Below are 72,089 nucleotides of genomic sequence, written 5' to 3' on the forward strand. Positions count from 1 at the left end.
GTAGCAAAAGACAGCTATAAGTGGTTCCCAGACATGGGGTTAGTCAGAATGGAAAATTTGATTTAAAATGCCATAGAAGAAATGGCAGGGCATGGAGGAATGGATATTTCTTTTCAAGAGGTCAGCAAAAATGTTATTGTAGCTGATGCTGCTAGAATATTCCCTGGTTTCCTCTCAGTTGGGATTTTCTGATTTTTTCTTTTTCTTCTTCCTATATTGTTTCAAAAACTGTTTGGAGAATGGCTGTGCGAAAAAAATTGCAGGTGGAAATGTGGAGACCTGAGAAGCAAAAGAAAAAAAAAAAAACCAACCTGCTGAAATGGGAAAACAAAAGAGTTCACTCTGCTCTCTCATTTCCTAAAAGGTTACAGAGTTGGCTGTGCAATGGAGAAATTCAGGTGGAAGTGGATGCACTGGGGAAACAGGGAGGGTCTGAAACGGAAGAACAAGACTGAGTAAGAGAACAGGAGTTCCCCACTGGAGGATAGAGGGAAAGAAACTGTTACCAAGGGCAGTCAGGTCAAACAAAAAGCTGAAACAGTGGGAGGATGTTTCAAAACTAAGAGTTAACATCAAACCAACCATACTGCCAGGGTGGGAGAAGGGGTGGCCCTGGGTAACTAAGTCACTACCAGCTTTCCCAGTGGTCATACAGCATATTCCTGGTAATGGTGTGGAACATCTTATGGAACAGGTTATGATGAGATAGGATGTCATCCTATAGAAATGACAAATCTAGGGCATTTTAAAGAGGCCTTTTATATGATTTTATATGGGATGCACTCACTCTATATGAAACAAACTCTAGATAACTGGGACATTCAAAACAGAATTATCCCCCACAATTGGAAGAGATTGTTGACAGATGTACCAGCTGCCAGGCCACAGCTGCAATGGTTAACATGGTAGAGGGGAGACGCTGTGAATGTTGCACAGTGAACTAGAGCGAGGAATGAATATAGTCAAAGACCAGTTTCTAGGTTAAGGGTGGCACTGTGATATACAAGAACAGATTCAATTTGATGATGCTATTATAGAACAATGTCCCTTATCAGGTTGGGACAAAGTTGAGGAGGCTGGGAAAAGGTCCACCTCATTTACAAAGATTATGCAAAGCTCTGGAGAAGCCATCACTGATATTTTTTTTTTACAAAGATGAGTCTCAGAGTATAAAAATATTAATACTGAATGTAAAAAAGTTATTAGATAATTAAAGGCATGAGACCCCATAGCAAAAAGTATGAGCTGTTTGCCTCTTGTGGGCCAAGGACTAACATGCAGACTTAAAAATGTTCACTCAGCATTGGAGATTTAATGCTGCTGTAGACTTGGCCATAGGTAAACATTATCCCCTAAAACTCAAAGTTATAAAATAACTACTGGAGTTCATGCCCTTTTCCCCTCAGGGACAGTAGAAGTGATCTTGGAAAGCAGTGGATTGACTTTCCAAGAATTTGTTGTATATCCAAGAATTATAGATGAGGATTTCAAATGAGAAATTAAAATGATGGCCTATATAAAAAGAGAGATGTGATTTAATACAGGTGATAGGATTGCTCATCTGCTACTGTTCCCCTACATCGAAGGCAAGACAGCTCCAGTAGCAAGAACAGGAGAGTTTAAGAGTGCTGGAAAACATGTTCTGGCAAGCAGTAGTTAGTAACCAGAGGTCAAAATTAAAATTGCAAGCAAACGGTATTGAAATAGAAGGTTTGGTGGATACAGGAGTTGAGGTAACTATCATTTCAAAAAAATCTTGTCATTCAGAATAGCCACTTCAAAAGGTTTCTAGGACTTGGAAAATTATCTCAGACAAAACAAAGTGTGTGGTGGGTTAAATGTGAGGGACCAGAAGGTCAAATAGAAAAGTTAAGACCTTATGTGGATGACATTCCCATAAATTTATGGGGAAGGGATCTTTTACAGCAATGGGACACTTAGATTAATGTTTTTGCAATCTCATACACAGCCCATGATGAAAGAAGGGGTGAAGTGGCAGATGCTCCTAGTGAAGGTATTGATATATGTCATCAAAAACAACCCCAACCTGGGCCAGTTGTCGAAACACAAGACTGCCTTTGATCCAGATCTCAAGTCTGATCTGGACCTTGAGTTGGGATGACACACACTTTGATCCAGGACGTGAGGCATAGTGGCCATGCTTATAAAGATCTGTAATGAAAAGGAATTAAAGAAAATCTTAGGTCCAGGCAGAGTGGTGCAAGCCTTTAATCCCAGGACTCACGAGACAGAGGCATGCATATCTCTGAGTTCAAAGTCAGTCAGTCTGCAGAGAAAGTTCCAGGATAACCAAGCTTAAACAGTGAATTAAATCATTGAAAACAGAACGCTAGTCAAGATGTAATAGAAGAGGACCAGATCCCAGCCCCAGCAAGCAGCAGAACTTGGCAGCTCTGGCCATGTGACTCTGGCTTTAGAGTCCAGAATAGAAGGGATTACAGGATAATTGATGATGCTGGTTAGCTGGAGCTAAGAAATTAGTGGTGATTAAGAAGAGACTGGCATCACTAAGATCAAATCTTCTGGGAAGTGTATTCATAGAGAACAAAGAAGCTGTGTACTAGAGAGAGAGATTGTGCTGGCAGCCCAACTTGGTCATATGTAAGAATCACCCAGGCTGTACTGGATTTGAAGCCGTGAAAAACCCATGGAGAGCAGCTGAGCCTTGGCATTCTGAGAGGCCAGGAAAGGCCATTGGTGAAGGAACAGCCTCAGTGGCAATTGAAGGCAAAGAATGGAAGTGGTCACACAAAGAAATTGAGGATTAGCAGTATGAAGAGAGCCTATGAGAGGCTATTGGTGAAAGTAAAACCTACTTGCAGAGGAAGACCTCAGTGTACTGGAGATGCCAGTACCATGGGGTGATCACCACCAACAGCAGCAGCAGTGAAGTCAACCAGAGCCTAGAGTGCTACAGAGAGAAGCGTTGTAGAAATGACCAAAGTCATTTGGAGGAGCACAGAAGATCATGTGTGGATCCCAGACACTGGAACAAGAAGCTGTGAAATTGAGGTTGCCTTGAAGACCCTAAGATGTTAGAGATCCCAGAGCCAGGGGATACCTACCAAGGAAAGCTACTAACAGGGAGTAGAACCAGCCCAAGAGCTCTTCCAGTCAGACCAGCACCAGGTAGCTAGGGCGCAGGGTCTGTTGACATTCGCCAGCTACCCACAACACCCGCCACAGGATCTTAAGACTTCTGGTGAGTGGAACACAGCTTCTGCTCCAATCCAATTGCGCGAGAGACCTGAGACTGCATTAGTTAGGGAAGCAGAAAACTGGCCTGAGATGGGCCACAAGCCTCTTCGGGTCTGACCAGCACCTGGGTAGCTAGAGCGCAGGGTCGGCTGACACCCACCAGCTACCCAGGACACCCGCCACAGGATTTTGAGACTTCTGGTGAGTGGAACACAGAGTCTGCTGCAATCTTTAAACAGTGACAACAATAACAACTAATCCCAGAGATTACCAGATGGCGAAAGGTAAACGTAAGAATCTTACTAACAGAAACCAAGACCACTCACCATCATCAGAACCCAGCACTCCAACTTCGCCCAGTCCAGGGCACCCCAACACACCGGAAAAGCTAGACCCGGTTCTAAAAGCATATCTCACGATGATGGTAGAGGACATCAAGAAGGACTTTAATAACACACTTAAAGAAATACAAAAGAACACTGGTAAACAGGTAGAAGACATTAAAGAGGAAGCACAAAAATCCCTTAAAGAATTGCAAGAGAACACTGTTAAACAGGTAGAAGACATTAAAGAGGAAGTACAAACATCCCTTAAAGAATTGCAGGAGAACACTGCTAAACAGGTAGAAGACATTAAAGAGGAAGCACAAAAATCCCTTAAAGAATTGCAGGAGAACACTGATAAACAGGTAGAAGACATTAAAGAGGAAGCACAAAAATCCATTAAAGAATTGCAGGAAAACCAGACCAAACAGGTGATGGAATTGAATAAAACCATCCAAGACCTAAAAAGGGAAGTAGAAACAATGAAGAAAACCCAAATTGAGGCAACACTGGAGATAGAAACACTAGGAAAGAAATCTGGAACCATAGATACGAGCATCAGCAACAGAATACAAGAGATGGAAGAGAGAATCTCAGGTGTAGAAGACTCCATAGAGAACATCGGCACGACAATCAAAGAAAATACAAAATCCAAAAAGATCCTAACTCAAAATATCCAGGAAATCCAGGACAAAATGAGAAGACCAAACCTACGGATAATAGGAGTAGATGAGAATGAAGATTTTCAACTCAAAGGACCAGCAAATGTATTCAACAAAATTATAGAAGAAAACTTCCCAAACCTAAAGAAAGAGATGCCCATGAACATACAAGAAGCTTACAGAACTCCAAATAGACTGGACCAGAAAAGAAATTCCTTCCGACATATAATAATCAGAACAACAAATGCACTAAATAAAGATAGAATACTAAAAGCAGTAAGGGAAAAAGGTCAAGTAACATATAAAGGCAAGTCTATCAGAATTACACCTGATTTTTCACCAGAGACTATGAAAGCCAGAAGGGCCTGGACAGATGTTATACAGAAACTAAGAGAATACAATTTCCAGCCCAGGCTACTATACCCAGCCAAACGCTCAATTACCATAGATGGAGAAACCAAAGTATTCCACGATAAAACCAAATTCACACATTATCTCTCCACGAATCCAGCACTTCAAAGGATAATAACAGAAAAAAAAAACCAATACAAGGACGAAAACCACATCAGAGAAAAAGCAAGAAGGTAATCCCTCAACAAACCTAAAAGAAGACAGCCACAAAAACAGAACACCAACTCTAACAACAAAAATAAAAGGAAGCAACAATTACTTCTCCCTAATATCTCTTAATATCAATGGACTCAACTCCCCAATAAAAAGACATAGACTAACAGGCTGGCTACAGAAACAGGACCCAACATTTTGCTGCTTACAGGAAACTCATCTCAGAGAAAAAGATAGACACTACCTCAGAATGAAAGGCTGGAAAACAATTTTCCAAGCAAATGGTAGGAAGAAACAAGCTGGAGTAGCCATTATAATATCTGATAAGATTGACTTCCAACCCAAAGTCATCAAAAAAGACAAGGAAGGGCACTTCATTCTCATCAAAGGTAAAATCCTCCAAGAGGAACTATCAATTCTGAATATCTATGTGCCAAATACAAGGGCAGCCTCATTCATTAAAGATACTTTAGTAAAGCTCAAAGCACACATTGCACCTCACACAATAATAGTGGGAGACTTCAACACACCACTTTCACCAATGGACAGATCATGGAAACAGAAACTAAACAGAGACACAGTGAAACTAACAGAGGTTATGAAACAAATGGATCTGACAGATATCTACAGAACATTTTATCCTAAAACGAAAGGATATACCTTCTTCTCAGCACCTCACGGTACCTTCTCCAAAATTGACCACATAATTGGTCACAAAACAAGCCTCAATATATACAAAAATATTGAAATTGTCCCATGCACCCTATCAGATCACCATGGACTAAGACTGATCTTCAATAACACAATAAATAATAGAAAGCCAACACACACGTGGAAACTAAATAACACTCTTCTCAATGATACCTTGGTCAAGGAAGGAATAAAGAAAGAAATTAAGGACTTTCTGGAGTTTAATGAAAATGAAGCCACAACATAACCAAACTTATGGGACACACTGAAAGCATTTCTAAGAGGAAAACTCATAGCTCTGAGTGCCTCCAAAAAGAAACTAGAAAGAATGAATTTATGAAATTCCTAGCCAAATGGTTGGACCTGGAGGGCATCATCCTGAGTGAGGTAACACAATCACAAAGGAACTCACACAATATGTATTCACTGATAAGTGGATATTAGCCCAAAACTTAGGATACCCAAGATATAAGATACAATTTGCTAAACGCATGAATCTCAAGAAGAATGAAGACCAAAGTGTGGACACTGTGCCCCTTCTTAGAATTGGGAACAAAACACCCATGGAAGGAGTTACAGAGACAAAGTTTGGAGCTGTGATGAAAGGATGGACCATCTAGAGACTGCCATATCCAGGGATCCATCCCATAATCAGCTTCCAAACGCTGACACCATTGCATACACTAGCAAGATTTTGCTGAAAGGACCCAGATATAGCTCTCTCTTGTGAAACTATGCAGGGGCCTAACAAACACAGAAGTGGATGCTCACTGTCAGCTATTGGATGGATCACAGGGCTCCCAATGGAGAAGCTAGAGAAAGTACCCAAGTAGCTAAAGGGATCTGCAACCCTATAGTTGGAACAACATGATAAATTAACCAGTACCCCGGAGCTCTTGTCTCTAGCTGCATATATATGGAAAGATGGCCTAGTCGGCCATCACTGGAAAGAGAGGCCCATTGGACTTACAAACTTTATATGCCCCAATACAGGGGAATGCCAGGGCCAAAAGAATGGGAATGGGTGGGTAGGGAAGTGGGGGGAGGGGGTATGGGGGACTTTTGGGATAGCATTGGAAATGTAATTGAGGAAAATACGTAATAAAAAAACAACAACAACAAAAAAAAAACGACCGTCCATCATGACCAAGTAGGCTTCATCCAAGGGATGCAGAGATGGATGTTTTAATATCCGGAAATCTATCAATGTGATCCACTATATAAACAAACTCAAAGACAAAAAACACATGATCATCTCGTTAGATGCTGAAAAATCATTTGACAAAATCCAACACCCCTTTATGATAAAAGTCTTGGAAAGATCAGGAATTCAAGGCCCATACCTAAACATAATAAAAGCAATCTACAACAAACCAGTAGCCAACATCAAACTAAATGAAGAGAAACTCGAAGCAATCCCACTAAAATCAGGTACTAGACAAGGCTGCCCACTTTCTCCCTACCTATTCAATGTAGTACTTGAAGTTCTAGCCAGAGCAATTCGACAACAAAAGGACATCAAGGGGATACAAATTGGAAAGGCAGAAGTCAAAATGTCACTATTTGCAGATATGATAGTGTATATAAGTGACCCCAAAAATTCCACCAGAAAACTCCTAAACCTGATAAACAGCTTCAGTGCAGTAGCTGGATATAAATTTAACTCAAATCAATGGCCTTTCTCTACACAGAGGATAAACAGGTGGAGAAATAAATTAGGGAAACAACACCCTTCACAAGGTCACAAATAATAAAAAATACCTTGGTGTGACTCTAACTAAGGAAGTGAAAAGACCTGTATGATAAGAACTTCAAGTCTCTGAAGAAAGAAATTGAAGATCCCAGAAGATGGAAAGATCTCCCATGTTCGTGAATTGGCAGGATTAATATAGTAAAAATGGCTATCCTGCCGAAAGCAATCTACAGATGCAATGCAATCCGCATCAAAATTCCAACTCAATTCTTCACTGAGATAGAAAGGGCAATTTGCAAATTCATCTGGAATAATAAAAAACCTAGGATAGCAAAAACTATTCTCAACAATAAAAGAACCTCTGGTGGAATCACCATGCCTGACATTAAGCTGTACTACAGAGCAATTGTGATAAAAATTGCATGGTACTGGTTCAGTGACAGACAGGTAGATCAATGGAATAGAATTGAAGACCCAGAAATGAATCCACACACCTATGGTTACTTGATCTTTGACAAGGGAGCTAAAACCATCCAGTGGAAAAATACAGCATTTTCAACAAATGGTGCTGCCACAACTGGCAGTTATCATGTAGAAGAATGCGAATTGATCCATTCTCATCTCCTTGCACAAAGCTCAATTCTAAGTGGATCAAGGAACTCAACATAAAACCAAAGACACTGAAATTTATAGAGGAGAAAGTGGGGGAAAGCCTCGAAGATATGGGTACAGGGGAAAAATTCCTAAACAGAACAGCAATGGCTTCTGCTGTAAGATCAAGAATCGACAAATGGGACCTCATAAAATTCCAAAGCTTCTGTAAGGCAAAAGACACTGTCAATAAGACAAAAAGGCCACCAACAGACTGGGAAAGGATTTTTACCAATCCTAAATCTGATAGGGGACTAATAACCAATATACACAAAGAGCTCAAGAAGCTGGACTCCAGTAATTCAAATAACCCCATTTTAAAATGGGGTACATAGCTAAACAAAGAATTCTCAAGAATTCTCAAGAATTCTTCAAGTATTCAGTGAGAAATACTGAAGGGTGGAGAAGCACCTGAAAAAAATGTTCAACATCCTTAATCATCAGGGAAATGCAAATCAAAACAACCTTAAGATTCTACCTCATACCAGTCAGAATGGCTAGGATCAAAAATTCAGGTGACAGCAGATGCTGGCAAGGATGTGGAGAAAGAGGAACACTCCTCCATTGCTGGTGGGATTGCAAGCTTGTACAACCACTCTGGAAGTCAGTCTGGAGGTTCCTCAGATAATTGGACATAATACTACCAGAAGATCCAGCAATACCTCTTCTGAGCATACACCCAGACAAACTTCCAACTGGTAATAAGAACACATGCTCCACTATGTTCATAGCAGCCTTATTTATAATAGCCAGAAGCTGGAAAGAACCCAGATGTCCCTCAACAGAAGAATGGATACAGAAAATGTGGTACATTTACTCAATGGAGTACTACTCAGCTATTAATAACAACGAATTTATGAAATTCTTGGACAAATGGATGTATCTGGAGGATATCATCCTTTGGGAAGTAACCCAGTCACACAAGAAGTCATTAGATATGCACTCACTGATAAGTGTTTATTAGCCCAGAAACATAGAACACCCAAGATACAATTTGCAAAACACAAGAAAATCAAGAAGAGGGAAAACCAATGGGTGGATACTTCGTTCCTCCTTAGAATAGGGAACAAAATACCCATGAAAAGAGTTACAGAGATAAAGTTTGGAGCTAAGACAAAAGGATGGACTATCCAGAGACTACCCCACCTGGGAATCCATCTCATAATCAGCCACCAAACCCAGACACTATTACATATGCCAGCAAGATTTTGATGAAGGGACCCTGGTATAGCCATCTCGTATGAGGCTATGCCAGTGCTTGGCAAATACAGAATTGGATGCTCACAGTCATCTATAAGATGGAACACAGGGCCCCCAATGGAGAAGCTAGAGAAAGCACCTAAGGAGCTGAAGGGATCTGCAACCCTATAGGTGGGACAACAATATGAACTAACCAGTACCCCCAGAGCTCCTGTCTCAAGCTGCATATGTAGCAGAGGATAGCCTAGTCGGCCATCACTGGGAAGAGAGGCCCCTTAGTATTGCAAACTTTATATGCCCCAGTATAGGGGAATGCCAGCCAAGAAGCAGGAGTGGGTGGGGAGTGGAGCAGGGCGGGGGAAGGGTATAGGGAACTTTCGGGATAGCATTTGAAAATTGAAATGTATATAAAGAAAATATCTCATTTTTTAAAAAAAGATTTTGAAAAAATTCAAGTTGCACTTTTACCCTCTTCTGTGTCGGTCCTTCTATCAGTTTGGGTAATGTAATTATAATAGGAATGGATGGCATGAATTAACCTGAAGCAAAGATGAAGACATGCACATTCCATGTATTAGTTATTTTTCTATTGTTGTGATAAATTACTGACCAAAGCAAGTTATAGAAAGCATGGTTAACTGGGGCTTACAGTTCCAGAGGAATAAGAGTCTATCACCATCATAGTGGGAAGCGTGGCAGTAGGCAGGAAGGTGTGACACTGGAGCAGCATCTGAAAGCACATATCTCATCCACAAAGAGGAAACAGAAAGAGTGCATGGGAATGGCAGCCAGATTCTGAAGCCTTAAACCCACCAGTAGTGACACATCTCTCCAAAGGCCAGATCTCCTAATCCTTTCCGAAGAGTAACCTTCTAGGAATTATCATAAAACACAATACTTCACTTCCAAATTTTAACTTCTAAAGGTTTTCATTAATTCGTTTGCACAAATTCAGTACTAAAAAAAATACTTCTATGAAGTAGAAAAATGAAAACCACTTCACTTTGGATTGTGGAAAACTACATGTTCTGTTAAGGACTGCATAAAACATAGTAAGTTAACTCTGGAATTTTCAGAGAATTTGAAGATCAATGTCCACAGATGATCATGAAGCTATGCACTGCCAAACTTTCTCATGAAGTAAATCTTTAACAGATTCAATTACAGAAAGCCAATCATCAGACTACTCCTCTTGGTAACTCTAAGGCAGTCAGCTCCTTACCTAACACCTACTTAGAAGAGGGACCCATTAAGAACAGCTCTGTATCTATTTAGTGTGCTTAGTAAGAGAGAGAGAGAGAGAGAGAGAGAGAGAGAGGTTGCCCTAGATGGCCTTTCAGGACCTTATAATTCAGATTGGCAGCCTGGGGAGGTTCCAGATTCTTCACATGATATTTGTATTAATCTGCCATGCCCTGACAGCTCCTCACACTCTTTTGGAGAACTTCACTGCAGCCATTCCTAGTCATCGCTGCTGGGTCCCCATCCTCGATAATAACACTGTGTCTGATAATGGCAGTAGTATCCTGAGCCAAGATGACCTCCTGAGGATCTCCATCCCACTGGACTCCAACCTGAGGCCAGAGAAATGCCGTCGCTATATTCAACCACAGTGGCATCTCCTTCATCTGAATGGCACCTTCCCCACTGTAACAGAGCCAGACACAGAGCCCTGTGTGGATGGCTGGGTGTATGACCAAAGCACCTTCCTCTCCACCACAGTGACCCAGGTCAGTCAATTCCTTTCCCCATCAAGACTTTATGATGGGACCTTCCCAATAGCCTAAACAGAGCACATATTGTAAGAATAGCCTTTATATATTTTTTAGTAAGTATAGTTATTTCTCCATTTACTAGGATGCATCTAGTAATTTTTTTAATTTGATTAAGATAAATTAAGATATGAATTTATTCCCCTTGTCTTTTTCATTATATGAATGGCCATTATTTCGGAAGCAACTTTTGTGCCAAGTCAGTTTAAACAGATAATTCATATGTAGTCTCATAAACATTATGACAAGTCAGTATCATTAAGTTTTAATTTCAATTTTTAAATATTTGGAAGACCATACTAAACTACAGTGTCTGGGTAGGAATGTGGTTCAGTGCTATACTGTATCATGTGTTAGGTTGAAGATTCAAATCTTACCACTACCCCCCCCCCAAAAAAACCAATACTCTGCCTTCTTTTATGGCTAGAATGTGGCTGACGGTTAGCATACGTCCCCAAGCACTAAAAGCCCTAGGTCCCATCACCAATATTGTCACAAAACATAAACCTAAAGGAGTCATGGCAGATTTTCTCTGACACAAAAGGTTCTTCAGTGCTCTCAAATTGCTGCATGATATAGCCATATTTGAGAACTTATTTTTTGGTTTGGGGGGGTTTGGCTTGGTTTGGGTTTTTTGGAGACATGGTTTCTATGTGTAGCTCTGGCTGTTCTAGAACTCACTCTGTAGACCAGGCTGGCCTCAAACTCAGAATTCTGCCTGCCTCTGACCCCAACTGCTAGAATTAAAGGCATGTGCTGCCTTTATTTTACTTCCAAAGTTTAACTCCCAGCCATTCGAGAATTTTTTTAGTACAGGTTTAAAATCACTAATATAACTTACAGAATTACAGGAAGATTCCTGGAAACAGGTTTGTTTAAGCTGAGACTGGATGATAGAAATCAAATGATGATGAAGCTAGAGAGGAAGATGGGGGCTGGTACAGTGGAAATGGGAGCTAGTGTTGAATAAAAGGAACAAATTTCACTGCCATGTTGATTTTCTTCTCTTCCAGTGGGACCTGGTGTGTGGATCTCAGGCACTGAATTCAGTGGCTAAATTTATATACATGACTGGTATCTTTATAGGACATATCATGGGTGGCCACTTATCAGACAAGTAAGTATCTGTGCTTTACAGCTCTCTCTATATATGAGGATTTTCATCATCTAAATTGTTTATTCATTAAGGAGGATTCATTGCAGATTATATTCTTGGATCTGTACCTTTGAGCCTAGAGATCACTGAACACAAATGGAAAAGTCCATGTACTGTGTTTTACATGTTTAAACTGTACTGTGGGCAGAGACATAGCTATTCAAGATGTGATTTAGAGAAGTGAAACAACATGACATAGAAAGATAAGAAGAGTTCATTATGGGAATGAAGCAAATGAGTTTTGTCATATAGAATTCACCCTATTTGAATATTTTAGTGAAATACTTATATTTCACTAGTTATGTGAAATATTATCACTCTTGATCTGGGTCACTAGGCTTCTCAGAAATTGCCTTAACAAGTCATAGTGACAAGCGAATAGAAGAAGAAACAGTTTTAACTGCTCAAGCATGACATTGGGATGTCCTTTGATACCTGTGACATGTGGGGCAAGGTGCAATGAGTGTGGCTAGGAAGATATGCCTGTTGTTTTTATTTTTTCTTCTGCCAAAGTAGATTTTTTCCTTTAATTGAAAAGAATTTTTCATACACTATATTTTGATCATTTCACCCTTCCCTAACTTCTCCCAGATATTCCTTGCCTGTCCACCTTTATGTTGTTTTTCTTAAAATAAACAAGAATGTGAAATAAAAAAGAAACACAAACAAAACTTACAAAACACAAAAAAATGGAAATAAACAATCAAAAGACCAATGAGACCAAAAAACTGCCCAAGCAAAGCACAATGAAGTTAAAAGTTGTTTTTTTTTTTTCTTTTTTAAATACCATTGAGTTCATTTTGTGTTAGCCAACTATTCATAGACATGGAACCAACCCTGTAGTTCAGTTAATATATTTGATGAGTCTCCTTTGCAGAAAACCTATTTTTCCCTTGCCAGTGGGTATAAATTGCAGTAAGCATCTTGATTAGGGGTAAGAGCCTGTGTCCACTTGCCTCTCTTAGTACTTGAACTTTATCTGGCTTGAATTTATGCAGGTGTGCATTCTGCCAGTCTCTGTGAGTTTATATGTACATCAATCCTGTTGTGTCTGGAAGACAGTTTCCTTAAAGTCATCCCTACCCTCTGTATCTTACAATCTTTCCATCCCCTTCCATGTAGCTGTGGTGAGGTGTGCATGAGACACCACCTTTGAGCACTGTGACAACACAATAGAGCACTGTGTCATCACAGTTGAGCACTATGACACCACAGTGGAGCACTGTGACTCCACAGTGCAGCACTTCTTGATCCATGAGGGTAGAAGTCTGATGAAAACATCCTATATAGAAATGAGGGTTCCAAAGCCTCTCACTCTGCTTATTGTCCAGTTGTGGGTCCCTGTATTAATTCCTATCTATTGGCTAAGCAAGGTACTGATCTATGGGTTTCACAATATGTCCGTAGGCATCATTTCATTGCTATGTTCCTTTTGTAGAATAGTAGTAGGCATTCCCCTTTGACCTACCTAGTGCCGGGTACTGGTCCACTTTACTAGTCTTAGATATGAGTTCCACATCATGGAGCGGGCCTTACATCCAATCAGAAAGTAGCTGGTTACTCCCTTAATATTTGTGCCACTGTTGCACCAGCACATCCTGCAGGCATGTCCCTGTCAGAGATGATAGGGTTTGGAGCTAGGAGCTAGTGACGATTACTTCTCTCCTTGGGTAGCATACGGAAAACCTTCTAATGCCCTGAACGCTAATCCTTAGGAATGAACCTTCTAGTTAGACACCAGTTTGACTTCTCCATGTTCGCTGATATATGCAAGTGTAGTCTTCAGAAATGGGGTCTTACCATCATTGTGAAGAGTAACCAATATCCTTGACAACATAGGAAACCTCTCCTAGCCTAGACATGGACAAGATTGAAAGACTGATAGCTCTTTCTCGATTCTTTCTCAATTCTGTGTTGTTTGGGGGCTTCCATGAGGCCCCTTTGCTAACAACTCAACAAAATGTAACCCATTCTTGGCAGTGGAGGTTTCCTTGGTGGCATGAGCTCTCTAGTTTGAACATTGTCTCCCTATTATTTGATAACTCCATCTAGATTCCTTTCACACATGAATGTGTTTTAGGGAGCTTTTACAGTAGTAGGGTTACATATATTTTTACTGTCCTTTAGTGTTGCTTGTCTTTCCCCTATTCCCTCCTTTACCTTTCTCTGTTATAACCTTCTCTATTTAATCCTCTTATTATAGTTTTCCCTTTGTCTCTCCATAACAGTATATTCTATTTCCCTTCTTTGGACATGTTGTCTTCCTCCCCAGTCCTTACTATGTGCTCTGTGCTATTGAAAGCATTTGGGAAGCTTGAAAACTAACATCCACATTGTGGGGATTTGAATAAGAATGCCCCCAATAGGCTCATAGATATGAATGCTTAGTCACCTTGTTGGAGCAGGTGTGGCACTGTTGGAGGAAGTGTGTCACTGAAGCTGGACTTTGAGGTTTCAAATGCTCAGGCCAGGCCCCACTCTTTCGGCTACCTGCCAAACCAGGTGTAGAACACTCAGCTACCTCTCCAGTACTATGTCTGCCTGTGTGCTGCCAGAGTTCTGTGGACTGTATCTTGAGTATTCTGGGGTTGTTTTGTTTGTTTGTTTGTTTGTTTGATTGTTTGTTTGTTTGTTTGTTTTTGCTAATATCCACTTACTAGTGAGTACATAGCATGCATGTCCTTTTGGGTCTGAGTTACCTCACTAAAGATGCTATTTTCTAGTTCCCAAATCCCTTATTCCACTAAGCTGAGAATTTTGAGTAATGTTTTAGAAGAGTAGCACTGGTATTTATATCAGAGAAAGTAGCACTCATTATGTTGGACACATTAAAAAGTCACATGTATGGTACATATTATGTATAATATGCACATAATTTTACATATATCTCAGTGTTCTGCTTTAAATTCCCACATTCATACATATAAATTCATACATATAAACACATCTTTAATGAGAATTTTAGTGTAGTTGATGAACAAGATTCTTGTATTTAAAAAAGTCAATATAACTGATTTGTCCATGTATTTTTCTATGGGCCTCTCCTGAGCTAAATCTACAATTCTAACAAGAAGACCACAAAGATAAATCTGCAATTTAGGAATGATATCCATAGTTCCTTCTTGGGACATCAGTTGTAAGCTGGGTTTTCCATTTGTCTGTAGACCAAATTTTCTAAATATCCACAAGACTATTTCAAAATGTTTTCCAATCCTTAGAACCTACTGGTTCCTTTGCTCTTTGTGTGCAAATAACATCTTGGTAACTAGTCCCTTCATTCTATGTCATTAGATTAAAATATAGAGACAAAGGAAGAAGTAGAAACTAGTTCTAGGTTTAGCTCTTTCTCCCACTCCCACTGTATTCCTTCCCTCTCATCTCTTCTCTATCTTTTCATTGCTTCCTCTTCTATGTGGTATAGAAAACTGATTAGCATGAATGTATGCATTAAGCAACTATGATAGGAAAGTTTTGATGAGTTATGAAGCCAGTGACATAGAACACTAAGAAGTGGTACTACAGCTCATTTGCAGAGTGACAAGGAAGACAATTGAAATAGGTTGATTCATGAGTTACAAAATGGTAGATATTCAGACTTTTTTAAAATATTAAAACTGTCACACTAGGGAAGACCTGCATTTGTGTCTTGTTTCCTTAAGGTCTAGAGTAGATTCTAGTATTTCTCAGTGAGAGAAGACATGCTTAACCCTCTAGAGACTTGAGGCCCTGGGGAGTGGGGAGGCCTGGCATGGGTTTGGGGGGATGGGAACATTCTCTTGGAGACAGGGGGAGGAGGGATAGGATGAGGAACTGTTGTAGGGCAGACTGGGAGAGGGATAATGACTGGACTGTAAAAAAAAAAAAAACTAAAAAGAATCAAACCTGAAGAAAAAAATAACTCTCTGCTTAGTTCTGCACCTTAATTTAAATGGGTTGTGTTGTTGTTGTTAAGGGTATTTTTTAGTTATTTATATATTTTGATATTAACAGATGTGTATTTTTTAGTTATTTATATATTTTGATATTATCAGATGTGTAATTGGTCGGGATCTTTCCCCATTATATAGGTTCCTACTTTCCCTGAAAGATGGTGTCCTTTGCTGTACAGAAACTTTTTAGTTTCATGAGGTCCCGTTTATTAATTGTTGGTCTTAGTGCCTGTGCTATCATTGTCCTTGTTGACGTCTGTCTTGACCCATTTTTTCATTCAGTGGTGACTCATTTAGGGTCTATGAGTATGGAAAGTTCCTGTTACTGCTGTTGTTGACATCTAGCTTTAATCCAGGGTGGTCAGATAGGATGCAGTTCTTTCAGACAGGAACAATTTTCAATTTTCTTGCATCTAATGAAACTTGGTTTGTGTCTGCGTATATGGGCCATCTTGTAGAGGTTCCATAAGAAACTGAAAAAGAAAAGGTCATGGTATGGGGGCTTCCAGCTCAGTGCCTCATGAGCCGGGGTGTCCAGAGAGGCTCAGGTACGCTGGCCCTGGTCGGGAGGTAAGGACAGGGGTGTGGTGCTGGTGACCTCTTTGGGAGTGACCAAAAGGGGACGCCAGGTGAGGGCCTTCTTCGTGTCTCCAGGAAGTAAGCATGAGTAGGCCGAGAACCCAGGGACCCTCTCCTGGCAGCTCCAGGCATACACATGCGCCCCCCTCTCCAATAAGCCCCCCATCCCGGGACTGGGCCTGCTCCCCTTAAATTCCTTTCCCACCACCTGCCTGCAATCTCTACCACTAAGGAGGAGGAGGGAGAACCACTTTGTGAGACCCATTCAAAAAAGGATGTGACTTGCAGCACTTGGACTCTCTGAAGTTATTAAAAGTTTTAGTGTATATCTGCGGTGGCAGTGTGTATGGAGGAAGTGGTGGGTCTTGTGACCACACTTGTCAGGAACCACATTAGAAATGGAGCAGCCATCCATGTTAGATGATGAAGAACACGATTCAGAACCACAGCAGAGTTCATAAGAACCCATTCAGGTCCTCCATGAAGATGCTGATGAAGATGCCGGGCTGATCTTTGTAGGGCTGGAGAATGTAAAAGAAGATGCTGAGCTGATCTTTATTGGAGAAACTTCAACTTTCCAACCAGTCAACTCGAACATTTTGAACAGTCACCCCAGGTTCACGGTTTAAAACAAAAACAAACAAACCAAAAAAAGCATGACCGACTTAGAGAGACCATGACTCAAAGACTGCAGCCTTCGAGTCCTTCCTTCCGCCCCCACATCAGAGGCAGTGGTTGTCTTGCTGGCGTCTCCAGCTGAATCAAAATCAACAGATAAGCCTATTGCTATTGAGCCTTTGCTCGAGTCTGATTATAAAAGTAATTCACCACAGCTTGTGCCTAGTAGCTCGTCAACGTGTTGTTCGCCTCTGGTCGCACTCTCAAGTTCAGAGAATAGTCCCAGTAAAGGCAGAGCTTTCAGGAGATTTGAATGGAAGGGAGTTTGTATGTGCCATTTTTCCATAAATCCACAGAGGCCTGAACATAGTATTGAGATTGTAGAACCACTTTCTTCAGCTTTGCCCCCTTTCCAGTACCTTCCACACCTCGAATGTGCAACAGAGGATGCCTTCCTTTGATGATCCCAACTCTCTGAGCCGTCTTGTGAATGGGGCACCTCCTTCAGAGGACTCGGTCCACCCTCATCAGGAAAGTGGATTGGTGGAAGCCGACTTTTCAAGTCTAGCAAGTCAAGAGACTTTTGATCCCAAGAGAGGAAGTTTGACCCTGTTACTTAGTGACTTTTATTATGGAAAGTATAAAGGAGATGGGAAGCCAGAACAAAAAACTCACACAACCTTTAAATGCCCCAGCTGCTCAAAAGCTCTAAAAAAAAAAGTTAAATTCATGAATCACACCAAACATCATTTGGAGCTCGAGAGGCAGAGGAGTGAGGACGCCTGGGAGAGCCACACCACCTGTCTGCGCTGCCACCGGCAGTTCGATTCCCTGTTCCGGCTGGAGTGCCACACTGAGAACCTCCTTTGTCCATTTTGTCTTAAGATCTCCAGAACTGGGCTGCTGTACATGTGCCATTACAGAGGCCACTGGGAAAAGAGCGGCCACCAGTACTCCCAGTGCTGGCTACCGTTTTTAACCTTCAAGGAAAAAAAATGGAGCATAAGACCCAGTACCACCAAATGTTTGGGAAAATGGCATCTGTCCAGTTTATGGCTTGGGCTGAACTTAGTTCCACTCTCAAGCTGTAATAAGAACTCGCCCAATAATATTGGACATAGCACAAAAAACAGACCAGGGTGACTAGAATTTAAACCCTTTCCGGGGTCTTCGTTTTTCAGTCCATGTGTGTGGTTGAATATGTAAAGCTTGCAATTTGATGCCCTGGTGCGTTCCCTTGGTGCTAGAGATTAAACCCAAGGGCTTTGCCACTGAACCAGATCCCTAGTCACACGTTGTGTCTTATCTCCTATTTAAGTGGTTATACTGTCTATATAATTTCCCTTTGCTGGATGTGTAATTTCCAAGTTGATCACACTAATATTGCTTGAGTCTTACTTGAAGCACTTTTGTGTGCAAGATATGTCCTAAATGAAGACTTGCCTTCTCCTGCCTATCATACTACTTGGCTGGTCACTAGCCTATGGAGGAACAACTTTTCATAGAACTGTAGAGCATCCTCTGACGATTAATCTTCAACAACTTCAGTAGCATTAGCTCTTCTTTTTACAATTCTGGGATGATTTATCCTTGTGTCTTCTTCGGGGTAGATAACCTCTTCAGAGTTAAGTTTCCCTTCTAGAACCTTGTGTGGAGTAGGACTGGTAGATAGAAATTGTTTGAATTTGGTTTTATTACAGAATGTTTTTCTTCCTCAATTTGTAATTGATAGTTTTGTCAATTGATAGTGGTTATCAATTGTGATTAATAGTTTTGCTGGGTAGAGTAGTCTAGACTGGGCATAGTAATCTGAGGTTGCTCAAAGTTTGTAGAAATGCATCCAGGCCCTTCTGGCTTTTAGATTCTCCATTGAGAAGTCAGGTGTGTTCTAATGGGCCCATCTTCCTATGTTACTTAGTCTTTTTCTTTAGCCACTTTTAATAACCTTTTTTTATTTTGTACATTTAGTGTTTTGACTATTAAGTATCATGGGGAATTTTTTTCTTGTATTTAGTGTACTGTATACGTCTTGAATCTTACTAGGCAACTCTTTCTTTAAGTTGGGGACAATTCTCTGATTTTGTTGGAAATATTTTCTGTGCCTTCAACTTCAGATTCCTCTCTTTCCTTTATAACTATTATTCATAGATTTAGTCCCTTTGGAATGTCCCAGATTTCCTAGAGGTTTTATCCCAGATTTCCTGGCTATTTTTACATTTAACACTTCCTTTAAGATATCCATTTCTTATTTCTTGTCTTCAACCTGAGTCTCTCTCTTCCATGTCTTCTAATCTGAATACTTACCTTTGTGGGGGGTTTTTTGGGTTTTTTTTTGGGGGGGGGGTTGTTTGTTTGTTTGTTTGTTTGAGACAGGGTTTCTCTGTATATAGCCCTGGCTGTCCTGGAACTCACTTTGTAGACCAGGCTGGCCTCGAACTCAGAAATCCACCTGCCTCTGCCTCCCGAGTGCTGGGATTAAAGGGGTGTGCCACCACGCTTGGCTATCTTTGTGGTTTTTATTTCACATCCTAAATTTAATTTCCAGTTTTATTCCAATTTTGATTTTCTTTAATGATTTTATTTATTTGTTAAATTCTACTCTTATGTCTTATTCTATTTTCATTATTTTATTTAACTGTTCAATTTTTACAGACTTAAGTTTGATATTTATTCATATCTTCTTTAATGTCCTTAGATATCTTTATAATTGCTATTTTGAAGTCCTTGTTTTGGGCTTCAGCTGTATTGCTTTTTTCAGAGCCTAACTGCAATAGGGTTCTTTTGGAGGCATACTGTCTTGGTAGCTCATGGTTGTGTTTTTCTTTGTGGGGTGGGTGTTTTGTTCTTTGGTTGCTGTTGTCCTCTATTGATGCTAGGCAAGTGTGAGGCTGTGGGGACTCTGGTAGAGAGTGCTTTTGAGGACTGATGGGTACTAGAAAGAAACGGATATGGGCCGGGAGGAAAGGCTAAGAATGTGGGTAGAAAAGAACTACGTTGCCTCAAAGCAGATTTCTAAAAATCATACTTTCATCCATGTATAGTAATTCATCTAATGACAATGGTCAACACAATTTATGGTATACAAATTTGGAATATATGCCTGAAAACATTAAATAGACACCCATTTCTATCATGCAAGTAGCTACATTTTCACACACCAGAAGATGCCAACACAGTGCCTTCACATGGCATGCCATTCATAGAGCTCCATCAATTCTCCTTTGTAAGGTTACTAATCCCATAAATGAAGGCACTACTCTCATAATTAATGAAGTCTCAAAGATCCAATTTCTTAGTACTATCATTCTGGCCCGTAAGTTTCAAAGTATGAATCTTGGAGGAACATGATCAGATCACAGCAAATGTGTCTTCTATCACTAATGAGAATAGGATGGTATCTAAAACAATAAGGTCATGTAGGTGGGAAAGATCCACCCTTAAATTCTGATTCTTGTGATTATTCACTACCTATTGTTTTGATTGCTGGGATAGTGATGCAAAACACAAGAAAATCAAGAAGAAAGACCAATGTGTGGATACTTCATTCCTCTTTAGAATAAGAAATAAAATACCCATGGAAGGAGTTACTGAGACAAAGTCTGGAGCTAAGACGAAAGGAAAGACTATCCAGAGACTGCCCCACCCGGGGATCCATCCCATAATCAGCCACCAAACCCAGACACTATTGCATATGCCAGCAAGATTTTGCTGAAAGGACCCTGATATAGCTCTCTTGTGTGAGGCTATGCCAGTGCCTGGCAAATACAGAAGTGGATGCTCACAGTCATCTATAGGATGGAACACAGGGCCCCCAATGGAGGAGCTAGGGAAAGTACCCAAGGAGCTGAAGGGGTCTGCAACCCTATAGGTGGAACAACAATATCAACTAACCAGTACCCCCAGAGCTTGTGTCTCTAGCTGCATATGTAGCAGAAGATGGCCTAGTCGGCCATCACTGGGAAGAGAGGCCCCTAGGTCTTGCAAAATTTATATGCCCCAGTACAGGGGAACACCAGGGCCAAGAAGTGGGAGTGGGTGGGTAGGGAAGCAGGGCCGGGGGAGGGTATAGGGAACTTTCGGGATAGCATTTGAAATGTAAATAAAGAAAAATATCTAATAAAATAAAACAGTTTCTAAGAAGCTTCCTTCTCTTTCAAGGAGGAGAAACCTCAGACCATTCTAGGAAGTAACAAAAGAAAGACATCTAGTAGACACACAAACTGGGAAAGCTTTTCTGTTATCATATGCATAATGTGGTATCCACTCTGAAGTGGACTTCATGCTCTTGCTCATTCTCCTAATAAAGATAAACTGTGACTGCTTGTTCTGCCTGAACTGATGTGAATTCCTATACCTTTGCAGCGTAAGAAACAAAGCAAACAGAATTCCTATTAGTGTCTTACTGTATAATCTACACTGGCCTTGAATTATTTGTGTACTAGAGGAACATTGAAATCATGATCCATCTACCTCAATTTACCAAATTATTGAATTACAGGTAGATACCCCGGAACTTAGATAAATATTTTTCCTAAAACTGTAATCTTGTCCAATCCTAATATAGTTTCTTCAATCATTTCTTTCTTACATAGAGTATGTTAATTGATGGCATTATTTCATCTAGTCAAAGAATTTGTTGACTTTTAGATCTTGATCTTTAATTCATTCTTATCATCTCTATTTTTTCGGAGGTTTTACTTTTCATATTTGGTACTTTTTAATACAAGTATGCATTTACTCTATCATCTTATTTTTAATTAACCCAGAAAACATGCATATGAATAGAACACTATCATGTAACTAGAAGTGACACCCATTTTCAAACAATATAGAGATTTTAGGCTTACACATCAAACTAGTTCTAATATTAAAGTAAGCAAATGCAGTCTGTCACCAAAAATAGAAGCTATCTTGACATCCCAAGAAATACGCATAAAAACTTTAGACAATATAATATAAAGAAATTTAAGACTTCAGTGACAACATAGGGCCAAGGACACTCTTTGTGACAGTTTGATAAAGTCATCAAAAGTTACAGGCCATTGTATTTCAAAAACAAAATGAATGAATAACATTTTTGTGTAAATAACAATCTGAATTCCATGAAGCTAGAACTACAGAATACCTTTCCTTTAAGAAGGGTGAAATATTTCAAATAATTAACAATAGTGAAGGAGACTGGTGGGTAGCAATTGCTACCAGAAAGAATGGTTATATCCCTAGCAATTATGTAGCACCTGCAGATTCCATTCAGGCAGAAGAGTTGTATTTAGGCAAAATGGGGAGAAAAGATGCCGAAAGGTTACTTCTGAATCCTGGGAATCAGCAAGGTATATTCTTAGTAAGAGAAAGTGAAACTACTAAAGGTGCTTATTCCCTCTCAATTCGTGATTGGGATGAGGTAAGGGGTAAAGCATTACAAAATCAGGAAACTTGACAATGGTAAATTCTACATCACAACCAGAGCTTAGTTTGCTACTCTGCAGAAACTGATGAAGCATTACACAGAACATGCTGATGGTTTATGCCACAAGTTAACAACTGTGTTTCCGACTGTGAAATCCCAGACTCAACGTCTAGCAAAAGATGCTTGGGAAATCCCTCGAGAGTCTTTGCGACTAGAGATTAAACTAGGTCAAGGATGCTTTGGTGAAGTATGGATGGAAACATGAAATGGAACTACAAAAGTAACAATCAAAACACTAAAGCCAGGTACACTGATGCCAGAAGCATTCCTTCAAAAGCTCAGATAAACTTGTTCAACTCTATGCAGTTGTTTCTGAAGAGCCAATTTATATTGACATTGAGTTTATGTCAAAAGGGAGCTTGTTAGATTTCCATAAAGAAGGAGATGGAAAGTATTTGAAGCTTCCACAGCTGGTTGATATGGCTGCGCAGATTGCTGATGGCGTGGCATATATTGAAAGAATGAACTATATTCACTGAGATCTCTGAGCTGCTAATATTCTTGTAGGAGAAAATCTTGTATGCAAAATAGCAGATTTGGGCTTAGCAGAATTAATTGAAGACAGTAAGTACACAGCAAGACAAGGTTCAAAATTTCCAATCAAGTGGACAGCTCCTGAGCCTGCACTGTATGGTCAGATGTGTAGTCATTTGGAATTCTACAGGCAGAGCTGGTAACAAAAGGAAGAGTGCCATATCCAGGTGTGGTAAACTGTGAGGTGCTGGAACAAGTAGAGTCAGGGTACAGAATGCCTTGCCCTCAGGGCTGTCCAGAATCCCTCCATAAATTGATGAATCTTTGCTGGAAGATGGATCCTGATGAAAGGCCAATGTTTGAATGTGTTCAGTCCTTGGAAGACTATGTCACTGCTGCAGAGCCGCAGTACCAACCAGGAGAAAAAAATAGAAGCTATCTTGACATCCCAAGAAAAACACATAAAAACTTTAGACAATATAATATAAAGAAATTTAAGACTTCAGTGACAACATAGGGCAAAGGACACACTTTGTGACAGTTTGATAAACTCAACAAAACTTTTTAGGAGAAAAATTGTAATGCAAGTAACCTGTGTGCACAAAACCATAGAGACTTTGTGTGAGTTCTTCCTGCACAGGAAAGAGGAGGTGCTCTTCACTTTGCGTGTTTCTTATGGAAACTGGAATTTCAGATATGGTTACACAAAACCACTTTTTTTTCCTCCAAGTATTAAGCTCTAAAGTACCAATGATGTATCTTACAACTTATTTCAGGGTCCAGAGAAAGTAGAGCTAGATAGTGTGACTGTGGGTGTAGCATGGTAAAAAAGAGCAACAGGACTACTGGTTACTAGTCGTTGCCTTTTCTTCCCCAAATTCAGAATCGCCACGAGAAAGCTATTTATGGTTATGTACAAAACTTGGCTGTTACACCACAGTAAAGTCTAAAGTCAAAGGAGAAAAAAAAAGAATCTGAATCCCAAATGTCTACATTATAAGAATCTTCTACATTATAACAATCAAATACAATTTTATAAGAATAATTAAATAATAGATATGTCAAGGAAAAAAAGAAGTATGACCTATTCGGTTGAAGACCAACTTTGCGATCAGAGTAAACTGAGGTGGAACATCCACCACTATTCAAAATGAAACATGCTCAGAACGGTCTCTGTGGGAGATTTACTAGTCAAATACTCTAAAAGATATATCTAAAATATATGTAAAAGAATGAAATAGAACATGGACAAAGTACTAATGGCAACTAGGAAACTAGTGTGTGGGAACATCAGTGATAGAAAAGGAATAAAACAGAAATCTGGATTTAAAAATACAGTCAATTAATATTTTCTCTAGAGACGACTGGTGGAAAATGACCCAAATACAATAATGAGTTAGAGGACAGAAACAGAACTGTAAAAAAAAAAAAAAAGAGGGGCTGGAAAGATGGCTCATCAGGCAAGAGCACTGAGTGTTCTTCCAGAGGTCCTGAGTTCAATTCCCAACAACCACATGGTTGCTCACAACCATCTGTAATGGGATCCAATGCCCTTTCTGGTGTATCTAAAGACAGCTACAGTGTACCCATAAACATAAAATAAATGAATAAATCTTTTTAAAAAGAAAAGAAAGAAAAAAGGAAACCAAAAGAGATTTATGGGTAAGTGGCATTCAGTGGGCTTATGGGACTTCCGCAAGCTCCTATATGAGTTATAGGAGTATAAAGAGAAGAGAGTAGAGAAGGGACATCCTTTTTTGAAAGGTATACTGTTATCTTTGATATACCAATATACAAATTTGAGAAGGTAAAATCTAAGATAGTGAATGCAAAGACTTTTGTTCAGAGAAATAATCAATAGATTCTATAAAATCAATACTCAAAAGATTGAAATAAGTGATTATATAAAAGTGATTCATTCTCATTTCAGAGTTTCTCTTTTGATTTAAATCTTGAGACACCATAGGTTTACGTGTTTGAATATTTGATTCCTTAGCTGAGGGAGAAGTTTTAGGAGATTATGGAATTTGGGGATGTGGGAAATGATTGGCAGGGTTGCCAGGCTTGAGGTTACTGCTGCACGAGATACTCACTTTGGTTTCTGTGTGAACTCTACTCCAAGAGAAGAACCCTGTCACACGCTCCTGACACCATGCACCTTCAGAAGCTGTGAGCCTAAACCAGCCTTTCCTTTAAGTAGCTTCTGTTACTTTGTCACAGCAATGAATAAATAGCTAATAGATATGCTAAATACTTAATTTAGTACAACGTATTTGTATTAAAATTCCAGTTTTGTAGTCTGTCATATATGGCTTAACTCACATGAAAAGCTAGTGGTAAGAAATTGAGAAGAGCAGAGGTGCTGGTACACACATTAAACCCCAGCTCGTGCAAGGAATGCAGAGGCAAGCAGGTCTCTGAACATTTGAGGCCAGCTTTGGCTACATAGCAAGTTCCATACTATGGCTACTAGTAAGTTTCACTACATAATAAGGAAGCTATCAAGAGCTACATACTAAGACCCCCATCTAAAAAAGAAGATTGGGTGGGAAGAAGCCTTTTGCTTCAGAAGATGTCTGTTCATTTTTAATATCTTGTCTTTGTTGTTTATACAAACTGTTCCTGTCCCTGTAATCAAATCCTTCCTTTTACTCAGGTTTGGGAGGAAGCTCGTTTTGACGTGTTCTTTATTTCAAATGGCCATCACTGAAACCTGTGTAGCTTTTGCTCCCTCCTTCCTCATCTACTGCTCACTTCGATTCCTGTCAGGGATTTTTTCCTCATCCCTGAAGACAAACAGTGCTTTGCTCAGTAAGTCAAAGGTTTTTTTTTTTTTTTTTTTTTGGTTTGGTTTTTATGACTAAGATTTTTTTTTATTATTTTTTACACTCCATATTTTATTCCCCCTGCCCTGATCCACCCTTCGACTGTTCCACATCCCATACCTCCTCCCCAGCCCCCTGTCTCCACGTGGATGTCCCCACCCTCCACCCCACCTGACCTCTAAACTCCCTGGGGCCTCCAGTCTCTTGAGGGTTAGGTCCAACATCTCTGAATGAACACAGACCCGGCAGTCCTCTACTGTATGTGTGTCGGGGTGGGGGGGAGCTTCATATCAGCTGGTGTATGCTGTCTGTTTGGGGGTCGAGTGTTTGAGAGATCTTGGGAGTCCAGATTAATTGAGACTGCCTGAGTGAAATAACTCAGACCTAAAAGGATATGCATGCTATGTACTCACTAATAAGTGGATATTAGAAAAAAAAAGTACAGAATACTCAAGATACAGTCACAGAACTCAAAAAGGTCAACAAGCTGAAGGGCCCAAGTGAGGATGCCTCAGTCCCACTTGGGAGAGAGAAGAAAGCAATCACAAGTGGGGAGGGAAGGAGGGACCTGGGAGGGAAAGTGGATGGGGGGTGGGGAAGGGGGAGAGAGGGGAACCTGGTCTGGTATTAGGTGAGAGAAAAGGACTGAAGCCCTGAGGGCCAGCAGAAAGAATGGAAACAGGCAACCTCGGGAGCCAGGAGGTGTGAAGCCCTCTAGAATGTTCCAGAGACCTGGGAGGTGAGAGACGCTCAGAAAGTCAAAGCTTGTGATGAGCATTGTATAAGTTTTGGGTAGAACCTGGGTATCCTTCCCAACTTTCTTAGAAGTCAAACTTCATTTTCTTTTCTTTCAGTATCAGAATGGACAAGTCCTAAGTTTCAAGCTCTGGTAATGGCACTGATATTTATTGCCACAGGAGTTGGACAAATACTGTTGGGAGGCCTGGCTTTTGCTTTTCGAAACTGGCAGCATCTCCAGCTGGCTCTTTCTGTTCCAATGCTCTTTCTCCTTATTCCCACAAGGTATGAGCCTTCTTTCCTGCTCTGGGTTATGGAATCCAGGAATGACAATTAACATGGAGGCAGGACATAAGAAATGCATTTGTCCTTGGTCCACGCAAGACAGTGTTCACTCCTCTTTGAATTTATATGACAAGATGACAAGTATCTCTGTCATATAAAAGTGAGAAAGTTGGATTCAACTTGAATTTAAGATAAGCAATAAGTAGTTTTACAAAAATCATAATCATATGTATGTTGAGTAAAAGACATGCATTCTCTGACAAGCATTCATTCTTATTTGAAAATCCTACTTATCTGTGAGTTCCATATTTTGTTCACTTGGATTTGGCATATTTACAGCAAAAAGAATGTATACTAATTGATGTTCAAATTTTACCATGCACAGTATATTTTTATTTACTAGAGAAAAAACACACACACACACACAAAGACAGAAATTAGTAATTAATCTTTACCAGAATGTTCTCCATCTTTCTGCAATGTCCTTGCTACTAAGTCTAAATTATCCAGGCAGTAATAAACACTTCAAGATCAGACTGCCTCTGTTGTAGCTTGTATTTCTATGAGTGACTTTGCAAACAAAAAGAAATGTGTTGAAAATTATGGTGACTTTGATATTAAATAAAAGGCAAGTTAAGTTTATATTTACAACTGTTTAATGAAAGAAAATCATGACTTCTCTAGTTTAAAGTGGTAGGCAGAATGGCCCAGTTCTCCCACTGGCTCTTTGGATTCCCTTGCTTTCCACTTTAAAAAAAAAAAAAAAAAAAAGACAAGATGTGCTATATCAACAGAGGAGGCATATATTTATTAGGAAGGACTAGAAAATGCTTACATATGATTAATATAGTGAGATGAGTTCATACAGAGAAGAGGGAGAACCCTCCATCAGGTTCTTCCATACACTTTATTCTTACAACATAGCCATCAAAATTATGAAGCTGCCATTCCCGTTTTATAGATTAGAAGTGAAGATTGTGTTAGCTTGCTTTTGTGGCCAGAAAGCATTGATTGCTAGGAGCAGCAATGACTGCACTTTATTCAGTGGTTCATTTTTAGTATAAGAACAAATAAAGTATAAATGTTTACCTTACCAAGGGATTTGGAAAATGTGTATTCAAGTGTCCCTCATGTTGCAGTTCTGTGAACCCTATGTAAATATATATTCAAGTAAGAGCGCCCAGACCAACATGACTTCGAGTCTGCACTTTGGGAGTGCAAGCATAAGGCATGCATGAGTTCTTTCCCATTTTCCTAGTGAAGGTCTAGACAGTGCTAGATTATATTTATTAATATAATTGAATGAGTAGTAGGTATTAAAGGATATAATTGTTCAAGGATGCATGCCACTTGTAAAATGATAAATGTGGTTTTTAAAAGTATAAGGGAATTGAGAATTATCTTATACCCAATGTCTTGAGCAGGTGGTTGTCAGAGTCAGCTCGATGGCTGATTATGGTCAACAAACCCCAGAAGAGCTTAAAGGAACTTAAAAAAGCTGCATGCGTAAACAGAATAAAGAATTCTGGAGATGCCATAACCTTGGAGGTGAGCTATGAGAACTGACTATGACACAAAGGAAACACAAACTTGATAAGTTTGTGGAAGTTAGTGCCCAAGATGCCAGGTGACAGAAAACACTGTAAAAGAATGTTTCATTCAAAAAATTAAACTCACTTCTGTTTTACTTCATTTTGTTCCTTGAATTCTCTGCTGATTATTTTTTGTTATTGAAGTTTCTGAGTTGACAAAAAGCTAAGGTTATCTGAGAAGAGGGACTCTAAAGTTAGAATGTGCCTCTATTAGATTCACCCATAGGTAAGTATATAGGGCCTTTTCTTGATCAGGGATTGATGTAAAAGGGCCTGATCCTCTGTGGGTGGTCCACACTCCTACTTTAATAATCTCTCTCTCATCAAGAAACTTTAATTAAACTTTCTTACAGAATCATTATGAATTGTGAAGATTTAATTACAATAGCTTGGGCAACTTAACACATGGCTATCTCAAGTCTCCCAGCAACTATTAATACATCCTCAGGAGAAATGTGTGAGCCTTTCCTCGTTAGCAATAGCAACTACCTGTAAATCCTCAAGGAGAGGCAGGGTTTCATGAACTTCTCTACTCTCCATTATGGAAGTTGATGGTCTACTCTCATGCAGGTCTTATATATAGATGCTGAGAATTTACAATGCATTAGCCATTCAAGGTCAAGAAGACAACACTACACATCATCTTAGCCCTTCCACTGCCCTTGATCTTTTCTCTGCTCTCACTTTCACAGTGTTCCCCGACAGGGTGATATAGACATCCCATTTATGACTGAATATTGAACAGTAGCTTATTCTCAGCACGTTGACCAGTTATGACCCTGCAGTAACTGTCACCAACTACAGAAAAAGAAGCTCCTCTGTCCAAATACTTCATCTATAGACATGAACAAAAACATTTGGAAGGCAATTCTATCAGACATCATTTCTATTAGCAAAATAGTTATAATAAGCTCCCCCACTAAGGTCTGTGACATTCACAGTTGTGGGCTTTTGACAGAGTTTAAAGCACCAATATAAATTCCCTCCTGTTAAGACCACTATGGAAGAGTAGGGGATGAATTGAAGGAACTGAAGGGGATGGCAACCCCATAGGAAGACCAACAGTGTCAACTAACCTAAACCCCTAAGAGCTTCCAGAGAGTGAGCCACCAACCAAATAGTATAGACGGCTGCTCCAAGGCCCCTGGCATATATCAGCAGAGGAATAGAATCCTCCTAATCCTGTAGAGACTTGATGCCCCACGGTGGGAGGATACCTGGGAGGTTACCCTCTCAGAGGCAAAGGAATGGGTGATGGAAAGAAGAAATCTGTGAAGAGAGACCAGAAGAGGGCAACATTTGGGATGTAAATAAATAAAATAATTAATTAAAAACCTTCCTGTTAGAAGGCCTCAAATACAATCACAAATTATCTTTTTACCATCATGACAGTGATGTCATTGATATACCAGTGAGTACATCTTGCCAAGAAATGATCAGCCATGTAGCCTAACTATCCACAGCTGACTAAAATTATGATGGTAATTTTATTGCCATCTAGAGTAGCCTACATAGAACCTTCCAGCACTGCAAAAGCTAACCAGCAGGGACAAAATTTCTAAATCAATTCTAGCTTGATTTTTCTATCTCCTACAACCAGAATATATAGCATATTTAGATAGCTTTTTAGCATCAGTTCTGTTAAGAAATCTAAATAAAATTGTAAGGTGGTTAATTTTTATTGTAAACTTGAAAATATCTAGAGTATCCTAAGAGATAAGTTCCCAGGCTTACTTCTGTTTGAACATTTTAATTAGGTTGGCCTCTTGGGACTGATCTTGGGATTGACTTGATTAGGTTAACTGAAGTAATAGAAAATCCAAAAAATGACAGCAACATTCCTTGGGCTTGGATCCCCAATTACATAAAAAGGAGGAAGCTAGATAAGCATGCGCATTCGTTGTTCTCTGCTTCTCACATGCAAATACAGTATGATCAGATGCCTCATCAGTGTCCTGCTGCCGTTAGTTCCCCATGATAAAAGACTATATTCTGAAACTGTGAACCAAGATAAATCCTTACTTTCTTATATTTCTTTTATTGGAGCATCTATACCACAACAGAAAAATAGTATGAAGAGTGGAGTCACTGCTGTGATGGTCGTGACCATGGAGTCCTTAGGCCTTTGAAACTCATTTGTGGGAAAAATCAGAAAGACTTTGAACTTTGAGCTATAATAGTGTGCATAGCATAAGCTGAGGTCAACAGACCATTCTGGTGTGGCCTGGGAAACTTAAAAATAATTGATGAATACGTTTTATGGAGAATTTTGTAAAACAAGAGACCATTTCTGACTATCATATGGCTAGTCTTTAGTGCATTGTACAGGTCTGCTGTGGGAAAGGGAAAAAACTGAGCAGTTTGTCAAGAAGCAAATATGTTAAGAAGCTTAAACTTTGCAACCTATGCATGTTATGAAAAAAGAAACTGGAATTGCTAAAGAATATCCTGTTTATCTGGAGCAGTGGAAAACACACCATGGGGCAAGACCCTACATACCACAAGACTCCCACTTGTTAAAATTCAAATTTATTTAAAAGTACAAAGTTTGAACTGATAATGCAGTTCATAGGATTTCCTGCTCCTCAAAAGCAACTGCCTGATAAGCTATTCCCCAAAAGCAGACATATGGAGGCAGATATAAGTGTAGTCCAACAAGACCAGGCTTCATCCTTAGCAGGTAACTACTTGGCAGCATGACATTGGTGCTGGCTTTGCAGATGCTAAGAATCTAAGATAGAGTCGTTCTTTAAATTGTGTTTCACAGTTATAGATATCAGAGGAAGCCAGACAGTGTGGGGCAGAGTTGGAGTCACTGCAGTGTCACCTTGATAGGCCATTGCATGAACCTGAACTATGGAATGTTTGCCTATAAAAGCCCCATGCACTGAGTGGAACTAACTCAAGATAGAAGTTGTGTATGATAAACGATATATAGCTGGAGGTGTGCCACCATCTAATTCCCTTAAAACTGAAGTCTCAGACATTGTACACGGAGCTATAGGATGTGATATTTTCTGACTGGGTTTTTGGTCTTGGCTTTGGCCTATTATTTCCTCACTCTGCCACTATTCTTCTCTTTTGAAATAGGAATGTGTACTATATGCTGCTGTGCTGGTATAGACTCTGATTCTGATTCTGCAGGGGGTCAGAGTTAAGAGATTACCTTGAGTCCCAGAAGAAGCTTTAAACTTTTGAACAATGTTGGGACTGTTAAATTACAAGGATTTTTGAAGTTGTAGTAAATGTGTTTTGCATCATGAGCTGGCCATGACCTTATGGAAGTCAGGGGCATCTTGTGGTTTCTGTATAAAATGTACCCTACAGGTTCATGTGTCTCACTACTTGATCATCAGCTGGTTACAATCTTCCTGAAGGTTATGAAACATTTAGGTGGAGCTCTAATAAATAAACTAAGCCACTGTTGGTGGGCTCTGAGACTTTATAGATTGGTCCTCCTTGTTTATCCTTCTCTGCTTCCTATACAGGTACAATGTTCTCAACCTATTCCTGCCTCTATGTCTTCCATGCTTATACCATGTCTTCCTTATCGTGATGTTCTCTGATCCTATGGAGCTGTAATCCAAAACAAACCTTTATCCCTTGAGTTGTTTTAGTCAAGATACTTACCAAATAATAGAAAAGAAACCAACAAGGTCATTTACAGGTTAGTGATATACTAACCTTCACGTATTATTATTGTATTATATAATATTATTGTATACTAGCCTTTTCTATATTGAGATATGGTCCATTCCTAGCCTCTCCATGACTTCAGTACTGAAGAGATATTAGATTTTGTTGAACACTTTTTCTCTATTAAAGTAAATTATGTGATTTCTGTTGAGTCCTTTTATGGAATTATATTTACTAATTTACCTACGTTGTAGCATCCCTGAATCTCTGAAGCCAGGTTGATCATGATGCTTTTTAATTCTGTTGGCCACTATTTTGTTGAGAAGCTTTTGGTGTCATCTAGCTTCATAAAATCTTCATAAGCCTTCCATTCCCTTTATTTTATGGAATAATTTGAATGGTGTTGATACTAGTTTTTCTTTGAATATTGGAAATTCTACAGTGAATCCATGTAAAACTTAGCAGTTTGTATATCTTTTTAAATTATTCATTTTAATCTTGTTTTAATTTTGGTAGGCAATATGCATCTATAATTTCACCTACATTTTTATGCTATATAATTTGGTGCTATATTTGTTTTTTAGTATGTCTTTATGATTTTCTAAATTTATTAATATCGTTTAGTGTCACCCTTTTCACCTCTAACTTTATTCAGACATTAACTCTTTCTTTTCATTACTATAAGTGGGATCTCATTAGTCTTGTTTATCTTTTTAAAGGACCAGCTCTTAGTTTAATTTGTTCTTTGTATTCTTGTTTTAACACTATTCACTAATTTCTATTCTGATCTTAATCACTTCTCACACCTACTTCCTTAGAGTTTGTGTTGTTCTTGTTTTTCCAAAGCTTTAAGTCTATAAGCTCTTTGGCTGGGATTTTTCAAAAAATGTTATGGGTATTATAGGCTATAAACTTTCCTCTCAGGACTGTCTTTGTGGAGCCCTGTAGATTCCTGTAAACTGTGTATTGATTTCTGTTCAGTTCAAGAGACTTTTTTTTTTCTTACTATCTTTAGTAACTCATTTGTCATTCAGCGGTGTGTGATTTAATCCCCATGAATTTGTGCATCTTGTGTGCTGTTTCTTGCTGTGGTCAGATAAAATAAAGGGTGTTAGTTCAATACTACTATATTTGTTGTGGCTTGCTTTGCACACTCACATATGGCCTATTTTGGACACATTTCTAAGAGTTGTTGTGAAGACTATGTATCCACTGGTGTTTAGGTGAAAAGTTCTGTAGATGTCTGTTAGGTCCTTTTGGTTTAGTTTAAATCTCAAAATGGGCTTATGACTTGAAGGTGGCCCAGGGAAGCAGGACCAAGAGTGTAGCTCATGCAGAGACGGAATTTCTTACTAAATATGAGCCAGCTTATGGGGGTCCAGGGAATTCATGGGGAGCAAAGGAACAATATGGCAATATAACTGTAGTAGAGACTAGACAGGGCAAGGTCTTGGTAGGGGTTGAAGAATTCACAAAATCCAAGGACCATGCAGGGTGATTTTCCAGGCAATTGCAGGTGGGGTAAGCCAGGCCCAGATCTCAACAGGAACAGAAGAACTCACTCAATATTCAGTGGAATCTCATGACACAGATCTCCACTATTCACATTTCTATCAGAATTCTAATCTTCTGACCTCCCACCAGAATCATCCATTAGATCTGTTCACAGCATTCTAACATTCTGCTACCCTATACCAGCAAACTCTTCCAGATCTCTCTAACAAACAACTTAATCTAATATCATCCTCTGACTTCAGTCTAGACATGCTACTCACAGAGACATAGCATGCCATGATGTGCTTCAAAATAGGATAACCACAAAGTGAAAATAAACACTCTCTGCAGAGAGTTGATCCTCTTAACACTATTTGTTTTCCTTTTGGAAAAGGTTGGAGGTTGAGGCATTTTGCCTTCCTGCCTCTGCCTTCTGAGTGCTAGGATTAAAGGAGTCCACCACAATGCTCAGGCTAACAGTATTTTTTTTTTTCAATCATTAAAATTCAGTGGGTTTTTCCCTTCTGTGTTAGCATGTATATTGATGTCATCCTTGTTCAAGTTTCATTTAAACAACCATGTTGAGAGTTTATGAATGTAGTTTCTCTGACATATTTTGGAAAGAAAGATCTCACAGAAAATTTTCTGTTCCTCTTGCTCTTACAGTCTCTTCACCAGTGTAAGAAGGGAATTCCATGGAGCCTCAACTATAGACAAAGATCTGCAGCAAACTAAGAAATGCTTAGAGCAAGAGACTCCCTAGGGGAAAGCCCCAAATTGGTTATCCATGAGCAGATTAAATTCATATATTTAAGAGATTCTGTGTGTGTGTATATAACAATAATTAAAGAAATAGAAGCCATGGGGTAGAAGGAGGAGAGGAAAGGATACAAATTATGTAATTATATTTTTATTTTAAAATACTTTCTTGTTTCTGTTTCTTTTTATGTGTATTTATTTTATTTTATTTTTAAATTATCTTTAATCTATTTTTACAGTCCAATTGTTATCCCCTCCTGGTTCTCCCTCCAACGGTTCATCATTCCTCCCCTCCCTGCTGTCTCCAAGAGGGTGTCCTCCCCCCACTCCCCACTCCACCAGCCCTTCCCACCTTCTGGGGCCTCAAGTCCTTCAAGAGTTAAATTCATCTTCTCTCACTGTGACTATACCAGGCAATCCTCTGCTGTATATGTGTAGGGGTTCTCAAACAAGCTAGTGTATACTGCCTGATTGGTGGTTCAGTATCTGAGAGATCTCAGGGACTCAGGTTAGTTGAGACTGCTGGTCTACCTATGGGGTTGCCCTCCTCCTCCTCAACTTCTTACAGCCTTTCACTAATTCAACCACAGGAGTCCCAGACTTCAGTCCATTGATTGGGTGTAAGCATCTGTGTCAGGTGCTTGTTGGGCCTCTTGGGGAGCAGCCATGCTAGGCTCCTGTCTGTAAGCACACCACAGCATCAGTAACAGTGCCAGACTTTGGAGCCCCCCCCCCCGCTCCCCGCTTGAGATTGATCCCAAGTTGGGCCAGTCACTGGACCTCTTTTCCCTCAGTCTCTTCTCCATTTTTGTCCCTGCAGTTCTTTTAGACAGGGACAATTCTGGGTCAGAGTCTTTTTCTGTGGGATGGCAACACCCTCCCTTCAATTGATGCCCTGTCTACTGGAGGTGTGCTCTATAAGTTCCCTCTCCCCACTGTAGGGCATTTCATCTAAGGTCCCTCCCTTCTAGTCCTGAAAGTCTCTCACCTCCCAGATCTCTGATACATTCTAGAGGGCCCCTGACCTCCACCCACCCCCCGAGGTTGCATATTTCTATGGTTATCTATAAGCAGATTAGATTCATATATTTAGGAGACTCTCTGCGTGTGTGTGTGTGTGTGTGAGAGAGAGAGAGAGAGAGAGAGAGAGAGAGAGAGAGTCCTCTATATGTGACAACAGTTTGTCAATGTTGTTGAAGGTTGTGAAAACTATCATGAAGGAGGAGTTGGAGGCAGCACAGACAAAACCCTCCCCACTGGACTTGTTCCGTACACCTAACCTTCGCAAGCGGATCTGTCTCCTAGCCTTTGTGAGGTAGGCTTCACACTGAGCTTATTATTATTAGTTCATGCTTTTAATCAAACACTCAGGAGACAGAAACAAGAAGATGTATGTGAATTTGAGGCCAGTTTGGTCTACATATGGAGTTGGAGACCAGCCCAAGCCTTATATATTGAGTCCCTGCCTCAAAAGACAGTATAGCCATTAATTTTCCCATTAACAATTTTGAGATAAGTGATAAAGACTTTCTACAGACTGAGGGAACCAAAGGGTTTGGGCTATAACAGCAGAGCAAAGTGTGCTGTGGTGAGTTTATCCAATCACTCTGAAGGTTCATTATCAGAAACTATTGCTTAGAACTTCAGCCAGAGGAAAACTTGGAATCTAAGCTTCCTCATTTGTCTGTTTCCACTACATAAGTATATGCATTTCAATGGATATATACTGATATAAAGTTATAACTTTCATTAAGGTCAAGATAAAAAAAAAAAAAAAAAACCTCCAAAATCCTGAATGGACTGAGCTTCTATCACAAGAATTCCCTAACCCCTTAAAAAAATAACAGTGATGATACATTCGTTATCATAGAATATCTTTGTGATTACGAAATTATCTCCCACATGTTCTCCATAAAACAGATGCCTCAATACTTTAACTAAAATGAGCTGCCAAAGCTAACTATATTATCATGTATGGGACAACCATTCCAAGCCTTATGATATAACATTTTTCTTTGTTCCCTACAGATTTGTGTCAGTGATGTCTTCATTAGGCCTGCTTATCAACTTCCAATACCTAAGCAATAATGTGTTCCTACTGCAGTGTCTCTATGGTGTGGTGTGCATCCCAGCCAATGTTCTTGGAAATTTTTCAATGAACTATATGGGCCGCAGAATGACGCAACTGATTTTCATGTCTGTGTTGGGAATCTCCATTCTGGCTATTGTATTTTTGCCTCAAGGTGAGAAAAGGACACAGGATAAGCAAAGAAAATTAATCCATCCTTTTTCTCAGAATTTTTTAGATCCTATCTGTAAAGTATTGGGGGAAAGATAGCATATGGATTTTCTGTAAGCAGTCTAGACATTGAGGACACATTTTCCCATTAGGATAGGGCAATAATTGTCAATTTTTCAATAAATTTTTGTTGTGACATAGCATGTGGGTGCTGGGACTTATAAGACTTTCTTAATTGAGTAGAAATTTAACCCAATGAATAGTTTTGCAACTGACAGTTTTCCAAACAGCAGTCCTATCCTTGAGTCTTTAGACATTATTCCAAGTCAGTTCCCAGCTTTCACCACTGTAGACCTTCTGTCCTTCCACTCTATAATATTGCACATAGATTTAGATGCTGTGTGCATCTGAATGAGTTGACAGTCCTCTATAATCTTCCCCATGGCAGTCCTACATTCTACATGAAGGATTTCTGAAATCCTAGAGAGAAAAAGGTGGATATGATCTTCCGCATTCACCGTGCTCTCCACCTCATGAGCAAATATCAGAGACACAATGTCCAAGCTGTTTTCAGAAGCTTTTCTTCATCATAAACCAATCTATACATATAGGTCCCTTTCTCATCTTGTAGTCATGGGTAATTCCTACCTCTCTGCAGTCTCCCTTCACTATATGTTAGATCTACACAGACTCCCAATAAAATTATATTCCATTCAGGGTTGGAGAAATGCACATTTCTACACTAAGATTTATCTGTCTGTCTCACTAGACTCTCACCGGTCTTCCTCTCTCCAGAAATGCAGACACTGCGTGTATTTTTATCAACATTAGGAGGAGCAATTTCTTCTGCCTGTATTACGAGTTCTCTTGTACATGCAAATGAGCTAGTCCCCACCATAATCAGGTATGACTCAAGGTCAGAGCAGACTTTTTTCAGTTCATTCACTTTTACTGAAAGGACAAGAGCAAAACTGCTGGGTAGTTAATCAATCAGTTGTGGTGCTAACAAGAATGGCCTCAATCTCCTGAAAAGTTACCTTTTGCCAGATAAGTTTAAGACCAATGTACCAGTAGTCACACCTCTCCTATACAAGCTGGAGTCACCTAGAAAAAGGTAGGTGCCTAAAGAAGTGTAGCATTTTAAATGTTTTATTTTGTATTGGTCTTTTGTTGTGTACATTTTTAATGTTTTATAACTTCATGCAGACATGATGGCATTCACTCTTCATTGTCTTCTCTTATCTCTGTCTACTCTTGCTAACTCCCTTCTTCCACACTGATATATCACCTATCCTCATGTCTTTGCTGTTGTTGCTGCTGCTGCTGTGGCTACAGGGCTTTAAACTACCATAGAAAACTTGGGTTTCAATATAACATTTTAAGGTACTATCTTTTTATTCATCTAACTTCCCCTTATCCCTCCATCCCTACTTATATTCCCTCAATATCCCCTTTTCCTTTCATGTCACATATATACTACAGATCCCTCCCACTACTTAAGACCATATCTTCCCCTCTCATGATTACTTTTTCTAGTTCATAATCTATACCTATGGCCCTACACACATATATGCATACATGAATGCTAAAGTGTAGCATACAAACATAACAGAAAACATGTAGAACTCATCCCTCATAACATATTTTATTATAAGTAATAAACAAGTGCCTTAATACTCTGTCCTTGACAAAAATAACACCAAATAAAACAGAAGTTTGAATGGTAAAAATAAGTCACCAGCATCCTTAAGTTCAATTACACAGCTCATTGACTTGTAATTAATATGAGATATAAAGTCACAAATTCTATGTGTGTGAACTTGCTAGATTACTTCTGATTAATGCTTTATGCTCCAAGGGCAACTGCTTTAGGAGTCGTTGGAATTGCTGGCAGTGCTGGAGGAGCGCTTTCTCCTCTATTTATGATCCTCACGACATACTCTGCTTCCTTGCCCTGGATCATCTATGGGATTCTTCCCATCCTTGGTGGCCTCGTTGCCCTTCTTCTTCCTGAGACCAAGAATCAGCCTCTGCCTGACTCAATCCAAGATATAGAAAATAAGTGAGTAAAACCTCTACCTTCCCCTTAGAGGACTTTGTTGAGGAAGATAAATGAGAATTCAGGGCCACATTCTCACTAGCAGGCTGACAATTAGGCTTTTTCACATATGGCCACTGGTGCTGGCATAGGGACCTTTTGTACATCCCTTTCTATATGGATTTCATAGGTGTCTGGAAACTCTACATCACAAGGGCCAGCCCTGAACGCATGGTGCTAGAAGAATTAATGATAAATACAAGTTTGTATGTCCTCTGTTTTACTCTGACCCATTGTGAAATATATCTTGACAAGGTTGTGTACCTTCTATTTTGCCATAATATAGAGCACATATCCTTGAAGATATTTCAATCACACATAAATATAAGTATCATTTCATCCCTCAGGCCAAGTCCCCCTCAGCCAAGTGAATGCTGGTAAGTTTTCAGAAACAGTCTCTATTGACATGGGATGTGACAGTCAGTATCTAACTTACAGATTATATACAAGACTGAAGAGTCTGACACTCATGAAGTCATATCTCAGGGAAGTACTCTTATGTTTGCTGTGTGATTCAGACAATATTGTTTCCACTAGAAATGAAATGTTCATGTCAGTGAAGAATTGAATAGTCTATAAAATGACCATGAAAGGAAAAAGAGAAAATTTTAAAACTTTGGTGTCCTTCCCAGGCTTTCTCCCAAAACTCATTTGAGAATGTCATTATAACCACAGTAGAAAGTTTCTGGAGACTTCAGTCTTTTATTCACATGATTTATTCCAACCTTTTGTGAAGAACCATGGAGTTCCTAAAGCTGATGGGTAAAGAATGAGCTTGCTCTAAAGAATGCAGGAAGATCCCTCTTTTCTTTGTCCTTTCTCATTTTGTTTTTCTTTACCATGTTTGCTGTATTTGTTCCAGGAGGAAAAGCTCAAAAGAGGCAAAGAAAGATGTGGTTGCCAAAGTGACACCATTATAAAGAATTCCAACCGGCCTCTGATCAAGGAGAAAGATGAAAAACATATCATTCAGCATATCATGGTCCAGAATTTTACCTAGATGTTAGCAAGATTTTTCCATATAAATTGTTGTATAAATAATGAGTTAAATTAAAATTATACTAGTTTGTCATGTATAAAATAACTATAATAAAGAAATTTGAATAAAATCACAATATATTGAAGAAACATTAACTCGAAATTTTTATAGTCAGTGATACTGGTCAAGTTTCAGTATACAGTACATGTTTGTGATGTATGGCAGTTCAATGGAATTGAAATCTTCCAAGTCTTCGAGCAGGGAGCAGGGCGCAGGGAGGCTTCATGAGACTCAGAAGGTAAAGAAGACTTGGAAGGTTCTGGAAGGCCTTCATCTAGCTTTTTTAAAGAAGTAAATAGTATTGTGGGAGAAAACCCAGCAGCCAAGCTTGAAAGCAGATATTTAACTACTGAACTGCCCAGAAACTGTTCAGAAAGCCACCACCGTGACAACTTGCATAAAGTATTGAGGGGACTTTCAGTGACGTAGCTGCTCTTTACGAGTCATCCCTGTCCCTGTAAAAAACCTTTTACTCAAATTCCTGTTGGTAACCCCAATAAATCACCAAGGCAATCTTTGTTGCAACTACTGTGTTCTTCATGGGTTATCTTTCTGGGCTGAGTACCCTGTGTACTCCCCAGGGAAAGTCTGTCAGCCATCGGCCCATTGTTACTGTGATAACTGAGAAAATTAACTCAAGGGAGAAAAGTTTGTGGTGGCTCCAGCTGGAGACAAGCTCCAGAGTGTTGGTTCTCGATACAAGGCAGTCTAGAGGAAAGAGGGGTGGGGCAGGACTTGGTCTCACTGGAAATTAAGGTTGCTTTCTATAAAAACATGTACCTATCTTCATTTTAAGTTTCTCTTAAGGCCAGAAGTTGCAAGCCTCTTGGCAAATTGACACCTGCTGCTTAATTCTGGGTGTGTGTGTGTGTGTGTGTGTGTGTGTGTGTGTGTGTGTGTGTGGTGTGTGTGTGTTGGGGGTGGAATTAAGTAAAGAGGTTTTTTGTTCTTTTCTCTACAGGTCCTCTGCCCACCACACCCTAAAGCTGAGAATTTAACTCCTTGTCAGCTAGGGAAAGTCAGTCAGGAAGAGAGGGAAAAAAGGAGACAATTTTAAAAGGATTCTAATCTTTATATCTAAGGAAAAGGAAAAGGAAAAAGACTTACCACACTATGTGTTCTCTTAATTTCTAAGTTGTTGTCTCTCTCTCTCTCTCTCTCTCTCTCTCTCTTTTTGTTTCATTTTCCCATTTATTGGATATTTTCTTCATTTACATTTCAAATGTTATCCCCTTGCCAGGTCTCCCCTCCGGAAACCCTCTATCCCATTCCCCGACCCCCTGACTCTATGAGGGTGTTCCCCCACCCACCCACTGCTGCCTTTCGCCCTGGCATATCCCTACTCTGGGGCATCGAACCCCCTCTGGCCCAAAGGCTACTCCTCCCACTGATGTTCAACAAAGCCATCCTCTGCCACTTCTGCAGCTGGAGCCATGGGTCCTTCCATGTGTACTCTTTGGTTGGTGGTCCAGTCCCCAGGAGCTCCAAGGGTTCTGGCCTGTTGACACTGTTGCTCGCCTCATGGGGCTGCAAATCCCCTCAGCTCCTTCAGTCCCTTTTCCAACTCCTCCATTGGGAACCCCGCACTCAGTACTATGGTTGACTTCGAGCATTCTCCTCTGTATTTGTCAGGCTCTGGCAGAGCCTCTCAGGAGACAGCCAGATCAGGCTCCTGTCAGCAAGCACTTCCCCAGCATCCACAATAGGTTGCATATTTGGCAACTGTATATGGGATGGATCCCCAGGTGGGACAGTCTTTTGATGGTCTTTCCTTTAGTCTCTGCTCCACACTTTGTCTCTATATTTCCTCCTGTGAGTATTTTGTTCCCCCTTCTAAGAAGCACTGAAGCATCCACACTTTGGTCTTCCTTTTTTCTTGAGCTTCATATGGTCTTTGAATTGTAATTTGGGTATTCCCAACTTTGGGGCTAATCAGTGAGTGCATACCTTGTGTGTTCTTTTCTGATTCAGTTACCTCACTCAGGATGATATGTTCTAGTTCCATCCATTTGTCTAAGAATTTAATGAAATCATTGTTTTTAATAGTTAAGCAGTATTCCATTGTGTAAATGTACCACATTTTCTGTATCCATTCCTCTGTTGAGGGACATCTGGGTTCTTTCCAGGTTCTGGCTATTATAAATAAGGTTATTATGAACATAGTGAAACATGTGTCCTTATTACATGTTGGAGCATCTTCTGGGTATACACCCAGGAGTGGTATAGCTGGGTCCTAAGATAGTGCTATGTCCAATTTTCTGAGGAATCACCACACTGATTTCCAGAGTGGTTGTACCAGCTTGCAATCCCACCAGCAATGGCGGGATGTTCTTACATCCTAGCCAGCATCTGCTGTCACCTGAGGTTTTTATCTTCTGATTGGTGTGAGGTGGAATCTCAGGATTGTTTGGATTTGCATTTCCCTGATGACTAAGGATGTTGAACATTTCTTTAGGTGCTTTTCAGCCATTTAATATTCCTCAGTTACAAATTCTCTCTTTAGCTCGGTTCCCCATTTTTAAATAGGTTTATTTGGTTCTCTGGAGTCTAACTTCTTGAGTTCTTTGTATATATTGAATATTAGGCCTTTATTGGCTGTAGGATTGGTAAAGATCTTTTTCCAATCTGTTGATTGCTGTTTTGTCCTGCTGACAGTGTCTTTTGCCTTACAGAAGTTTTGCAATTTTATGAAGTCCCATTTGACGATTCTTGATCTTACAGCACAAGCCATTGATGTTCTGTTCAGGAAAATTTCCCCTGTGCCCATATCTTTGAGGCTTTTCCCCACTTTCTCTTCTATTACATTCAGTGTATCTGGTTTTATGTGGAGGTCCTTGATTCACTTGAACTTGAGCTTTGTACAAGGAGATAAGAATGGATCAATTTGCATTCTCCTACATGTTGACCACCAGTTGAACCAGCACCATTTGCTGTCTTTTATCCACTGGATGGTTTTAGCTCCCTTGTCAAAGATCAAGTGACCATAGGTGTGTGGGTTCATTTCTGGGTCTTCAATTCTATTCCATTGATCTACCTGTCTGTCGCTGTACCTGTACCATACAATTTTTATCACTATTGCTCTGTAATACAACTTGAGGTCAGGGATGGTGATTCCCCCAGAAGTTCTTTTATATTATGCAAAGGCAGCATAGAGAGCCAATGAACACATGAAAAAATGCTCAGGTTATTAGACACTAGAGAAATGCAACCAAGATCCAATAGATGCCTCTTCATAACAAGCAGAATGGTTTTCAGCAATATGAGCAGTTGTGATAGTCAGGGGTGCTGGAACCTAGATCCCATGACAGCATGAAATATGGTAAAATCATTGTAGAAAATATAATTGAGGCCGTCATGATACGACCCTGGAGTTGAAACGTTCATGGCATTAGTTAAAAGCCCCAAAGTAGAAACAGTTCAGAGCTCATCTGCTTGATGGAGAAATACACAGCGTCTGTCTACTGTGGATGCTACTCAGCAGAACTACACTGCAGACTGATGCTACATGTGAATAAACCTGTCGATTTTGGTAACAGGACTCAGAAAAGATGGGACTATATAGTTCCACTCATCTAATAGATCTGGAATAGCAGGGAAGGGGGCAGAGTGCTAACCAGTGGTTACATTTCTGGAAAGGATGAGACTGTTCTGGAAGTAGAGAGTGGTGCTGCATGCTCCACGAACACTCTAAACTCCATGGGATTGTCTAAATCAAAGTCCAATTATGAGACATGTGACTTTTTCCAAATAAAGCTATATCTACTCAAATGGAGGCATTTCATACAAACACATTTCACTCTCTGTTGAAATTGAAGCACTAGTGGGAGGTGTGGCTTCCCACACCTAGCATGCAGGAGGTGCACTCCTCCACACTGCACACAGACACCAAACTTGGGACATAGGTGGCAGGACTGAAGGGTGTAGTACTCCCACTCTCAGTGAGGGCAGTACACTGAGCACAAGGGTGCAATACCTCCCACTCCCAGTGTGGGCAGTACACTGAGCACAAGGGTGCAGTACCTCCCACTCCCAGTGGAGGCAGTACACAGAGCACAAGGGTGCAGTACCTCCCACTCCCAGTGGGGGCAGTACATAGAGCAGACCTCAGTGAATTCTCACAGCTTTAAAAACTTTTAAAACAGCAAATGAACTTCCCAGTTCTTGACTGCTTTAGCCCCAGTGAACTACAGAACAATATAGAAGCTATAGTGACTCTGTTCAATAGCAAGAATCACACTGAAGATTTAGTGCCCTGATGGCTTTCTACTGTGTTAAGTGATCAAAATAATATGTTAAGGATTCTAAACTTTCCCAGCCACTTCATGTCATTGACATTTGCTATCTAGAGTGAACATCTGTTGTGTCCATTTGCTGCATTCCAGTGTTTAGGGATGATTTAATTTATCCTATGTGGTTGTGCATGGTGTCAGCACAGTACACACAACCAGGATCTAGCCAAGATCACCAAGGATGGAGCAGGAGCATATGACCTAGGAAGGCCAGCGTCCTTCAGCAGGGTGTGGCTTGGTGGGCCAGCCCATGCTTTCCTTTTGGAGCCCACCCAGATCTTGAGGATGTGGACTATGGCTGATTTCACCCCTTTATGAGGAGGGGGTTGGCCTAAAATTGAAACCAAGAAATAGAAAAAAAGAGTTGGAGGAGTCACTATCTGTGTCACTATCTATGCCGATCTCATCATGGCCCCCTGAATGCACATACTGTATAATCTGATCGAAGAGTCATCCTTGAACATAATCTCTCCATTAGGCAATTCCCAAAACACATTCTTAGCCCATAGTTGTTTAGTCCCATAGATCTTCTATAAATTACTTCAGCCAACAGACTCATTCAGAAACAGTACTGATCCATTTTCTCTGGTGTCCTTGGGAGGAACACCTGGCCCAGAGGTGGAAGAGATACGGCAGCTGCTGTGCTTCACATTTGGTTCTTTTCTGTTAAGGACCATGGAAAATCCTGGGTGACTTTCATCTTGCGTTCTGTGGTCTCCCTTTCCCCAGCATGGAACCTGCTTGCTCAAGGGTGGAGCTTCCTGCTCATTCGTCCTGCCACGCCTACTGCTGGGCCGTGTCGCTTTGCTGCTTGGAGGCACACACGTGTTCGTCCTGCTACTGGCCCCAAGTTACTTGGCGGGAAATCGGGTTCCCTCCCCCTTCCTTTATAACTGAGTGTCTGAAAAAAGTAAAATTGAGCTTTGATCAGAATGCTGTCTTAGCTACATTTCTTTCTCTCGCTGCCTAGCCCCTCTTCTCTTCCAGGTTTCCAAAATGCCTTTCCAGGTTAGAACCCAGGCTGTGATCTGCTGGCCGGACACAACATTTGGCGAACCAACTCGGGACTGAGAAATGGCAAAGGATTTTTGGAAGAGATACTGCTGGTTTGGAGCTACATGGAATAATTAAATGATAAAGGAAATTCATACCGGAGAAGGTATGGGCTAAGCTGAGACAGCGTTAAACCCGAGCGCTGGTTCACTTAGGTTCAGCAGTGAAGCTTAAGAGGAGCTGGGCACAGGCGGTAGGCCGTGGCTCGCAAAAGCTACATTGTTAGGCGTGAGAAAGGAAAGGGTTTTTTAAAAGGAAATTAATAATCAGGCGGATTGCCGCAGTTATACAAACTGCATCATGAGGGAGGAAATTGTCCCAAAAAGCAGAGAGAAATTTCAGAAGTGCCATACTTCGTTCTCTCTGGGCCTTATAGCAGGAGTACTCTGTACCCTTTTTGTGTCTTGTTTAATGTCTGGTGAACCAATCTGTTCTCGTGTTCAATTCATGTATGTTCGTGTCCATTCTGTATGAATGAATGTTCTATGTTTTATGTTGGATAATAAAGATGGTATAAAAAAAACTTTATCTGCAAAGCCGAGAGCTGCCACGTGTTTCAGCCAGGAACCAGACACGTGACAGGAGGGCCCCTGCTGGAAAAACTATTCATTTTAAGAAAAAGCGGCGAGTGCACAGCCTCTTAGTTTCGGAGTAAAAAAGTCTGATAAATGGTTCATGATTAATGTGTTTGACAATGGTAAAGTGCTTTTTTATTCTATGATTGTAGCTACAAAAAATTAATATTCTCTGATTGGTCTAAAATTAACTGCTTCATTTGGTTCTTTTTTATTGAAAATGTGCTCTACATGTTTTCACATTCAGCTCACAAGTTGTTGGTTAAGATTAATAATTGTTACATTGCTACAGGTGGTTAATGTTAAATTTGATAACTCAAGTTTAGAGTCCTTCTGACACGTGGCATAAGGCAGCCCTAGAGGCTGGGTCTCTAAAGATATTTCTAGTTTAGATAATGATTAATGTGGTTCCTATTCTAAATAGTAAAATTTAAGATAAGATTTCAAGCAATGCCTCTTTATTAAAGCGTTAAAGCTTGCTTTAATAGGTATTCATAGGTATTAATTGACATCCAAACTTCGTAATATGATAATAATGCTTCTAATACTGATTTTAAAGATGATAAATTGTTTTAAACTTAAGTTTTGCTTTCCCAAAGTTGTAGATATTATCCTAACCTTGCAAAAAAAAAAAAAAAACTTAAAAATTATGGTTAAAACTGCCATTGTTCCATTGACTACAGCTTGCAGTTTAACTGCAAATTTAAGATTGATGCTCAGATTAAAAAGTATTTTACATTTGAGTCAATACAGGGCTCTGGGCAGCCCCAGAGTGGCTTGTGGCCTTTCTTTTGTTTTGCAAACAATGCCTAAAAAAGTTTTTCCCTGTGTTCAAGAAAATTTCTTTTTAACAGTGTTACAGATCTATTCAGATGTTTAAAATAATGCTTAAATTCAAAGATTTTTGCTTCTAGTAAACTGGTAATCACTAGAAAATTTTGCCTCTAGGTATGGCTAATATAGCTTTACATTATGTAAGAAAAATTTTTATTGTTTCTGCTTCTATACAAGAAGCCAAAAGTTTTAATCTTTCAGTATATATTGTTTCCTAAGTGAAAAGTATTTTATTAACTAATGCTTCTCAAGGGAAGTTTACCTTAAATCCTTGCTCTCACCCAAAAGATTCAGAGACAATATCCTTTTATTACTTAGGGTTTTAGTTTACTACAAAAGGTTTTACAAAAAATAAAGAAAGCTTTTATAATTGTTGTTAATTGGTAATTAAAAATTAGTTGTGCCCAAGACAATTCTTTGGCCAGAAAAAACATTATTGTAAAGTCATTTTTCTCATCCTCCCAGCCAATCGTTGGCCCATGTGGGCCCAACTAGCTGCTGTGGGGCGGAGTCTTAAGACACACAGTTGCCCCTATTCCAGCACAAATAATCTAGTTGTGTGCTGTAGATGGTGTTTTAAAATTCTGAACAATCAAACCTTAATTTGTATATTAATAGTCAATGTTATATCTCTGAGCTCATAATTACTTAAAATTGTTTGTCCCTCAGATACTATTAATTCTCAAATTTACAATCCCTTATACATATTCCTAGATAATAAATAAATAAATTATGCACCTGTGACTCTTAATAACTTTTCAAGCTTTCTAGTTACAACCGCTCCTTAAGAAAAATGATTGAAAGTGCAGTTAGTCACTGCCCCTTTACAGCCAAGTATTTAAAATGTTTTGTCCAACAAGTTATTAATTCAAAAGGTTAGATATTGTGAAATTTTAAACTTTAACCTCTTAAAAGACAAAAAAGAGAGAAATTGTATCCCCATATATACTATTTAGTGCATTCCCATGCACACTATTTAAAACATACCTTTATTTTCAAAATTTGAGATTAAAATGTCAAATTTAATAAATGCTTTTTAGTATCTTAAAAGGGTCTACTTATTGGCTTATAGATTGATCCTAAAACAGCTACCTTATTAGGAAAGAGAAAACAGGTTCTCTCCACAGAACGCTACAGAAGCATATTAGTAATTCGTGTGCCGAGCTGACAGGTAAGTTAACTCAGTGTCCTGATTAAAAGGACTAAAAGATTAAATTCATGTTTTAGATCCATCCTTGCTTGTCATTTTTCCAGTTTAGACTAGCTTCTAGCCTTTTAACTTTATGGCAATAGTTCATCAAAGACTGTATATTCAGACTTAGTAAAATTAGTTATTTAATAGAGTCATAATGATTTTTCACTTTTCTTCAGTGTGACCAGCCATCCTAACGCAATCTTAGACTGGTCTAATATTCAGGCCAATTATTAGAGATTCCTATATTCTAAATTACCTAGCAAAGTTAATTCAGAGCATATCCCCCAAGGTCACAAAAGGCTCATCTTGCCTTATTTGTCCTAAACTTTTTGCAAACTGATATTAAAGGTCAGTCTGCAGCGGATTGCCACTGGCATCCAGTTACTTCTAATTCTTATCCATTGATAAAATGAAAGGACCCCCTGACTAACGAATAGAAGGGTCCGGATCTGGTTCTAATCTGGAGAAGGGGCTCGATTTGTGTTTTTTTTCAAGAGATAAAGATAGAGCACGGTGGCTGCCACAGAGATTAATTAGTCAGATGAACACACATTCCAAATCTTCTTATAAGTATCACCTTGAGGACTAAAATTCCTCTTTTGCTTAAAATTCAGCTGGAAACTGAAGCTCCCAGAAAAGCTGTTTTCCTGCTACTCTCTAAGCCAGCTCCCCCACAGGAGGCCGGAGACTAGCTTTAGCTTTACAATTTGCATCTGAATAAGTACCTGGACTTCTCCAAAAAGAAAATTTGCATTGCTACTTTCTCATTGTCTAGATCTCTTTCTTTTTTTCAAGCAGGTCAATCTACATTCTCCGGCTGGACCTGCAGGCATACCTTCACCTCCCCCAAGAGCACACAGGTGGCTTTCAGTCTGAGGTAGAATTTAGATTTACCAAGAGAGCTAGGGAAGTAGAAATTTCTAATATTTACAGAGATTAGTTCTTATTTAGATAGAGATGGACTTAGTCCCATAGCTGGCCTCTGGCTTTTCACCCATGCTGTTACTGCAAGGTGTCCTTAGTTCCTCAGGCGATGGGAATAACAGGGATGAGGAGGAAAGACTTCCAGCTCCTATTTTAGCCACAATTCGTGGTGTTACTAATGACATAATTCTTGTCTAGGCCTTGCTAAATCTGAGGTTGACAAGTCTTCTTTAGAGACTGCGCAGGACTCAGAACTACACGTACTGCTTCGTGATCATACGAATACAGTATGGCTACTGCTTGGCGCAGGAGATTACTGCAGGGGAAGGTCCAGCTTGACCGTTTCTGAGTTCCCTGTGCGACACACCTGGTTTGAAGGAGGTTGGTATCTGATTCCAGCTAAAAACCAAAAATACCTAAGGCTCTGCCTCCCCTCCCCAAAAGATACCAAGGGCCACAGATGTGGGTCGTGATAGCACCCACGGGAGGAATCGGGTCAATGTCCACCCAAGCCAAGGTTAAAGGCCCACTCATCTACGGATGAGAAAATCATTTGATCACCTCAGTTAAGCGTTGCCTTATTAAACTTAATTAATAGGGGGGAGAGAGGTTGGAGACCGTACTGTCGAAAGGGCAAGCCCTTCACTGCCTCCCACCCAAATAAAAAAGCCAATTGGCCTTGTACTAAGGAGCCGGTCTTACCCCTTCTCCCTGTTTCCCTGCCTGTCATCCAAAATTGCGGAGGAAAATCAACTCAGTGTTATTCTTAATAAACCGTATTTCAAATTTGTTCAGTCAAACTTATCCAGGGTTCCAACGCCCTACTTAAATTGCAACCAGGAAGTTACCTATTCAGCACTAATAAGCATTATAAAGTCAGAGCCTACAGCTCAGCGCTATTCTGTTAGTGGTTTACTAGGATAATAAGGACAGTCTTAGCCAGATACAGTTTACCATTAGAAAAGTTAGGGAAACCCACGGAAACAGGGTTTTTTTCTTTAGCCCTAAGAACTCAGGCAGAACTATTGAGCATAGATAATTTTTCTGCCTCAGGCCAGCCCTTTCTTTTTTTTCTTTTTTTGTTAACAAATGGGAGGAGATGTGGTCTCCCTTTCCCCAGCATGGAACCTGCTTGCTCAAGGGTGGAGTTTCCTGCTTATTCGTCCTGCCACGCCTACTGCTGGACCGTGTCGCTTTGCTGCTTGGAGGCACACACGTGTTCGTCCTGCTACTGGACCCCGAGTTACTTGGCAGGATATCGTGTTCCCTCCCCCTTCCTTTATAACTGAGTGTCTGAAAAAGTAAAATTGAGCTTTGATCAGAATGCAGTCTTAGCTACATTTCTTTCTCTCGCCGCCTAGCCCCTCTTCTCTTCCAGGTTTCCAAAATGCCTTTCCAGGCTAGAACCCAGGCTGTGATCTGCTGGCCGGACACAACAGCGTTCAGCATGTTATCAATATCCTTTTCTCCCTCTGAATCTTGATCTGGCATCCAGCATTGATTTTTTACATTCAAAAAAGGAATACTGCAAATTGCCTACAATTGCCTTCCTTCAAACACTGCTATGGGGATTTTCCTTCCTGGAGCACACAGGCAGACTTCAGCAGACATGCACCCAGATCCTCCTTCATGCCCACATACACTCCACCCTCCGGCTTGTCCTCATAATACCGGGGCATGGCGAGGACCCACCGCCCTCACCACACTGGATCACTGCCCTCAGTCATCCCGCACCACCCAGAAGGGTGTGGGACATGTCCACTCGCAAATAAACTTTTTTAGCCATCTTTATTATCCAACATAAAACATAGAACATTCATTCATACAGACTGGACACGAACATACATGAATTGAACACGAGAACAGATTGGTTCACCAGACATTAGACAAGATACAAAAGGGGCAGAGTACTTCTGTTGTAAAGCCCAGAGAGAACAAAACATGGCACTCATGAAATTTCTCTCTGCTTTTTGGGACATTAGCTCAGTCGGTAGAGCATGAGACTCTTAATCTCAGGGTTGTGGGTTTGAGCCCCACATTGTGCGCCAGTGTTGTGCTCGGCCAGCAGCTCACATGTCTGGGTTCTGTTCTGGGAAGGCATCCTGGAATCCTGGAAGAGAAGAGGGAGCTAGGCAGACGAGAGAAAGATGTAGCTAAGACAAAAATTCTGATCAAAGCTCAATTTTACTAATTCGTGCACCGAGTTATGAAGGAGGGGAAGGGGCCCAGTTCCTGCCAAATCATCTTGGAGTAAGGTTGCAGGTGAACATGTGATGGCTCCAGAATAGCTAGGAGGCAGGCAGTGGGAGTGGCAGGACGACAGGGCGGCAAGTTCTGCCCTGATGCTCTCTAACACTGAAACCTGAGCAAACAGGTTTCAGGCTGGGGAGGGGAGGTTACATGTATTTATATGCACTTCAGGTGTGTTTGGTCTCTTTGGGGGTCAAAAGAGGGCACCAGATACTCTGTAACTGGAGTTATGGATGGTTGTAAACCATCATGTGGGTACTGGGAACCAAGCCTAGATCCTTGGAGAATCAGCAAGTGCTCAAACACTGAGCAACCTCTTCAGTCCCACATGTATTCTATACATTCAGCTGTCAACTGCTACCTAGGTTGGTTGTATTGGGGGATTGTGCATATGGTCTCCATAAATAGGGATATATAAGTTTTTCTCTGGGATGCTGACATAGATTCCTTCATGTGTACACCCAAGAGTAATATAGTTAGATCATAGAGTAGCTAATGTTTTGGGTTAGTTAGGGTTTTACTGCTGTGAACAGACACCATGACCAAGGCAAGTCTTATAAAAAACAACATTTAATCGGGGCTGGCTTACAGGTTCAGAGGTTCAGTCCATTATCATCAAGGTGGGAGAATGGCAGTATCCAGGCAGGCATGTCGCAGGAGGAGCTAAGAGTTCTATGTCTTCATCCAAAGGCTGCTAATGGAAGACTGACTTCCAGGCAACTAGTGTGAGGATCTTATACCCATACCCACAGTGACACATCCATTCCAACCAGGTCACACCTATTCCAACAAGGCCACACCTTCAAATGGTGCCACTCCCTGGTCCAAGGATATACAAACCATCACATTCCACTCCCTGGTCCCCATAGACTTGTTCAAAAACATGAGTCTATGGGGGCCATACTGAAACATAGCATAATGCAAAATGCATTTAGTCCAACTTTCAAAGTCCTCATAGTCTAAAGCAGTCACAACAAGTTTAAAAGTCCAAAGTTCAGGGTCTCTTCTGAGATTCATTCAACTTAATTAACTGTAATCCCCAAAGCAAGGCAGGAAACCAGCTGGGCAAACTCCAAACTCTGCATCTTCATGGCTGATGTCAAAGCGCTCTTCAGAGATCCACTCCTTTTTCATCTTTGTTGACTGCAACAAACTGCTTTCTCCTGGGCTGGTTCTACTCCCCGTTAGCAGCTTTCCTCAACATGTATCCCATGGCTTTGGCATCTTTAACATCTTTGAGTCTCCAAAGCAATTTCAATGTTACAGATTCTTCTTTCAGTGTCTGGGATTCCACTTGATCTTTTGGACTCCTCCTAAGGGCTGGCATCACTTTTCCAGCTCTGCCCTCTGTAGCACTCAAAGCTCAGGTTGATCCACTTCACTACAGCTGCTATTCTTGGTGATAATCTTATGGTACTGACATCTTCAATACACTGGGGTGTTCCACTCCACCTAGGCTTCACCAATAGCCTCTCATAGGCTCTCTTCAGGATGCCAAGCCTCAAATCCTTTGCATTACCCCTTCAGTCCTGGGCCATCAACTACAGCTGAGGCTTCACCTTCTCCAATGGCCTTCCCTGGCCTCTCACAGTGCTAAGCCTCAGCTTCTCTCCATGATCCCTTCATTCCTTCACAAGCAGTATCACCTGAGTGACTCTTACACATTACCAAGTCCAGCTGCAGCATGAGGTACAACCTTGGGTATCTCTGGAACACAGCTTCTTTGTGCTCCCAGAAAACAATTTCCAGAAGATTTCACCTCAGTGATGCTGGTCTCTTCTTAATCACTGCTAATCCCTTAGCTCCAGCTAACCAGCATCAATTTTCCCAGTAGTTCCTTCCATTCTTAACTCTAGAGCCAGAGCCACATGGCTGAAGCTGCCGAGTTCTGCTGCTTACAGGAACTAGAACATGATCCCCTTGTACTATTACATTATCACTAGCTTTATGTTTTCTAAATCCTTCACTGCCTAAGCTTGGCTATCCTGGTTCTTGCTCTATAGATTGACCTTGAATGCAGAGATCAGCATGCCTATCTCATGGGATCAAAGGTGTGTACCGCCATGCCTGGTTCTAAATTTAGCTGGGTAGGTCTTGCCCCAAGGTCCCACTCCCTTAATCTGTTATTTCCTAGAGCACAGAATTTTGCTCCATTTCACTTCCTGGTATGCCTTTCATACTCCAACCATATATTTTATATTTTGCCTTTCTAAGCTTGCTATGCTTGTTCAAACTTCTTTTTGTGAGACTTAACCAGAGAACAAAGTCTCTGCTGGGCTTTTTTGAAACTTCCTTTGTCAATGCAAGAAATGCAATTAATCCAAGTCTCTTCACCTTAGCCTCAGGGTAAAAAGTAGCCACATTCTTCACCAAAATATCACAAAAACAGTCTTTATGCCACATACTGAAATTCTTCTCCTTTGAAATCTCTTGGGCCAGGTCAACACAGTTCAAATTACTCCCAGCAACAAAGTCTTCCATATTCCTACTAGGATGACCCATTAAGTCCCATTTAAAGCATTCCACCGAGTTCCAAATCCAAAGTCCAAAAATCCACATTCTTTCAAATAAAAGCATGGTCAGGCCTATCACAGCAATACCCCACTCCTGGTACCAACTTCTGTGTTAGTTAGGGTTTTACTGCTCTGAACAGACACCATGACCAAGGCAAGTCTTATAAAAAACAACATTTAATCGGGGCTGGCTTACAGGTTTATCCTGAGCTTTTGTCTCCGCCGGCAAGAACACACTCAGGACAACCGGAATCTTCTGCGGCAAAGCTTTATTGCTTACTTCTCAGGAAGATCCCGACCCCAGAAAATGGAGTCCCTTATATAGCGCTCAGCCATGACGTTTCAGCACCTGATGTGGCGTGACAGCTCTTGATTCGTTGCTCACCCATCACACCACTATTACACCCCGAGAATGGGCAGTGACTAGGAGTGAGTTCACTCTCACACTTGCGCACAAGGCTTGTTTACTAGTTAGTCACAGCGGAGGCCAGCACCATCTTATAATGGTGATTGCTTGCGGCACGTGCACGGCTCTCCACAGCGATTGCTCGCTGCACGGCTCTCCACATCTCCCCCTTTTTATTTTATTAAATTGAGGCTGGACTAGGTCTGTGTAATTATGTCCATCCGCTGTGGCTCCTGTCTTAGGTCGTTCCTCCAATGTCACAGCCTTTCCTGTCAGAGGGTAACCCTATCGCCACTGGGCCCCGTGGCGTCTTAGGATGATCTGTGCATGAGGAAAGTTGCCCGTCCCTGGATACCGCAGTGCTATGTGACAGTAACTACTAAATGACCTAGGGCGAACTCTACAAAAGAGGCCAGCCACCAATGTCAACTAATTTTTGAGCATAGATATCCAGATTTCGGTGGAGGCACCTTGCTCAATGGCAGCAAGTGCTTGAGCTATCACAACCTTGTCACGTGTTTGTTGGGTTCTGAGCTTGCAAACCAACCAGAGCATGAACACAAGTCCACAGCAGGTGGCAACACCAAATAAACCCACCTCCACCCATTCCTTAAAATAAAAAAATGCAGATGAAATCCAGGAGGAGAGGCCCTCTGTCAATGACAGGTCCACTCGCGTTGAGTTGATCTTTAAAACTGCCACCCTCAGGGCCTCAAGAGTCTCATCGAGTCCCTCAGACCAATTTCCTGCAAGATACAAGGAAAGCTGTCTAGACAGATTAGCTGCATAAGTAAAATTTTCATATTGGACACTGGTAATACACAGGGCTTCCAGTTTTCTTTCACAACCCAACTGGGCCATCTGGTATAGAACTCCTATCTGTTCTTCTGCCAGGTCAAGGCGCTGATTCAATATCATCAGCCCTCCCTTTAACTTGGTACTAGCAGAAGTTTGGACAGTGATTGCATCAGCCAGATCTGCTGAAAGCTGATTTAATTTTGTGCCTGATTGAACCGTACTAGCCATAACATACCCTGCAGCTGTAGCAGCAGCTGCACTGGCTGAAATTGCTATGATCACGGCAGCAGTAATTCCAAAATCTCTTTTTTGTCGAAACAGAGATAAGGTGGAGGGTGTTTCCACCGGAACAGGGATCCAACGTGGGATCCGTGCTACCATGGCACGGGTGTTCTTTGTTATGTCCCAACATTGAGAAATCCAACAAGAATCATTGGAACAGACTTCAAATGAATCATTTGAAAGAATAAACAAGAATGGGGGGTAAACAGAGACTGGGGTAGATGGATAATTAATCTGGTTTACAAAAGTTTTATTGAACCCAGTGATCTCTACACTGGTATTAGTATATCCATAAGAGTCCTGGGAGGCAGCATGTATTCCCCAATACTGAGCAAATCTTGAGATGCCAGTAAAAGAAGCCTTTCCAACTGCTCCTCCCTGGATAAAGATAAAAGGATTGAGTTCTGTACAACTGCCATTGATTCCACAAAGCACCCACTTGTGAAAGGGATGCATTCTAAATTCCTGTATGAAAAGTCCCTCTTTCATAACAAATTCCTTCTCTGGATCATCTATCATGTTGGGAGAAAAGGAACAGGTTTTATTCTGATCTGCCCAATGAGTGATGGAGGATTGACAATCAGACCAAGGCAGTATCAGCCCTTCATCTTCCAAGCTACAATGAGGGGCTATTTTTGGTTGGTGGGGACGTTCTTTGTCTGAAAAGTTAGGTGGTAGAAATGTACCATTAACCCAAATTGCCTCCTGCCAAAAGGTCCGATTTGTAAAGGTTATATCTGCGTTGGAAGTATCTTGGGTTGTGCTTACCCAACCTCCTCGGTGCTCATTAAACTTCCCCAGAGCTTGACCTGTGAGGTTGATATATTTTCCTGGTCCATTAATTTGAAAACATAAAGAATCCTGTTCTAATAAAGAGCGATTTTCCCCTAATGGTGCTCGGGTGGGATCATAGGGTAGATATGGCAAATCTAATGTTTTATTAGTAGTAAAGAATTTTGGAAAAACTATTGCATTATGGCGAAATGACATTGGTTTAGGGAAAGTCGAGAGAATGGCCCATCTCTGTTCGCCCCTCATACTAGGAATCTGAGACAAGTTCAGCATTGTCAGGATCAGGAGCAGTCCTGGGGAGGTCTGCATCTTCTGCACCATCCTTGATGAATATCTTGCGGGTGAGTCGTTCTGGCAGCCAAAATGGGTTGTCTTCACTCTGTGGAAAAACACAAACAGCTCCCCTGGATCTTATCAAAATAGGATCTGGGCCTTTCCACAGACCAGTTAAGACATCCTTCCGTTTGACCATTTCTTTTGGTCTATCAGGGTCTGAGCTATGTCGATCAGCTGCAGAGCGACCTTGCTCGTCAAGATTCAAAAAATTAAGTGTAAAGAGTGCCATAGATACAGCTACTCTTGGCACTGAGGGCAGAGTCTCATAAACTCCCCCTTTTTGTTTTATAAGATAAGACTTGAGTGTACGATGGGCACGTTCCACAATGCCTTGTCCTTGAGAATTATAAGGAAGGCCAGTCAAGTGAGTGACATCCATTTGATGACAAAATTGCTGAAATTTAGTAGAGGTATATGCTGGCCCATTATCAGTTTTAAGAATTGTGGGCTTGCCCCATGCACTCCATGCTTCTAAACAGTGCTGTATAACATGAGAGGCTTTCTCACCTGTTAAAGGTGTAGCAAACATAACACCAGAGCAGGTGTCAATGGAAACATGTAAATATTGATTTCTTCCAAAGGAGGAAATATGAGTGACTTCCATTTGCCAGACCTGTAATGGTCTGATGCCTCGGGGGTTTACCCCTACATGAGGAGTAGGCAGAAATTGACAACAGTTTAGACATTGGGTGACAATGTCACGAGCTTCTTTCCTAGTTAAAGTGAAACGGCGGCGTAATGTTTCAGCCGTCACGTGGAAGCGTTTATGAAACTCCCTTGCAGCCTCTGCCTGCGAGGACAGAGCAGCAGCCATGATTCTAGTAGCTTTGTCTGCCAGGTCATTTCCATGAGACATGGGGCCAGGAAGGCCAGAATGAGCCCTAACATGAGTAATATACACAAGATGTCTTCTATGTAACAAGGCTGACTGAATTTGCTGAAAAATGTGAGCAAGCTTGCTAGAGGGTCTAATTAAGCCAGCAACTTCAAGCATATTAACTGCATTGACCACATATGAAGAGTCAGAAACAATATTGAGTGGTCCCAGAAAAGTTTCAAGGACTTCTAGAACTACCAAACACTCTACAACCTGGGGTGATGTCTCATTATATTGTTTAGATGTTACTTGGCCATTTACTACATATGCACCTATGCCAGATTTGGATCCATCTGTATACACTACTACCCCATCCGGAAGTGGGTGTTTGGCTGTTATTACTGGAAACACTATGGCTTGGCTTAAGGCAAATTGTAAAATTGGATGTTTTGGATAATGATTATCAATTTGTCCTGAATAAGAGGCAACCAAGACTGCCCAATCGTTAGTTGTTGCTGCCAGGGTTTGAACTTGAGCAGAAGTATAAGGTACGATTAGCATATGAGGTTCTTTCCCAAAATAAGTAATAGCTGCTTTTATCCCCCTAAGTGCAAGTTGAGCAACTGCATTAGGATACCACTCAATGATTTTTGCAGGGGAAGCATTAGGATGGACCCACAATAAGGGTCCTTTTTGCCATAAGACTGCTGTTGGTAACTGTGCAGTTTTTAATATGCACAATTCAAATGATTTTGACTCCTCAATGCGTTGTAATTGAGCATCTTGTAAGGCCTTTTCTATCATTTGTAAAGCTTGACATGCAGCTGGGGTAAGTGCTCTGTGGGAGGAGATGTGGGTATCTCCCTCTAATATGTCAAATAAGGGCTTTAATTCTGCTGATGGAATTTTCAAAAATGGTCTTAGCCAATTAATATCTCCTAGCAATTTTTGGAAATCATTCAAGGTATGTAGTTGATCTTTGCGAATCTCTAATTTTTGAGGAACAATTTTGTCAGGATAAATGAGTGACCCTAGGAAGGCTCCCATTCGAGCAACTTGCACCTTTTCAGTGGCCACCTGCAAACCCCATTGCCCTAACGTTTTTATTAATATAGGGTATGCATCTTGCAATAATTGTGAATTTTTATGACAAATCAAAATGTCATCCATGTAAATTATCACCTGTAATGATGGAAAATGCTCTCTAACTGACTTAAGTGCCAATTGCACATACAGTTGACACATGGTGGGACTATTTGCCATCCCCTGAGGTAGGACCTTCCATTGGTATCTTTGATCCGGCTCTAAATGATTAATGGCTGGGATGGTAAATGCAAATCTTTGCCTATCTTGAGGGCATAAAGGTATAGAGAAAAAGCAATCTTTAATATCTATAATTATAATTTCCCAATTTTTGGGTAAGGCAGAAAGCAATGGTAGCCCTCGCTGAACTGGTCCAAATAGACGCATTTGTGCATTAATAGCTCTAAGATCATGTAATAAGCACCATTTGCCAGATTTTTTTCTTAATTACGAGAATAGGTGTATTCCAGGGTGAGGTAGAGGGCTCTAAATGACCCAAGCGTGGCTGTTCAGAAATTAGTTTTGTAGCTGCTTCTAACTTTTCAGAGGAGAGAGGCCATTGAGGAACCCATACAACTTCCTCTGTAAGCCATGGTATGGGCATGGAGCCCTCAACGGCCCCTAGAAAAAACCCAAACCTTATCTCCCATTATTACCTTTTTGAGGGATAGGTTCAAGTTTACCCTGCTCTCCTTTCCCTAATCCCCTTCCTTCTTTATAGCCCATTTTCTTCATTATTTGAACAGCTTGTGGCGAGTATTCATTAGTCAAGGTCAGTCCTAGTGCCTATAAGATGTCTCTCCCCCAGAGATTTACTGGGAGTGGTAAAACATAGGGAGTGAATCGTCCTGTTTGACCTTCAGGAGCTGTCCAGCTCAAAGAACGGGAACTAAAAGTGGGACAGGACTGATAACCTAAACCTTGCAAAGAACGTGATGACTGAGTAACGGGCCAAGTTTTTGGCCACCATTGAGAAGAAAGGATACTTTTATCTGCTCCTGTGTCTAAAATCCCTTTAAATTGTTTTCCTTCTATAACTAATTCTAAGAATGGCCTGGAGTCAAGAGGCATCACTAAGTAAGCAGAATCATTTCCAGTAGAACCAATCCCTCTGGTAGCTCGAGGGACACCAGAGGAAGGAAAACAGCCATGTAGGCTTGGCAAAATTATTAACTGAGCTATTCTATCCCCTTGTGAAATAGAAAAGACACCCTGAGGACAGGAACAGAGAACTTGAAGTTCCCCTTCATAGTCTTGATCTACGACTCCAGGGTGAACAATAAGACCTTGTAAGGTCAGGGAGGCCCGGCCCAATATTAGGCCAACACTCCCGGATGGCAGAGGTCCTTTATAGTCAGTAGGAATAGGCTGCACCCCCATTTGGGGCATTAGCATGAATCGGGTGGTGGTACGGAGGTCCAACCCAGCTGATCCTTCTGTTGCCCTGTGGACTGTGGGGTCCACCTTTTGCCTGTCGAGGTCCCATATGTTTTCGGGCCCTGAGACCTGAGGGCCCTGTACTGGTTTTTTGGAATGGTCTCATTATCTACTGCTTGAGGGAATCCTGGCTGCAGGGGCCTGCCTCGAATGTCCCTGACTGAACGACGATCTCTAGCCCAATAATATCCTTTTCCACACTTAGTACACAGTCCTGGTGCTCTCCTTTTGACAAGGGCTCTACAGTCTTTTTTTAAGTGTCCCGGTTTGCCACAATTATAGCAGAGTTTGAACTCAGCCATGTCAGGGCATTTTTGCCCTTGTAGAATGGCAGCTGCTAAACCTGCATTAGTAAGTGGCCCTCCAAGCTCACGGCAAACCTTCAACCAGTCCTGCAGTCCCTTGCTCTTTCTAGGTGTAATAGCCGCCCTGCATTCCTGGGTAGCCTGTTCATAGATCAACTGTTCAATTAAAGGCATAGCTGTCTCTGGGTCCCCAAAAATTCTCCCTGCCGCTTCTGTCATTCTAGCCACAAAATCTGAGAATGACTCCTGTGCGCCCTGGGTGATCTTGGTCAAATGCCCACTTGCCTCTCCCTTCTTAAGAGAGTGCCTTCCATGCCTTAACTGCAGCAGCTGAGATCTGAGCATAAGCTCCCCAATGGTAATTTGTCTGGTTATTAGCGTGTTGTCCCTGACCTGTAAACAACTCAAAAGTCCATGTTCCTTGGTCCCCTTCAACATTGGCATTGGCCCTTGCCTGTGCTTGGCAGGAGTCTTGCCACAAAGCTTTCCATTCTAAATACATTCCCATGTTAGGAGATGCGGCTTTTACTACAGTCATCCAATCACCGGGGGTCATTGCCAGAGTTGCAAGCCTTTCGACTTGGGCTACAGTAAAGTTGGCATTGACTCCATAGTTACGAACTGACTCTGCTAGTTCTTTAATCTGTATATACTCCACTGGGGCATGAACGCATCCGCCCTCTGCGCCTTCAAAGACTGGGAACGCTTGCTGCACTTTTCTCTGTTCCTCTTTTGAAATGAATGAGTCTGATTGATACCTGTGCACATAGGGCGGAGGTGTACTAGGACCCAGAGGTTGCGGATCTGAAGATCGCATAGTGATTTGACATTTGTCTCTAGCTACTTTTGCTTTCTTTATGTTATTCTGTGACTGATTAGCTCGTCTTTCATCTGGCTGGTATCTTTCTTCCTCTAAGTCTGTCTCCTCAGAGGAGCTAAGTTCCTTATCCAATTCTGAGCTACTGACAGCTAGTGCCTTAAACTCATCTAATGGTGGGTAGAGGCTCCTTTCCTTATGTGCCTCTCCAGTTCTTTCTCTCTTCTTCTCTCCCTTTCCATCCCTTTTTCTAATCTCTCCCAAGGCATTCTTTCCTTTATATCTCTTTTCCTCGGGCTCAAGACCCGTGGAAAGGCCTAAATTCTTCGGTGCACCTTGTTTCGTCCCAACTTTCAATCTCTCTCCCCACTCTGCCTCTGATAGACTGTCTTGAATTTCGTCCAAAATCTTCTGCCCTGCTTCTACCATTTGCTGACAATCCTCATCTGTTAAGCACGATCTCACCAATTTCCATAACGGCATGATCCCTGCTTTAAGTTTGCCGTTCTGCTGTTCCCTAACTAGATCTCCTTTCAGTTTGTCCCAAGAGGTGACAGGTAACGAACCTGAGCAAGCATACCATGGTGCCACACGGTCTACCTCCCTGACAAATGCCTCTATACTCTTAGTGGCGATTTTTAGGCCACACTGCTTCAGGACCAACCTTAACGCCACTACTACAGAGTGAGAAATTCCCATACTGCCGCTATCCAGTCCTGACCATGACTGAAACTAGTCGCTATCCAGGCACTGTCCAGGTGCTGTCCGAGCCTGACTGCGACTGGGAACGAGTCAGCAGTTCCAGCGGTGGAAGAAAAACTAAACCGAAAGGGAAAGTGCAATCGCCGTGCAAACAATCAAAAGGGCATCTAACTCTGGAGAAATTTCAAGACTATACTTACCTTGCAGAGCTGTAATGTCCCGCAGTTCTGGTTCCGCCCCGCGAATGAGGGATCTTCCTTGCGCTGGTGTGATGGTATAAAGTCCCCGGGTCTTCGGCGCCACGTATCCCAAGCTTTTGTCCCCGCCGGCAAGAACACACTCAAGACAACCGGAATCTTCTGTGGCAAAGCTTTATTGCTTACTTCTCAGGAAGATCCCGACCCCAGAAAATGGAGTCCCTTATATAGCGCTCAGCCATGACGTTTCAGCACCTGATGTGGCGTGACAGCTCTTGATTCGTTGCTCACCCATCACACCACTGTTACACCCCGAGAATGGGCAGTGACTAGGAGTGAGTTCACTCTCACACTTGCGCACAAGGCTTGTTTACTAGTTAGTCACAGCGGAGGCCAGCACCATCTTATAATGGTGATTGCTTGCGGCACGTGCACGGCTCTCCACAGCGATTGCTCGCTGCACGGCTCTCCACACAGGTTCAGAGGTTCAGTCCATTATCATCAAGGTGGGAGCATGGCAGTATCCAGGCAGGCATGTCACAGGAGGAGCTAAGAGTTCTATGTCTTCATCCAAAGACTGATAGTGGAAGACTGACTTCCAGGCAACTAGGGTGAGGATCTAATACCCACACCCACAGTGACACACCCATTCCAACCAGGTCACACCTATTCCAACAAGGCCACACCTTCAAATGGTGCCACTCCCTGGTCCAAGGATATACAAACCATCACAGGGTTCTTTTTTGGTTTGTATTTTGAAGAATCTCTATGCTAATATCCATACTGGCTGCACTAGCTTACAATCAAACCACCAGATTATAAGGGCTCGACATCACTGCCAGTGGTATCATTTGTTTTCTTTAATGATAGACTGCAGAACTATAAGACAGTGAAGAGAGTCTAAATAATTTGAGAGAGTTGGATTAACAAGAGAGTAAGCTATTCAACAAACTCTTAAACTTTGCTAAACTCTGTTTTAAATCAGACATTATAGCACATACCTTTAATCTCAGCACTTGAGAGGGAGGTGGATCTTTGTCAGTTCAGGGCCAGCCTAGCCTACATAGAGTTCCTGGATGACTACATAGTGAAACTTTGTCTCAAGAACAACCAAAGAAAAAGAAAAAAATATTGTCTGAAGAAGTTTTAATCTCCATAAACAATGGTTTGCCCAGCACAGTTTCTGAAGGCAAGAAATTTCTTCTGTAAGAAGATATGTTAATTACAGAACTATTCACCACTTACCTATGTGGTGATATTTTATTTTAGACAAGGTGATTATTGCATTATTAAACAAACAGGCTTTTCATATATATGTGGAACACTAAAAATTGATACTGCTTGCTTTAACTAAGATTTCAAATCCATTTAAAATTTGAAAGGAGGTGTCTTAGTTAGGGTTTTACTGCTGTGAACAGACACCATGACCAAGGAAAGTCTTATAAAAACAACATTTAATTGGGGCTGGCTTACAGGTTCCCAGGTTAAGTCCATTATCATCAAGGTGGGAGCATGGCAGTATCCATTCAGGCATGGCACAAACAGAGATGACAGTTCTACATCTTCATCCAAAGGCTGCTAGTGGAAGACTGACTTCCAGGCAACTAGGGTGAGGATCTTAAGCCCACACCCACAGTGACACACCTATTCCTACAAGGCCACACCTCCAAATGGTGCCACTCCCTGGCCCAAGAATATACAAACCATCACATTCCACTCCCCATTCCCCATAGACTTGTTCAAACACATGAGTCTGGGCAGGCGGGGCATACTTAAACATAGCATAGTGCAAAATGTATTTACTCCAACTTTTAAAGTCCTTATAGTCTATAGCAGTCTCAACAATGTTAAAAATCCAAAATTCAAGAACTCTTCTGAGATTTATCCAATCACTTTACTGTAATCCCCAAAGCAAACCAGCTGGGCAAACTCCAAACTCTGTATCTCCATGGCTGATGTCAAAGGACTCTTCAGATCACCACTCCTTTTTCATCTTTGTTGACTGCAACAAACTGCTTTCTTCTGGACTGTTTCCATTCCCTCTTAGCAGCTTTCCTCAGCATGTATTCCATGGCTCTGCCATATTTAACATCTTTGAGTCTCCAAAGCAATTTCAATGGTGTCTGGGATTCCACTTGATCTTTTGGACTTCTCCTAAGGGCTGACATCACTTTTCCAGCTCTGCCCTCTGCACCACTACGGCTGCTGTTCTTGGTGATCATTCCATGGTATTGACATCTCCAATACACGGGGGTGTTCCACTCCAACTAGGCTTCACCAATAACCTCTCATAGGCTCTCTTCATAGTGCCAAGCCTCAAATTCTTTGCATGACCCCCTCAGACCTGGGCCATCAGCTACAACTGAGGCTGCACCTTCAGGAGGATTATTTTAGGGCACAGAAGAAAGATACAAGTATGAATGGGACTTAAAATTGGACAGTGATGTCTATCATTCCACCAGCTTAGGCTGCCTTTGGGAAACGCATTGTTTTTTATTCAATAGTAAATATGTCCCCAATCTCATCATGTTCTTTAGCTTTTGCAGAAGGTGGTAGTAACCCAATCCTGATACTATGCTGAAGGTCAAGTCTGGATATCCATACAGACATACAGGTACACAGAATGCAGAATAGGCAGGACCAAGAGAAACCCCACAGTGGTCACATTAGCAGTGCAGAGATTGGTATGGACCCCGCAAAAGGATGATGGGCAGATCTGTGAAGTGTTCCATATTAAAAATTAAAAGTCCTCACAGCATTTTACAGAAAGAATGAGTATTGAAACATCTCAGAGAGAAGAGCCAAGTCACATATGAAAGCAAGCCACTCAGAATGAGCTAATTTATCAATGGAAATTTGAAAAGCCAGAAGAGCTTGTAACAATGTATTTCAAGTTCTGAAAGACCACAACAGCCTACCCAGACTACTATATCCAGAAAACCTATCATTTTAAAGTTTAAGGAGAAAGAAAAGCTTATCATGATAAAAGCAGGCTAAAGAAATATATGACCACCAAAGCAGATCTATAGGGGATATTAAAACAAAACTTTGTTCTGAAAAGTATGAACAGCATACTATCTTGTCTAGTTTCATATGAACTTGATATAAATTTGAAGCATTTGGAAAGACGTAACCTCAATGGAAAAAATGTCCCTACCAGACTGGTCTATAAACAAGATAGTAAGCAGCACTCCTCCATGACCACTGCTTCAGGTTCCTGCCTCCAGGTTTCTGCATTGAGTTTCTGCCTACTCTATTTGATAATGGACTGTGAGGTGGAAGTCTAAGCAAAATGAATCGCTTACTCACTATGGTGGTTTGAATAGGTTTCACCCTTCCCCCATATACTCATATGTTTGAATGCTTGGCACTCAAGAGGGTGGCACTATTAGGAGGCAGGGCCTTGATGGAATAGGTGTGGCCTTGGAGAAAGTGTGTCACTGTGTGGGTGGGCTTTGAGGTCTCCTATGGTCAACTTCCATCCAATGTATAATTATAGTCTTCTTTTTGCTGGCTACCTACAGAAGAAAATCTCCTCCTGGATGCCTTTAGATTAAGATGTAGAACTCTCAGGTCCTGATCCAGCACCATGTCCACCTACATGCTGCCATGTTTGACCCACCCACCCCCATGACAATAATAGACTAACCTCTCAAACTGTAACCCAGCCTCAATTAAATGTCCTTTATAAGAGTTGCCTTTATCATGGTATCTCTTCAAAGCAATGGATCCATCATATAAACAAACTAGAAAAAAAAAACTGCATGGTCATCTCATTAGATGCAAAAGAAAAAAAAAGTCTTTGACAAAATCCAATACCCCTTCATAATAAAAGTCTTGAAGAGATCAGGAATACAAGAGACAAGGGGCATACCTAAACATAACAAGGGCAATTTACAGCAAGCCAATGGCCAACATCAAATTAAATGGAGAGAAACTTAAAGCAATTCCACTAAAATCCAAAACAATACATATCTATTCAATATAGAACTTGAAGTTTGAGGCACAGCAAAAGATAACTAAAGGAGATCAAGGGGATACAAATAGAAAAGGTAGAAAGCAAAGTATTATTATTTGCAGATAGTATGAAATTATACATAAGCAACCCCAAAAATTCTACCAGGGAATTTCCACAGCTCATAAACACTTTCAGTGAAATGGCTGGATGTAAGATTAACTCAAAAAAAAAAAATCAAAGGATAAAGAAGCTGAGAAAGAAATCAGGGACAGGCCTCTTCCGGCCGGACCAGCACCGGGGTAGCTAGAGCGCAGGGTCGGCTGACACCCGCCAGCTACCCACGACACCCACCACAGGATTTTGAGACTGCTGGTGAGTGGAACACAGCTTCTGCTCCAGTCCAATCACGCGGGACCTGAGACTGCTTTGGTTGGGGAGGCAGAAATCCGGCCTGAGTAGGGCCACAAGCCTCTCCGATCAGAAAAGCACCGGGGTAGCTAGGGCGCAGGGTCACCTGACACTCGCCAGCTACCCACAACACCCGCCACAGGATCTTAAGACTTCTGGTGAGTGGAACACAGCTTCTGCTCCAATCCAATTGCGCCCGGGACCTGAGACTGCATTAGTTAGGGAAGCAGAACACCGGCCTGAGTAGGACCACAGGCCTCTTCCAGCCGGACCAGCACCAGGGAAGCTAGAGCGCAGGGTCGGCTGACACCCACCAGCTACCCACGACCCCCGCCACAGGATTTTGAGACTGCTGGTGAGTGGAACACAGCTTCTGCTCCAATCTTTAAACAGTGACAACGGCAACAACTAACCCCAGAGATTACCAGATGGCGAAAGGTAAACGTAATAATCTTACTAACAGAAACCAAGGCCACTCACCATCATCAGAACCCAGCTCTCCCACTTCGCCCAGTCCAGGGCATCCCAACACACCGGAAAAGCTAGACACGGATCTAAAAGCATATCTCATGATGATGGTAGAGGACTTCAAGAAGGACTTTAATAACACACTTAAAGAAATACAAACGAACACTGATAAACAGGTAGAAGACAGTAAAGAGGAAGCACAAAAATCCCTTAAAGAATTGCACGAGAACACTGCGAAAGAGTTACAAATCCTTAAAGAAAAACAGGATAACATAATCAAAAAGGTAGAAGTCCTTACAGGAAAACACATCCAAACAGATGATGGAAATGAACAAAACCATACTAGACCTAAAAAGGGAAGTAGACACAATAAAGAAAACCCAAAATGAGGCAACACTGGAGATAGAAACCCTAGGAAAGAAATCTGGAACCATAGATACCAACATCAGCAACAGAATACAAGAGATGGAAGAGAGAATCTCAGGTGCAGAAGATTCCATAGAGAACATCGGCACAACAATCAAGGAAAATGTAAAATGCAAAAAGATCCTAACTCAAAAAACATCCAAGAAATACAGGACACAATGAGAAGACCAAACCTACGGATAATAGGAGTGGATGAGAATGAAGATTTTCAACTCAAAGGACCAGCAAACATCTTCAACAAAATTATAGAAGAAAACTTCCCAAATCTAAAGAAAGAGATGCCCATGAACATACAAGAAGCCTACAGAACTCCAAATAGACTGGACCAGGAAAGAAATACCTCTCGACACATAATAATCAGAACAACAAATGCTCTAAATAAAGATAGAATACTAAAAGCAGTAAGAGAAAAAGGCCAAGTAACATATAAAGGCAAGCCTATCAGGATTACACCAGATTTCTCACCAGAGACTATGAAAGCCAGAAGATCCTGGACGGATGTTATACAGACACTAAAAGAACACAAACTCCAGCCCAGGCTACTATACCCAGCCAAACTCTCAATTAACATAGAGGGAGAAACCAAAGTATTCCACGACAAAACCAAATTCACACATTATCTCTCCACGAATCCAGCCCTTCAAAGGATAATAACAGAAAAAAAACCAATACAAGGACAGGAACCACGCCCTAGAAACAACAAGAAGGTAATCCCTCAACAAACCTAAAAGAAGACAGCCACAAGAACAGAATGCCAACTTTAACAACAAAAATAACAGGAAACAACAATTACTTTTCCTTAATATCTCTTAATATCAATGGACTCAACTCCCCGATGAAAAGACATAGACTAACAAACTGGCTACACAAACAAGACCCAACATTTTGCTGCTTACAGGAAACTCATCTCAGAAAAAAAGATAGACACTACCTCAGAATGAAAGGCTGGAAAACAATTTTCTAAGCAAATGGTATGAAGAAACAAGCTGGAGTAGCCATTCTAATATCTGATAAGATTGACTTCCAACCCAAAGACATTAAAAAAGACAGGGAGGGACACTTCAAACTCATCAAAGGTAAAATCCTCCAAGAGGAACTATCAATCCTGAATATCTATGCTCCAAATACAAAGGCAGCCACATTCATTAAAGAAACTTTAGTAAATCTCAAAGCACACATTGCACCTCATACAATAATAGTGGGAGACTTCAACACACCACTTTCACCAATGGACAGATCATGGAAACAGAAACTAAACAGGGACACAGTGAAAGTAACAGAAATTATGAATCAAATGGATCTGGCAGATATCGACAGGACATTCTATCCTAAAACAAAAGGATATACCTTCTTCTCAGCACCTCATGGTACCTTCTCCAAAATTGACCACATAATTGGTCACAAAACAGGCCTCAACAGATACAAAAATAATGAAATTGTCCCATGCATCCTATCAGATCACCATGGACTAAGGCTGATCTTCAATAACAAAATAAATAATAGAAAGCCAACCTTCACGTGGAAACTGAACAACACTCTTCTCAATGATACCTTGGTCAAGGAAGGAATAAAGAAAGAAATTAAGGACTTTTTAGAGTTCAATGAAAATGAAGCCACAACATACCCAAACTTATGGGACGCAATGAAAGCATTTCCAAGAGGAAAACTCATAGCTCTGAGTGCCTCCAAAAGGAAACTAGAGAAAGCACACATTAGCAGCTTGACAACATACCTAAAAGCACTAGAACAAAAGGAAGCAAATTCACCCAAGAGGAGTAGACAGCAGGAAATAATCAAACTCAGGGGTGAAATCAAACAAGTGGAAACGAGAAGAACTATTCAAAGAATCAACCAATCAAGGAGCTGGTTCTTTGAGAAAATCAACAAGATAGATAAACCCTTAGCCAGACTCACTAGAGGGCACAGGGAAAGCATCCTAATTAACAAAATCAGAAATGAAAAAGGAGACATAACAACAGATCCTGAAGACATCCAAAACACCATCAGATCCTTCTACCAAAGGCTATACTCAACAAAACTGGAGAACCTGGATGAAATGGAGAAGTTCCTAGACAGATACCAGGTATCAAAGTTAAATCAAGATCAGGTTAATGATCTAAACAGCCCTATATCCCCCAAAGAAATAGAAGCAGTCATTAATAGTCTCCCAACTAAAAAAAGCCCAGGACCAGATGGGTTTAGTGCAGAGTTCTATCAGACCTTCAAAGGAGATCTAATCCCAGTTCTTCACAAACTATTCCACAAAATAGAAACAGAAGGTACTCTACCCAACTCATTCTATGAAGCCACAATTACTCTGATACCTAAACCACAAAAAGACCCAACAAAGATAGAAAACTTCAGACTAATATCCCTTATGAATATTGATGCAAAAATCCTCAATAAAGTTCTTGCTAACCGAATCCAAGAACACATCAAAACAATCATCCATCCTGACCAAGTAGGTTTCATCCCAGGGATGCAGGGATGGTTCAATATACGGAAATCCATCAACGTAATCCAGTATATAAACAAACTCAAAGACAAAAACCACATGGTCATCTCGTTAGATGCGGAAAAAGCATTTGACAAGATCCAACACCCATTCATGATAAAAGTCTTGGAAAGATCAGGAATTCAAGGCCCATACCTAAACATGATAAAAGCAATCTACAGCAAACCAGTAGCCAACATCAAAGTAAATGGTCAGAAGCTTGAAGCAATCCCTCTAAAATCAGGGACTAGACAAGGCTGTCCACTTTCTCCATACCTATTCAACATTGTACTTGAAGTCCTAGCCAGAGCAATTCGACAACAAAAGGAGATCAAAGGGATACAAATTGGAAAAGATGAAGTCAAAATATCACTTTTTGCAGATGATATGATAGTATATATAAGTGACCCTAAAAATTCCACCAGAGAACTCCTAAGCCTGATAAACAGCTTCGGTGAAGTAGCTGGATATAAAATTAACTCAAACAAATCAATGGCCTTTCTCTACACAAAGAATAAACAGGCTGAGAAAGAAATTAGGGAAACAGCACCCTTCTCAATAGTCACAAATAATATAAAATATCTTGGCGTGACTCTAACTAAGGAAGTGAAAGATCTGTATAATAAAAACTTCAAGTCTCTGAAGAAAGAAATTATAGAAGATCTCAGAAGATGGAAAGATCTCCCATGCTCATGGATTGGCAGGATCAACATTGTAAAAATGGCTATCTTGCCAAAAGCAATCTACAGATTCAATGCAATCCCCATCAAAATTCCAAATCAATTCTTCAACAAATTAGAAAGTGTAATCTGCAAATTCATCTGGAATAACAAAAAACCTAGGATAGCAAAAACTCTTCTCAAGGATAAAAGAACCTCTGGTGGAATCACCATGCCGGACCTAAAGCTTTACTACAGAGCAATTGTGATAAAAACTACATGGTACTGGTATAGTGACAGACAAATAGACCAATGGAATAGAATTGAAGACCCAGAAATTAACCCACACACCTACAGTCACTTGATCTTCGACAAGGGAGCTAAAAACATCCAGTGGAAGAAAGACAGCATTTTCAACAAATGGTGCTGGCACAACTGGTTGTTAACATGTAGAAGAATGCAAATCGATCCATTCCTATCTCCTTGTACTAAGGTCAAGTCTAAGTGGATCAAGTACTTCACATAAAACCAGAGACACTGAAACTTATAGAGGAGAAAGTGGGGAAAAGCCTTGAAGATATGGGCACAGGGGAAAAATTCCTGAATAGAACAGTAATGGCTTGTGCTGTAAGATCGAGAATTGACAAGAGGGACCTCATGAATCTGCAAAGCTTCTGCAAGGCTAAAGACACCATCAATAAAACAAAAATACCACCAACAGATTGGGAAAGGATCTTCACCTATCCTAAATCAGATAAGGGACTAATATCCAATATATATAAAGAACTCAAGAAGGTGGACTCCAGAAAGTCAAATAACCCCATTAAAAAATGGGGCTCAGAACTGAACAAAGAATTCTCACCTGAGGAATACCGAATGGCAGAGAAGCACCTGAAAAAATGTTCAACATCCTTAATCATCAGGGAAATGCAAATCAAAACAACCCTGAGATTCCACCTCACACCAGTCAGAATGGCTAAGATAAAAAATTCAGGTGACAGCAGATGCTGGCGAGGATGTGGAGAAAGGGGAACACTCCTCCATTGTTGGTGGGATTGCAAGCTTGTACAACCACTCTGGAAATCAGTCTGGCGGTTCCTCAGAAAATTGGACATAGTACTACCGGAGGATCCAGCAATACCACTCCTGGGCATATATCCAGAAGATGTCCCAACCGGTAAAAAGGACACATGCTCCACTATGTTCATAGCAGCCCTATTTATAATAGCCAGAAGCTGGAAAGAACCCAGATGTCCCTCAACAGAGGAATGGATACAGAAATTATGGTACATTTACACAATGGAGTACTACTCAGCTATTAAAAAGAATGAATTTATGAAATTCCTAGCCAAATGGATGGACCTGGAGGGCATCATCTTGAGTGAAGTAACACAATCACAAAAGAACTCACGCAATATGTATTCACTGATAAGTGGATATTAGCCCAAAACTTAGGATACCCAAGATATAAGATACAATTTACTAAACGCATGAAACTCAAGAAGAATGAAGACCAAAGTGTGGACACTGTGCACCTTCTTAGAATTGGGAACAAAACACCCAGGGAAGGAGTTACAGAGACAAAGTTCGTAGCTGTGATGAAAGGATGGACCATTTAGAGACTGCCGTATCCAGGGATCCATCCCATAATCAGCTTCTAAACGCTCACACCATTGCATACACTAGCAAGATTTTGCTGAAAGGACCCAAATATAGCTGTCTCTTGTGAGACGATGCCGGGGCCTAGCAAACACAGGAGTGGATGTTCACAGTCAGCTATTGGATGTATCACAGGGCTCCCAATGGAGAAGCTAGAGAAAGTACCCAAGGAGCTAAAGGGATCTGCAACCCTATTGTTGGAACAACATGATGTACTAACCAGAACCCCGGAGCTCTTGTCTCTAGCTGCATATGTATCGAAAGATGGCCTAGTCGGCCATCACTGGAAAGAGAGGCCCATTGGACTTGCAAACTTTATATGCCCAAATATAGGGGAATGCCAGGGCCAAAAGAATGGGAATGGGTGGGTAGGGAAGTGGGGGGGGGGGGTGATGGGGGACTTTTGGGATAGCATTGGAAATGTAACTGAGGAAAATATGTAATAAAAATATTAAAAATTAAAAAAAAAGAAATCAGGAAAGCAATACTCTTCCCAATAGCCACAAATAATAAAAATATCTTTATGTAACTCAAATCAAGCAAGTGAAAGACTTGTGTGACAAGAATTTCAAGTGTTTAAACAAAAAGAATTGAAGAAGATATCAGAAAATAGATCACCCATGTTCATAGATCAGTAGGATTAACATAGTAAAAGTGGCCATCTTACCAGAAGCAATCTACAGATTCACCACAATCCTCACAAAAATTCC

At 40.9% G+C, this 72,089-nt stretch overlaps 2 protein-coding genes, 1 non-coding gene and 3 pseudogenes across 3 annotated transcripts in view; 4 read left to right on the top strand and 2 right to left on the bottom strand.

Annotated features, from left to right (window-relative positions):
* The window catches only part of LOC147000188 (phospholipase A and acyltransferase 5-like), a 7,219-nt gene extending 5,059 nt beyond the window's left edge, over window positions 1-2,160 (bottom strand). The window contains exon 1 of the mRNA XM_085833979.1: window positions 2,130-2,160. Coding sequence (XP_085690105.1) covers window positions 2,130-2,160 — 31 coding nt within the window. The remainder of the gene's footprint in view (window positions 1-2,129) is intronic.
* Window positions 2,161-10,216: 8,056 nt separating this feature from the next.
* On the top strand, window positions 10,217-40,227 carry LOC147000189 (solute carrier family 22 member 19). The gene is made up of 10 exons (XM_085834213.1): window positions 10,217-10,732; window positions 11,788-11,891; window positions 25,654-25,808; window positions 26,677-26,845; window positions 28,270-28,393; window positions 35,526-35,641; window positions 36,355-36,569; window positions 37,361-37,469; window positions 38,424-38,627; window positions 39,526-40,227. The coding sequence occupies exons 1-10, from the start codon at window positions 10,331-10,333 to the stop codon at window positions 39,581-39,583; spliced, it is 1,656 nt and encodes a 551-aa protein (XP_085690339.1). The 5' UTR covers window positions 10,217-10,330; the 3' UTR covers window positions 39,584-40,227.
* On the top strand, window positions 16,504-18,565 carry LOC147000190 (zinc finger protein 280B-like; annotated as a pseudogene).
* LOC147000191 (tyrosine-protein kinase Yes pseudogene) lies at window positions 22,146-24,225 on the top strand (annotated as a pseudogene).
* Window positions 40,228-50,025: 9,798 nt separating the features above from the next.
* Window positions 50,026-50,251, bottom strand: LOC147000192 (cytochrome c oxidase assembly factor 5 pseudogene; annotated as a pseudogene).
* A 293-nt stretch (window positions 50,252-50,544) lies between these two features.
* Window positions 50,545-50,620, top strand: Trnak-cuu (transfer RNA lysine (anticodon CUU)). The gene has a single exon. It is a non-coding gene; the product is annotated as a tRNA-Lys (tRNA).
* Window positions 50,621-72,089: the final 21,469 nt, after the last annotated feature.

This window comes from Mus caroli, unplaced genomic scaffold (genome assembly GCF_978045245.1).
Source record: "Mus caroli unplaced genomic scaffold, Mus_caroli_1 scaffold_20, whole genome shotgun sequence".
Taxonomy (NCBI): Eukaryota; Metazoa; Chordata; class Mammalia; order Rodentia; family Muridae; genus Mus; species Mus caroli.

Excerpts from the sequence above, each read along its gene's own strand:
- LOC147000189 (XM_085834213.1), top strand. The coding sequence starts at position 10,331 with ATGGCCTTTCAGGACCTTATAATTCAGATTGGCAGCCTGGGGAGGTTC. Across the intron at positions 36,570-37,360 it reads TATTGTATTTTTGCCTCAAG|AAATGCAGACACTGCGTGTA; the intron begins GTGAGAAAAGGA and ends TCCTCTCTCCAG. Across the intron at positions 38,628-39,525 it reads ATCCAAGATATAGAAAATAA|GAGGAAAAGCTCAAAAGAGG; the intron begins GTGAGTAAAACC and ends TATTTGTTCCAG.